At 37.6% G+C, this 60,948-nt stretch overlaps 2 protein-coding genes and 1 pseudogene across 3 annotated transcripts; 1 reads left to right on the top strand and 2 right to left on the bottom strand.

The window, feature by feature from the left end:
• Nucleotides 1–2,134: 2,134 nt before the first annotated feature.
• Nucleotides 2,135–15,096, bottom strand: LOC138334876 (M-phase inducer phosphatase 1-like). Of its 2 annotated transcripts, XM_069283694.1 has the most exons (12): nt 15,039–15,096; nt 12,839–13,060; nt 10,799–10,969; nt 9,765–9,896; nt 9,259–9,375; nt 8,674–8,847; nt 8,003–8,113; nt 7,449–7,511; nt 6,885–6,983; nt 6,352–6,485; nt 5,868–5,985; nt 2,135–5,494 (listed from the first exon to the last, which is right to left on the bottom strand). In XM_069283694.1, the coding sequence occupies exons 1-12, from the start codon at nt 15,042–15,044 to the stop codon at nt 5,357–5,359; spliced, it is 1,485 nt and encodes a 494-aa protein (XP_069139795.1). In that variant the 5' UTR covers nt 15,045–15,096; the 3' UTR covers nt 2,135–5,356. The 2 variants fall into 2 exon arrangements, with proteins under 2 accessions (XP_069139795.1, XP_069139796.1); XM_069283695.1 differs by lacking the exon at nt 10,799–10,969.
• Nucleotides 15,097–18,194: 3,098 nt separating this feature from the next.
• Nucleotides 18,195–29,371, top strand: LOC138334875 (CD109 antigen-like). The gene is made up of 8 exons (XM_069283693.1): nt 18,195–18,331; nt 19,987–20,198; nt 20,343–20,498; nt 20,818–20,880; nt 21,480–21,595; nt 22,277–22,424; nt 25,350–25,446; nt 26,254–29,371. The coding sequence occupies exons 1-8, from the start codon at nt 18,208–18,210 to the stop codon at nt 26,430–26,432; spliced, it is 1,095 nt and encodes a 364-aa protein (XP_069139794.1). The 5' UTR covers nt 18,195–18,207; the 3' UTR covers nt 26,433–29,371.
• A 1,190-nt stretch (nt 29,372–30,561) lies between these two features.
• Nucleotides 30,562–32,225, bottom strand: LOC138335735 (uncharacterized; annotated as a pseudogene).
• Between the last annotated feature and the right edge of the window lie 28,723 nt (nt 32,226–60,948).

Below are 60,948 nucleotides of genomic sequence, written 5' to 3'. Positions count from 1 at the left end.
ACAAATTTGTGGTACAACAGCAACCACAAAAACAATCAAGTTTTTACACAATAAATATTTCATGTTAAACAGTATTTTGATGCATTATCAATATTCCAGAGGTTACTATCACTATCGTAATATCCACCCCTGGGTAATGTTATAGCAAGGAAGGCTGCATGATCTCAAGGAAAACTTTGTAGGCTTGTGATTGGTAATTTTTCCTCCTGAAATTCTTTTAGTAATACAAGCCTCAGGTCGACATGCCAGAATTTTTCACTTGGGTTGAGATTAATAGAATCTTTTACTCTCTTTAGGGTGAGACAGGAGAATCTCAACCCGAGGGGTAAGATTCTTAAGTTGTCAAAAACGAGGCTATGCCATATGTTTGACAGATTAAGAATCTTATCCTGAGGGTTGAAATCTCCTGTCTCACCAAAACAGGGTGAATGATTCTTTTTCTCTTACCCCGTGCACCACTTTGTGTCTCTAATAAACATGTCACTTATGCAAGCGAGGATGATGTAACCTCAATAAATCGTCGTCTTTGGTTTCTTTGTGACGTCATTTCATTATTGTCGTTAAAATACTATTACCTCGACGTCATGATAATGTTGTTGTGACGTCACACAATTGTTGAGCATTTGGAAAGTGTGGCTTGTCTTTACCCTATGGTGAGATTGATTAATAGAATCTTTCACCCCCCTTTGAGGTGAGACAGGAAAATCTCAACCCGAGGGGTAAGATTCTTAAGTTGTCAAACACGAGGCTCTGCAGAGTGTTTGACAGCTTAAGAATCTTATCCTGAAAAAATTCTCCCATACTTGACAGGGTAATCCAGCGGTTGCTAGGGAAAAGATTACTCAGTCTTTTACCGGAGTAGGGAAAAGACAGCTCACACGCGCTAGAAAGTGATGTCACCAATACATGGGATGACCATTTTTACGCACAGCGACAATCATATCAACTGAATTTTTTTTGACAGGCCAATGTAAGATTCTATTAATCTCACACCTGTAAAACGGGATATCCTTGTCTGGGGTAAGAGAAATCCCTGTAAATTTGACAGACCCATGTAAAATTCTGTTACTCTGGAACATTGAGGATGATTTTGGCGAGAATAAAGTAAAACACCGTTATAATGAAAGCCTGCAGATCATGGAAATTACTTCATTGAAAGGATGTTTTGTTATATAAATCAGATTAAAATCAATCTTTAATGGAAATAAACATTCTGATCAGGAAAAATACTTGTGGGCATCTTGCTTTACTATCTTCTGTAAACGTGCTTATTTTACTGATCTGATATAATCAGTGCAAACTTGATTTGGAACAGGTTAGCTTAGTGGTTAATTGATACGTAATAATGGCGTGTGCATCAAAAGACTAAATTACCTGTTCTGTTGTGTTGCCTCCAGTTTTACTAACTATGAGATAGCATAAAGGTGTAGAAATTGTGAGTGATCGGAATCCTGGGAGTAACGAGGATTAAGTTCAGTTAGATAAACGTTATAGATTTAAACATTGAATCAAAGTTCCAATCAATATGATTTATGTAGATATTAATTCACTGAGATAAACTTTCACAAATTAGCTTTGATCATGAAATTCACACAAAAGAAAGACGGTTTACAGTAATGCTCGTGTTGATCTATGGTGTCTTGGAATACTTCAACAATGTTTTGTGGTTTAAAGTTCCAAGATGACGATACATGTAATGCCAAAGGTCATCTGAACATGACCATAGCATGGTTACCACCTTCAGCAGGCCATTAATGGATGATTTCAGTCACACTGTTGAATTCTGGGAAGTCGGAGGAATCACTTCTGAATATTGCTTAGTTTAAAGATGCTCTACTGCTGACAGAGCATGAACGATGCATAAGATTTCATCAAAATGAAGCCATTTACCAAGTTTCATCAAAATCTGATGTGAAATTGATTTCTTAAGGCGACTTAAAATAATACTTGCTTCTGCTAACTTAATACTCTGTAGCTGGACAGGTAGAATAGTTCGTATCTCAACTTGATAATTTCTAAAATAAAACTTACTGTCAAAATGTTTTGGTTGGTTAAGTTAGCAGAACAAGTATAATTTTTGGCCCCATGTAAATCACAATGGTATTTTGTTTTGAAGAAAAACAATAAAAGAAAGTTAGGAATAGATAAAAATTTATTACACTCAATATGACTTTAAATATGTCCCCTTGCACAGTTGGTCGAAGGGGTGTTGATTATACATGTGTATGTAAATAAATAATACAACATTGTAACACAATATCTGAAGGCTGTACACTCGCTGCTGCTACCAATACTCTCAGCCGATACTATCATACAATACTTCATTATCAAGTTTCTCTCTTTATAATAATTTGATAATTTAATCTCCTTCATTATCTATATATGACCTCCTGATTACCGTTATATCACAGGCATGTTCTGATCACATGGATGTGGTACATACCCCCGTCACGTGTCCGTAACCACACATCGTAACCACGAACCTTACGATAGAGGTCTACATCACACCCATGTAATTTGGCATCACAAATGCTCTGTTTTAGTAAATCCACCCTCTTATTTCATTCTACATCAACTACCTGATTCGTTTTGCTATTGTAATGTGTCACACAATATTTCACACCAAGAACATCCTATATACGTCTACCATGATATTGCACTCATAATCCTCTACATTATTATGAATTAATGGATGAAAAATGATAGAAATCTAACGATCAAACTAGAGAAATGAACAGGTTTGTTGTTTGCTGAAACCCCTAACAATATCCCTGACCTATTAAAAATCTCCTTCTCTGTACTGGTGGAACAACTACCAACAGCGTAGTACGACTACCGTACCCAACATACGAGGATCCTGGACAATAGAAGTAACCTACTATAGCATCATTTTCCTGGCTGATACACGTGTCATATTTGTCAAACGAAATTATCCTAGAAAAATGTTTATCCCCTCTTTTCATTAATCAGTTTGATATTGAAATGACACACTAAACTATAAGCTAAGCAGGGTACTTTGTACCCACATTCCTGTATCTAGTTAAATACGGATTCTCATTGATATATAAATGGCCCTGACATTACAACATATGACAATATTACAGAATACTTGCTAAACCAGAGAGGTAGAAAGCTCTTTACACCGACACACACCAACCTATCCTCTTACATATACAACTGTATCTTTGAAATATTTCCAAAGAGCTACTTTTAATTCATAGAAGGGCGCTGCTTTATATGACTTGACAATATCAACTATCTAATTTGTTTATGATACACTACACACTACAACAATAAATCTATACTTATTCTATCCTGGCCACTTGATAGAGCATATCATAGGGAACTCCAACCAGAAATAAATTAAAATAAATTAATCTAAGGAAAAAAAGCAAATCTCAATCACATCTCTCTTATTAAGTATTCAAATATATATATACTCTGATAGAAAGAGAAGAGGAAAGATAGATTTAGGATATAGAGGGGGAAATTTGAATGTTAATTCAAGAATTGTGATTGAGATTCATCTAAGAATAAAATAGAACTATGAGTCTGAAATCAGTAAAACAAAATCAGACAAGGTGTTCTTTCAGTTACACTTATAAAATAATGTATAAAATTGATCTCTAAAACAATAAAATCCCTGATTGTTGCTTCTGAAATGTTAAAACAACAGTGCCGTACTAAATAACTAAACCACCAGATAATTTTCGTGCGAGTTGTCAGCCCCCATATAAAATGTTGTTCTCTGTTTATATAAATAGATTAAGCTATACACTTTGTACATGGTGTATCCCTTCAGCCTTTCTCTCTCGGGTAATGGCACCCGTTATAAACATACGCACACAGCTAAACATCAGTTACAAAATACTAACACAGGTAACAACATAACATACAAGTAAACAACACACACAAGTTAAACAGTTTCTCAAACTCTAATCACACACAGACATAAATTATCTGATTGTGTCATAATTCCTTTAATACCCACAATCTTAGTTAATGCTGACCAAATTTTAACATTATCACCTCATGGAAAGATGGAATTTATTTCTGAGTGTAAATCTAAAGATATGGATCAAACAGATAGCTCCTTGAATTTATTAAAAACCAAACAGATATATCAAAACTATTCCCTGTAAAAAGAAAGTTGCTGAAATATTTATTTTCCTATGAACTTAAATTATGTTCGAAAATATATGATGAAGTGCAAGCAGTAACAGAAATGTTTACTCTGGTGTCAATGAAAGCGAATAATTGAATCTGACTTGTCCATGAATGTATAATGATAATGTATACGAATACCTCACATGGATTTGTTACAACTGTACATAGAACAGCACTATCAAAATTGACATACAAACTGCCTAGGGAACAGAAATAAATAGATCTACTCTGATATATTTCTCTGGTATGTACATTCATCTGTACAGGAAGGAGGTCTATTCACATGGGTTAACAGCGACAGTATCTACAGGTATCAACGACAGGTTTAGTAAGTAGTGACCAAGTCTCGTTAAATCGTGACAACACCGAAATATTTCATCCATCAATAGAGTTCTCCATCAATTTATAATTTTCAGATCATTAATTACGAAAACAAGTCGTTACAACTATAGATACTGTTCGTCCTGACCCCTGGGCACAGTAAAACAATACAATATACACATTTACATTATTTACACACACTCACATACACACACACTCTACTCCAGACAGTCAATAGCTTCAGCACTAGGACCGCCTTTGCTCTTTCACAAGTACTAGTAATCTGTTTCAGATGTAGTAAAATTTTTCTTCTATTTTTTCTCTCTTATTTTTATGACAACAACTTTTTAAATTATCAAATTAAAAAGAAAACAATGTTTAAAAAAAAAACATAACGGAAGGAAGTGAAATAAAAAAGAGTGAGAGACAGATGGAAGAGTAAGATATGGGATAGAGACATCATTATAACAGGTAATATGCCAAAACGGCACAAGCACATTCCTCAATACATTGTCCATTCAGCCACATAAAGCTACAACAATTCTCATGGAGAATATCTACCAGTTTTTGGAATGGACGGTTACTATTGGAGTAGTATGTCTGTAACGCGTGTGACCCACAGAAGCACGAGACACCACTGATCCTAGATACCTAGACACTTGGGAACTATGAAACACACTGACGCTGTCAAAAGTCTACAGGGTGCTGTAACAACTCGGAATCCGAGCGGTATACATTGTCTAGAAGTACTGGGACACACTAAAACTGGTGGAAATTATGCCATGAGTTAGAGTGGTATCCATTGTCCCTAGGGATTCCAGACGTTCTGGGACACGCTGAAGCTGCCATTATTCTACAGGGTAATGACTCAGAACTTGAGAGGTCTGAAACCTGTCCTACCAGCCTTCTCTCCAGCCCAGGACTTGGACTTGGCGCGGAAATGTCTGTAGTCATTGGTGTGGTCTTTGTGTAACATGGGTTTGTAGCTTCGGGGCTCACAGTGGTCCTACAAATACAACAATACAACATGTATACATGCGTCATTCTTATCTAAACAGGTAGCTATCTATCGATGACAGAATGTTCATTAAAATGAAAATCAAACAGAATATGCTGATTATATTAAATTTTCTAATTTTGTTGCATTAAAATGTTCAGAATATTTATAATATAAAATTCTTCAGCATCAAACTACTTTCAAACAATATGGAACAATAAGCAAAGACAAAAATGCTTATTCCACTTAAATTTTTATAGTTACAAAAAAATTAAATGTATCTTTGATGATATTTTAAAGTTTATAGGGGCAACATTTTTTTTTAACGTCATGCGATTATTTCCTTGATTAAGGACCGACGAAACCGAAGATGAATGTATACCTTGCAGTCCTGGTAAAACACTTTGTATCCACCCTCGAGGAGGTAGAGTTCTGGGTAGTGAAGGGCGGGGTAGCACTCTTTATTAACATCACGGTCCATCTTCCTCAGGAAACGTAACCTACAATAACACATTAACATATAAAGTAGGTTCTGAGCAAGAACATGGCATCATTTCATAACAATGATGACATGTCAACATCATAGTACTAAGACATGTCTATCAATGGATCAGTGTATGATAAACGATTTGTAAATCATGTTATAAGTAAAATAACCCAAAAGTGTATGTGAATAACTTTCTATATTCTCAAAAGGCACTGTGAGGAATTGTCATTGAATTTTAAATTTACTTTTTTGTTTTTGTTAACTCATGTTTTGAAATGAAAAAATTCTGATGACTAACATACATCATCAACAAATACATTACTTTGTAGCGTTACATTCATTTTGATTTTCTTTTTCTTTTAGATGTTATTTCACTTACAATGACGGTCCTCTCTCAGAAGAAAACTCGCAGTGGAAAATGAGTACAACACGCTTGTTGGAGGAGTCTGCTGTGATAGGTCTTTTTATAAATTCTTCCAAGATGCCCTCTTTAGTGTAGATGTTTTTGGCATCCTGTAAAGACAAAGCAATCATTAATGACAAGTAATGAAATATTCAAATAAAAATCTAGTTGTTTTATTGAATTGAGTATTATTTTTCTTTTACATGTGGCGAATTTTAATCGTGCTGAATCTTGACCATATAATATAGAAATATATCAAATTTTTGCTTATAAATGGGGAAAAATTGCCCTAATGCCCTGACCAAATATTTTCTCTCTGAGTTCCTGTCATTTTGCAAACTTTAACATGTACAAGTAAAAATTCACTTATGAACTACATACACATGACACATGTATTCAACAATTAGTTTGTAAATCATAATGAGATATCCGAATAAAAAAGTAACAAAGTAGAGTGTTGAGATCTATAAAGTTTAAGATAAGTTTATCATATTTCTATTCTTACAAACCTTGATGTGACCTCCATCGAATTCGTACGGGTACCGACAGTCGACCACAATGTACTTTTCTAGATCATTATCATACTTGTTGTTCAGCACATCTACCATCTACAAATAAAAGGAACATGGTGTTAGACATTGTATCATTTACAAGAGGTCAACGAGTATTAACGGTCATCAAATGTTTGAGATGTGGAGATAAATCCAAGTTCCCATCAATATAATTGCACCAACTGGAAATTCTATAGTTGCAACTCAATAAATCTATTTAAATAACATAGCATGGCAAACAGAAGACCAGAAATGTTTATTGATGCAGGAATTAAATTTTATAAAGAATTGTTTTGAATGGTTACCCACTAGCAGAAACTAAAACATTTAATCCCTTTTACTACTTAAAGTGTCCAAGGCACCAAAAGGAATTTATTCGTTAAATTATGATGCAACAAAACCACAGAAAGATCCCTCTCTCAATAACACCAAATTTGGAAAATCCACCTTAACAGATTTAAGATAAATATTTAGAAAACCTGTATTATCTAACCCAGCAGTGATCATGTGTGTTTAACTTACCGTCTCAGGAGAGATTCCCTTGAGATCTTGGTGCTTTCCAGGAATTGTAGGCAAACAGTAAGGCTACAAAATCAAACAGATCACTCAAATTACTACAAGCACATATATGATTTATAACAAGATCGTGAACAAATTCTTTCCCATCCAACATGTGATATTTTAAACATTCTAAAATGTAATTTCAAAATATAACTCAACTTTGAATTTTTAGCCTATGATGGAAAAGCAAAGGATAATTCTAGAAGATATAATAAAACTGTTTTTGCTTAGAAATATTTTAATAGTCTATTCTAAGAGGAACTTATTAGACAACCAAGTTATATTGAGAGAAAATCAGTGTCAATAGGATTGAGGACAGATATGTGATCATCAATGTAATTTTGTTTGCCACGGCAAGGGATGGTGTGTTAAGCCCATGCTTTTCTCACCTGTGCATTGATCTAATATTCCAAGACAGCTGAACCAAAATGTGTGAAATACATGTGGTAAATAAACTGGAGAACTCTGTCATTGATATTAACCTTCAGTAATACAACTATTCTAAAACACTATACCTTAGAACAGTCACCGATGAGATCTGGTTCATTAGCGATCCTGTTTAGAGCTGACTTGATCACCGCCTCTGTCTCAGACTGGCATCGGAACAGCTTTGGCTTGGGGGGTGTCTGCGTAATAAACAACAACATTAGTTTTAAACACATTTACTGTGAATAAAATTTTTACTGCTTCTTGGCAGCTATGGAGATTAAAATCTTCCATGGATATTCTTTAAAGTTTAAAATATTTCTCAATATTTAAGATTCAAACAAAACATCTTGAAATTATATCTGATCTTGTCTACACAGTATTGGTGGATTGGTACTGATTGTTACATGTTTTTGAGTGAAATGTCCTATTTTTCAGAGAGAATGATGTAATTTTTTAGCTCACATATTCACAAATGAGATAACTATGTAATTAAAGAATGAAGAAACAAAAACCGATCTTCAACTTTTTAAACTAGTCAAATAATAAACGTGGTAAAGTCTAATAATACCTAATAGAGGTTTCAAATTTAAGATTGGTGGAATGCTTTGTCTGTAATTAATGTTTGACTAATTTAATTAATTTCTATAACAGTATATATGTGAAATACGGGAAACCTTGTCTGTAATTAATATTTGATTAATTTACTTAATTTCAGTAACAATATATATGTGAAATACTGGAAACCTTGACGACTTACCTTGCTGGCCTCATCTGCTAACTCAGGAGAGCTAGATGAGAGGATAGATCGGCGTCGTTTACTCTGAGTCGGAGTTGAATCATCTGCTGGCGGATCTCGCTTGTTGGAGTTGAGTCGATTCCGAACATCATAGGACTGTGATCTGTTCAAATATCGTCTATTAGACCGCTTGATCTGAAAACAGAAACAACCGTTTATACATAACTTGGAAAATATAATTCAGCTAGAAAAGATAGAATCATGTTGTGAAATAACCTATATATGAGGCAATTCAATTTAGTGTTTTCATGCCTAAAAACATATTATGGTGCGGAGATGTAAAACTATAGAAATGGTATGGTGATCCACCATCACTAAAGAGAACTTCCCACACAGAGCGAGAAATATCTCAATGATAATAGTGATTGTGGTTTTCATATTTTGGAGTCACAATTGCCAGAGGTGGGACTAATCATACTATATGTCATCTTAGTATTTTGAAATGCCTGTATTGTAGTCATCTTCGTACAGTTGTATTTTGTTTGTAATTTATTTTGTTGAGATTAGCCTTCTGCTGTTCCCTGTAGATGGGTATGATAAACTTACCAAGGGTGTGTCGTCTTCCTCCAGCTCTGACTTACTGGCAAGGTGGTCTTCATTAACAACAGGAGCACTAAATAATGAGGCCATCGTACCAGACACACTAGGACCATTCTCGTTGATCTGTAATACACAATAACCTATTATTGTAGATGTTTGTTTTGTTTGAATGGACATGGTCATTAAAAGACATGCAAAATTTAGGAAAATGAGGAAAACCACCAAATCTTTATGATAACAACTGCCCCACATGGGATACAAAATACTTGTTAGCCTTACATATCTCTGAATTATAACACTGCAAATTTATTGTAAAACTAGAAATTCTCTTATTTACAAATGATAAAACATCTTTAAATTTAAATCTTTATTGTGAGAGGGAAAGAACAAGAAGTGTATCACTGAAAGTCACACCTACAGATGTTTCGTCAAGCATCCCCCTCCCCAATTAGTTTAAGTCGATATCCTTTTCTACAGCTATCCCCCGTGTCCATCCTCATTACCATACGTACCTGAGCGATCTCACTGTCCATACAGTCTAGGAAGCCATCGTCAACATCCTCATCATCGTGGCTAAGGAGGCGGTTAAACTTGAGGGGACTATCAGATTCCTCTATAGGTCGAATGTTTGCACCAGAGAAATCCTGTATACAAGGGCAGACAACCATTGATAATAATATATGTAACAAATATACACTACTGTGATATAGTAAATCTGATCATTGTAAATAAGCCTGAGGATCAATAATAGGACCACACAATATTACTGCTGCCCTGAGACCTGTCCTTCAACTGAACCTCTACCAAAAACATTACAGCGGAGAAAAAGTACCATTTTCTATCAAAATATATTCTAGCGCAACGTTACTGAAATCTATTGTGTTTTGATATTTTTTTAATCAAAGAACAGGTCTCAAGCCACAATCCACAAAAATATACCAAAATTAATATCACAAAAAATCACTTAAATACATAGAAGAAATAAGGATGAAATGATGATGATGATGATGAATTGAAGTGATATTAAGGATCATGGAATAAAAAGGATGATTTTATGATTAAAACTAAGTGACAATTCACACTAAATATATAAGTGATATCTATATATAGAAACTCATCAAACAATGAAACTGTCATTTTGTCAATAAACACAACTATGGTAAATTTTCTTGTCGTACCTTGAAACAGACAAAGTTACATTGAATGGAAAAAATAATAATAACTAAAGAAGCTAACTGGGGAACTGAATATGCCTGTTTATCTTGGGATATGTGCTGTTGTACTTGTAGTTTATAACAAAATGTCAATTTTTTTAGAATGGTGTATAATGCACAACAAACAAGACTCCATTTTTGGGGAGATGTGTTGTTTTACAGCCTCAACAAGAGATCACAGAACAGAAGGTTTGAATTAACCTCTGTGTAATACAGACTCACAACAAGCAAAACTCCATTTTGGGGAGATGTGTTGATTTTTGTCACACTGGATTGCATAAAGGGAGATAACTGGATATAATTTGTATCAGAGTTTATATATAAGGTCGTACCAGGCCGGTTACAGGGACGGACTTAGAGCGTGGTCGTGATGGTGAGTTGCTGTTACTGTCCGTCAGGTACTTTACAGGCGAGTATTTGAGGGGCGAACAAGTGTCTTCATTGATAATCTTCATCTTGTTACGTGGGGGGACGCCGATGGGGGCAGCAAACTGGAACTCGTCCTGAGGGGTAACAAAAGGGTTCTATCTCCTTAAAGCACGTCCAATACCCCAAAATCAAATGTCTGACTTCCTTGTACATTCATCAACAAAATACTATCAATGAATAGCATTTTTAAACACATTTTTTTCTCTCTCTTCTAAAAAGAATTCCAATCTAAATCTTCAAAATTAATTTATCACAATCTTTTAAGCCATTCTTGTTTGCCAATGTATTCATAATTTTGTTTCATTTAAATAGAATCAAAATCATATTTTTTTTAATCTAAAGGAAAATTTGTTGATGAATACACCATTGGATACACAGACAATAGAAACCCCGTCACCAAATACAGGCATCAGAAAGCAAGGTTATTTCAAGAGTTGTTTCCCTTTCCATGCTAATGAACTATCCTCTTACTTAAATGGAAGGACAGGAAAAGATGTATCTATAGCTATGTGTTAGTATTAATGGTGCAAGAAATTAGTTTTCATATAATCAACAGGAAAGATATATTGTTTATTAGTAATGGAAAATAGAAATATCTTTCAATAAAAGAAAAGTAAATAAATGGATGAATGAATGAACAAACGAATGAATGAATGAGGAAAAATGAACAGAATGTAACCAATGAAATACTTTAATACAGTTAAGCTTTTTAAAATATGAACATATTGACATCATAAACATTTTTTTTGGTTAAAAATACAAGACTATTCCTTTTTATTTTCAGTGCTTTTCTTAAATTGTAATACAGTCCAAGTAAGACTGAACAGTTTATGATGTCAAATGCTTGCAAATATGACTGAACAAAGTTAAGATCAAAACATGCATACAATAATGAATTAAAGATGTATATAACATAAATGTAACATTTAGGGGTGTTAGCATGCTCGAATTTGTTGACACACGAAAGATAACAATTAAGACATATGTGATTGCCATGTATTTGTTAGGAAACATCCATATGTAGAAACACAACTTTTTCTGTTGGAGTTAACGGGACAGACAGACATTTTTCAATACCCCATGCAAAAGTGTAAAGTGTCAAACAGCAATAATAACTAAATGTCTATTCCAACCTTCTTTATAGTTTAGTATGACCAATTCCTACTAATTAACCCTCATTATCCTACAAAGGGACTCTAGATCATAGGTTTGTTTTGTTCACATGAGAAATAAGAAGTCCATCTTCACGGAACTTCTATGATTTCTTACTTTAAGGACTTATTAGAGGCGATTATTCAAAGAGTAACAACAGATGACAATATTTTTCATTAGACAAGAAGCCATAACTCTGCTAAATAATGACCACTTATATCTTACATTAATAAAAATTTTTTTGAATCTAATTTTAAAAGCAAATTGGGATTTTATTATTATTTTTCTTTTTTTCCCACAAGCTATGCTTTTTTTAAATCAAGGGGTCATAACTCTGTCAAAGAACATCTACCAGATTAAATAGACCTTGTTTGGATCTTTAAGGTGCTAGTTCATACTACACTTATGAGGATGGAATAGACAGTGATAACATATTGCTGAAAGAAGGGGTTACCTTCTCTACCTGCTGCTGGTATGATGGTAGATGTGCAAGAATCATTCTACTCATTTATCAAGATGCCGCTTAATTACATTAAGTGTTAAATCTTAATAATTTGATATCATTAAATCAAAACTGAAATATCTACACAGAATTATTATCATTATTATTTTTTTCTTTATACTTTCCCCCCCCCCTCAATTTTTTATTATCATAGTTCAAAACTTTTGTTAATAATTTGATATTTATGATGCTGATCATGACTATTTTCATACACAAAAAAAATCAAGCTAAAGTCCTGGAAAATGTTCACTAATATGTCAGAAAACAAACAAGTGACATGAAGACTTACCCTTCCATCTCTCTCCAAGTCTACGCCGCTGTCCTGGGAACTGTTCTCGTCGGAGAAGAACTTGGGTCTGATCAGTCTGTTCACCTCTTGGTCCACCGTCGACGTATCAAAACTCTCGGAGCTGTGGTCAGACTCTGGGTCACCAAAGGTCAAAGTCTGTTTCTCGTTCTCCTTGTCCATGTCACAGTTGAAGTCAATCGGACTGAGTCTCATCATGGGTAGCTGTGGATATATATACATACATATTTAATATAGACAATAAATACTTATTACATTTTCTCATATTAAAGAGTTATCGTTTCATCATGTTTAGCTGTGGATATACACATACATATTTAATTTAGGCAAAAAATACTTATTACATTTTCTCATGTGCAGGTATTGATTGAATATAATGTTATTTTCTAATGTTATGTTACACTCGCCAAATCATGACATCATACCTTATACCTACCAAAGAACAGATAACTCTACAATATGCAAATGCACAACAATGTAAATTTATATCTATATTTAATAAATATCTCCTCAGTCCGAAATGCTTTCAAGTCAGTGTTTTTTTTTTTTTTTTAACAAAGTTTTTCTGTTTTTTATTGAAAGCAAAATAGAATTAGAACTAGAAGAATATGCTAATCTAGAAATGCTATTTGCATCAATCTTATTATAGACATAGAGACATGTGTTTCTCCAGGTGTCTTCAGACCATTAACACTATGGCAATCGTATCTTCTAGATGGATTTCTGGGTAACAGTGAGGTTATAAAATTTTATTAAAGAGAACATGGTAGAGTAGCAGGATCAGTTGATTATTCACAGTTTTTTTTTATATTTAATCGCTTAAATTGAGATGTATTGCTGTTATTTTCTTTTCTTAAGAGCTAATGCGAATTAAAATAGGAGTGATCTCCCCTTATCCACTAGTACCACCTCCGTGTTATTATCAAACATGTCCAACCCATCCTGCTGATCATCAACCTCCCCTTTATCAACAAAGATAATGAACAAATCACAAAATTAATTTTTAATTTTAATTCATTACTAACATTAACTGATATTTCTTATTAACAGAATCACAAAATTAATTTTTAATTTTAATTCATTACTAACATTAACTGATATTTCTTATTAACAGTCTCAATAGCTCTTTAATATTTTTTGCAAAGAATTAGGAGTGCAGGTATCAATATTGGACTTCATGTATCCTCTGTTTTTTAGCAGATAATCTTTTGTTTTATCGTATCAATATTTTCTTTAAACATCTATTTTCATTTTTCTTTTCATTTTTGCATTACCAAAGAAATTAATGTTACATATTTATGATTTGTGCTGAATTACACAAATTATGTCCATTTTTTTTTATTTATTAATTTTATACAATCATTAAGTGCATTACTGATTTCAACATTTCAGAAGATTCAAAGATTTTTTCATTGCAGAGGAATCTTGTCTGCAATATGAGCCATCTAATATTAATCGTTTTATAGGAAATTTATTATAAATATTATAAATGGGATTATAATCATAAATAGAACAATATAACAATACAAATAGAATAGGACACAATAGGATGTGACAACGGCATAAAAATAGACTTCATTAAACATGCTTTCTGTATAAAAACCACCATAATTCTGAATTAAGAAAATGAATTCAATACAGGTTACAGAAAATTTACCAATTTTACTATACACAAATTTGTCAGTAATTAGCATTTGATTGAAAACATATAAGAATTTCTCATGTATATTTTGACTAAAAATCACACATTTATCATTAATATAAAAAGCATCAATTTGTAAAACAGCTTGTGCAAAATTAATAAAATTTGATTAAAGACATTTCGATTCTCAACTAGTTGAAAAATCATTTATACACAATTGCAATCATTCTTTTTTCTTTGTTAAAATTTTGATTTCTTTACATGATTCTTTGCCGTAATAGTAATACTTGCTCCAATAAATGACAACAGTAGTTATTGGGTCAATGTCACTTAACAATATTCACACAGGAAGTTTTCTTTAGGAAGTAAGTAACACTTACCCAGAAGTGACAGCTAAGGTAAAATTACAGGTAAGGATGGCTCTAACACCAATTAGTGCCCAGGTATGACAGGAAACGTTAGATACAGGAAATGGTAAGTATATAGGTAAAGATGTGGTCTCAGGGAGTATCAGGAACAAAATGATTCAAAAACACTTACCGGCATTGACTGTATTCTTCTGAAGGCAATTGTCTTCTTCCTATTGGTCAAAAATAAACTCAGGTGTGAAATATGCAAATGAGCCCTTTTACCTGGAATTACAGGTAGAAGCTGATTAGAGTCAGCCACAGTAGCTAATCTTTTGGTGTATTAATTAATCTCAGGTGTGTGACACTTGGTATGACCAACACAGTAGCTAATGTCTGGAGTTAGCGTATTTCTTAAATCTTAACGAACCCTAATCTGACATTAATTACCTGTGGGGTCGACCAGGTAAATCTCTGTATACTGATAATCTCAGGCGAGATGACAGGTATTACCTACATAAAAGGATTAGTAGCAGTGTAATCAACATCAGATGTGACAGCCACAGTAGCCTAGTTTACCTGTGTATAGGGAGTGACCACTGTCCAGTACACACACCTGAGACTGCCCGTCTCTGATCGTATCATTCTACCCCCTCCTTGTACCTCCAGTCCTACTAATGATGTATCGTTCTACCCACTCCTTGTACCTCCAGTCCTACTAATGATGTATCATTCTACCCCCTCCTTGTACCTCCAGTCCTACTAATGATGTATCATTCTACCCACTCCTTGTACCTCCAGTCCTACTAATGATGTATCATTCTACCCACTCCTTGTACCTCCAGTCCTACTAATGAAGTATCGTTCTACCCCTTTCCTTGTACCTCCAGTCCTACTAATGATGTATCATTCTACCCCCTCCTTGTACCTCCAGTCCTACTAATGATGTATCATTCTACCCCCTCCTTGTACCTCCAGTCCTACTAATGATGTATCATTCTACCCCTTTCCTTGTACCTCCAGTCCTACTAATGATGTATCGTTCTACCCCTTTCCTTGTACCTCCAGTCCTACTAATGATGTATCATTCTACCCCCTCCTTGTACCTCCAGTCCTACTAATGATGTATCATTCTAACCCCTTTCCTTGTACCTCCAGTCCTACTAATGATGTATCGTTCTACCCCTTTCCTTGTACCTCCAGTCCTACTAATGATGTATCATTCTACCCCCTTTCCTTGTACCTCCAGTCCTACTAATGATGTATCATTCTACCCCCTCCTTGTACCTCCAGTCCTACTAATGATGTATCATTCTACCCCTTTCTTGTACCTCCAGTCCTACTAATGATGTATCATTCTACCCCCTCCCTAGTACCTCCCCTCCTACTAATGATGTATCATTCTACCCCCTCCTTGTGTACCTCCTTGTCCTACTAATGATGTATCATTCTACCCCCTCCTTGTACCTCCAGTCCTACTAATGATGTATCGTTCTACCCCTTTCCTTGTACCTCCAGTCCTACTAATGATGAATCATTCTACCCCCTCCTTGTACCTCCAGTCCTACTAATGATGTATCATTCTACCCCCTCCTTGTACCTCCAGTCCTACTAATGATGTATCATTCTACTCCCTCCTTGTACCTCCAGTCCTACTAATGATGTATCATTCTACCCCCTCCTTGTACCTCCAGTCCTACTAATGATGTATCATTCTACCCCCTCCTTGTACCTCCTCCAGTCCTACTAATGATGTATCATTCTACCCCCCCATCCTTGTACCTCCAGTCCTACTAATGATGTATCATTCTACCCCTTCCTCCTTTACCTCCAGTCCTACTAATGATGTATCATTCTACCCCCTCCTTGTACCTCCAGTCCTACTAATGATATACCATTCTACCCCCTCCTTGTACCTCCAGTCCTACTAGTGATGTATCATTCTAACCCCTTTCCTTGTACCTCCAGTCCTACTAATGATGTATTCACCCCCCTCTTGTACCTCCACCCCCTGGTTCCTTGTACCTCCAGTCCTACTAATGATATACCATTCTACCCCCTCCTTGTACCTCCAGTCCTACTAATGATGTATCATTTAACCCCTTTCCTTGTACCTTCTGTCCTACTAAAGATGTATCATTCTACCCCCTCCTTGTACCTCCAGTCCTACTAATGATGTTATCATTCTACCCCCTCCTTGTATTACCTCCCTGTCCTACTAATGATGTATCATTCTACCCCCTCCTTGTACCTCCAGTCCTACTAATGATGTATCATTCTACCCCCCCTCCTTGTACCTACAGTCCTACTAATGATGTATCATTCTACCCCCTCCTGGTACCTCCCAGTCCTACTAATGATGTATCATTCTACCCCCTCCTTGTACCTCCAGTCCTACTATAATGTATACCATTCTACCCCCTCCTTGTACCTCCAGTCCTACTAATGATGTATCATTCTTCCCCTTTCCTTGTACCCCTCCTGTCCTACTAATGATGTATACCATTCTACCCCCTCCTTGTACCTCCAGTCCTACTAATGATGTATCATTCTTATAATCCTATTACCTCCTGGTCCTACTAATGATGTATCATTCTACCCCTCCTTGTACCTCCAGTCCTACTATGATGTATCATTCTAAAGGAGGTAAAGGCTGCTCCTAGTACCTCACTGTCCTACTAATGATATGGGAAGCATTCTACCCCCATCCTTGTACCTCCAGTCCTACGAATGAGGTATCATTATACCCCCTCCTTGTACCTACAGTCCTACTTATATGAGTATCATTCTACCCCCTCCTGGTACCTTATCTCCTATAAATGGGGTAGGGGCACTACCCCTCCTTGTAAGGAGGGGCACTAATATAATGGGGGAGGGGCACTTGTATCCAGTCCTACTTAATGATGTATCATTCTATTTCCTTGTACCTCCAGTCCTACTAATGATGTATTATTCTAGGGGCACTTACCTCCAGTCCTACTAATATGATCATTCTACCCCTCTCACTTGTACCTCCAGTCCTACTAATGATGTATCATTTCTAGGTGGGACCTTCCTTATACCTAGTCCTAATGATGTATCATTCTAAACCCCTCCTTGAGTAGGGCAACTTTTACCTAGCCATAGGGGCCTAATAGGGGAGTATCTTTCACTTATAGGAAAGGGGCACTACTTACAAGGGAGGGGCACTTATTTATAGTGGAGGGGCACTTATAGGGGAGGGGCAAATGCTATTCATATAAATAAATCCTCATAAAATTCAAAAACTACTTACATGACATTAATTTGCATTTGCAGACACTACAGAATAAACTCTCTGGTGTCCTCAATGCTTTTGGAAAACAGTTACAATTCTAACAAAGATGAATGGGTTCGAGACAAAAAGTTTTTCCAACTTGCCATCTTGGCATACACCTTTGCTCAAGGAGGGCAGCTCCAAGACAACTGATGTTCTTACAACTCTGGAAAATCTTGCTCAGGATCAGGGTAAGGAAACATTCCACAGACATGCACCAAAATGATACCCAAACAAAGTACAGTATACATATACTACAGGATACCTTGTATGTAATTGATAAAACCCTTGCTGTATGTAACTGGTTTATATATTGTATGTATGTAATTGATAAACACCTTGCTGTATGTAATTGATAAAACCCTTGCTGTATGTAATTGATAAACACTGCTATATGTAATTGATAAATACATTGTTGTATGTAACTGGTTTATACCTTGTTGTATGTAACTGGTTTATAGCTTGTGGTATGTAACTGGTATTAACGTTATATACCTTGTTGTATGTAACTGGTTTATACCTTGTTGTATGTAACTGGTTTATACCATGTTGTTTATGTAACTGGTTTATATGTAACTGGTGTTGTATGTAACTGGTTTATACCTTGTTGTATGTAACTGGTTTATACCTTGTTGTATGTAACTGGTTTATACCTTGCTGTATGTATGTAACTGGTATTATACCTTGTTGTATGTAACTGGTTTATACCTTGTGTATGTAAACACTGTTGAACACTGTTGTATGTAACTGTTAATACCTTGTTGTATGTAACTGGTTTATACCTTGTTGTATGTAACTGGTTTATAACCTTGTGGTATGTAATAACTGGTTTATACCTTGTTGTATGTAACTGGTTTATATACCTTGTTGTATGTAACTGGTTTATACCTTGTTGTATGTAACTGGTTTATACCTTGTTGTATGTAACTGGTTTATACCTTGTTGTATGTAACTGGTTTATACCTTGTTAGTATGTAACTTGGTTTATACCTTGTTATATGTAACTGGTTTATACCTTGTTATATGTAACTGGTTTATACCTTGTTGTATAATGTAACTGGTTTATACCTTGTTGTATGTAACTGGTTTATACCATTGTTGTATGTAACTGGTTTATACCTTGTTTGTATGTAACTGGTTTATACCTTGTTGTATGTAACTGGTTTATACCTTGTTGTATGTAACTGGTTTATACCTTGTTATATGTAACTGGTTTATATACATTATACCTTGTTATATGTAACTGGTGTATACCTTGTTGTAATTAATGTAACTGGTTTATACCTGGTTTATACCTTGTTGTATAATGTAACTGGTTTATACCTTGTTGTATGTAACTGGTTTATACCTTGTTGTATGTAACTGGTTTATACATTGTTGTATGTAACTTGTTTATGCTTTGTTGTATGTAACTGGTGTATACCTTGTTGTATTATGTAACTGGTTTATACTTTGTTGTATGTAACTGATTTATACCTTGTTGTATGTAACTGGTTTATACCTTGTTATATGTAACTGGTTTATACCTTGTTGTATGTAACTGGTGTATACCTTGTTGTATGTAACTGGTTTATATCTTGTTATATGTAACTGGTTTATATCTTGTTGTATGTAACTTGTTTATACCTTGTGGTATGTAACTTGTTTATACCTTGTTGTATGTAACTGGTTTTATACCTTGTTATATGTAACTGGTGTATACCTTGTTGAATGTAACTGGTATATACCTTGTTGTATGTAACTGGTTTATATCTTGTTGTATGTAACTGGTTTATATCTTGTTGTATGTAACTGATTTATACCTTGTTGTATGTAACTGGTTTATACCTTGTTGTAACTGTTATAGATGGCATGATGTACTGGAGTGATCAGACACAGGCTGTGTATAAAAACGATGGTCGATTGTACTGCAGTCTTCCGTCAGGACCTTCCGACGTGGAGACTGCAGCATATGTACTCCTGGCATATACAAAGTTAAACAACGAGGGTCAAGGTCGTCGTGTACTGAAATGGCTTATCACACAGTTCTCTGGTACTGGTGCCTTTCATTCTACCCAGGTCAGTTTACAATATTTTCATTAAATTGATCTTCACAGTATCTAGATTTTCACTAAAAATATTCATGTATAATTTTATAAAACAGTAGTGTAGATGGAGACTTTCACTTTGGATTTAAGGAAGTATTTTTGAATTGTAATCAAGGATACTGTGATGGGTCTGCAAGCTGTGGCGGAGATCTCCATTCTGATTGGAAAGAGTGGAGACGGTATGAACCTGGCCGTCCAATATACTGTCGGAGATGTCACCAACTCACTCACAGTCAATGATAACAACAAGTTCCTCCTACAAAAGGTTAAGGTATGTCACATCTAATCCTTTACTGATAACTCAGCATCTCTACCTGTAACTACAAAATGGCTCTTTTGAAGAAAAACACATTTCTTGTTGCCATGGTAACCATCAGGACTGGCCATCAGGGTACAAGTGACTTTGGTAATAAAAATTATAGAACTTATGTAGCTAACTCAGAATTCTCGCCAAATACTTAATATCTATAGTAAATGCTGTTAATGGATCAAATTGTTTCCATGGTGAACGATGTCAGACATGTACTGAATGACCAACAAGGAAACCATTATCATTTCTTATACTCAAAATTGTCTTTTCATTCATACAGCTGCCAGATGATACAACTCTTGTCAAGTTTAGGGTCTCAGGGAAAGGTGTTGCTGTTCTTGTGGTGGGTAAAAATTATAGTAACTTTACTTATCAGTAATATATCTTGTCCATCCATCCTTCTATGCATCATTCTGCCTGTTGATACAGCTTTTTCTCAGTAAGTACTAAAGAAATCTGTCTCAAATAAAGTTCAAAAGATACTTAGTTATGCATGTTGCACTTTGGAACCAAAGATAAATAACTTGACTGACATTTTAGATTTTGACAATTTAATTTTGTTGTCACTTATTATCATGAAAGGAAAAGGAGAGATACATCAACTTTTTTAGTGATAAAGATCATTAATTAATCTCGTTATATATTGGTTTGTAGTTATTCGTGTCTCACCAAGAATGGTGATCTCTTTTTTTTCTTTGACCTCATTTTAAGGTTGGTTTGTTTTTAAATTATCTGGTCTCCAATTGCTATATTATAAGGGGCTGGAACTCGGATTTGGTAGATGGGTCCACCTACATGAGAAAACCAACATTTAAACCTTTAACCATCATTAAGCAAAAGCTTTTTAACACTGAATTTCCTATATCTTAGGTACATTATTCTATTCCTCAACAGTAATATGTACCTAAAAAGTGACATTATTTGATGTTTGTGTGTTTTTAGTTGTCGTTTAAGTACAACATTGTGGAAGAACCTCTTAACAATGAGAAGAAATGTCGCTTGGAAACAAACACCAACGCTGTCAACCCAAACGTCTTTGATATTATAACGACTGTAGAGTAAGTTCTTTATTTTATAAGAAAATGTCCCCTTGTTACTCTAAGGTGTTGTATACAATTTGTTCTGAACAGAAAATATCTATATATACTATGCAAGGTAATAAAAGGGGCTAAGTAGACATTTAGTGAACAGAAAGATATCCATAACAGCATTGTTATATTGAATTTTAAAGTTTAAAAAGGTTTTATGGCATTAAGATGGTTGTATCTCTTCTTCGTTATTCATTTGTATATGTGTATATATATATATATATACCTTAATATATGGAATAAATAAATGTATATATCCTTGTGATGGAATTAAAATATTAAAAAACAAAAATCAAAACAAGTCTGCAATCTCTAGTGCTTTCACAGCTATCACTGCTCTTCAGGGGATGTTTAGTTAACATATATTTACAATTTATGCATGTATTCTAGTTTGTTAAGGGCCGTGTACAGAGAAGATCCCACTCAGGGCTGATCAACAGGAAAACCAATCTCATCAATTTATTCTTTCAGCATCTACACATGATGTTTATCTACAAAATTACATATCGACTAATATTCCATCTCCAATGGCAGCTGCTGGGGTAGATTATTTACCCATGGGTAGAGAGCTCAATTTCTAAGCTATACATTTTGTATATATATTCAAATGAGTTTTCTTTTGGATTGTATTGAAATTTATTTAATTGACAGGTGTTTGGACAAAGATACTATAAATGAAATGGTTTTGATTACGGTCATCCCTCCGTCAGGTTTCTACAGTGGTACTGAATTACCAAATGGAGCATCACGAATAGAAAAGGTCAATGAAAAGGTGGTCGTTTACTTTGCAAAGATGCAGGTAATTTAATTTTCATTCTCCTTTCTATTAGTAAGTTGGTAATGTTGAAGCAATGATATATATACCTCTGTGTGTTTAACACTGTTTCATTGTCAGCCTTATTGGTGGTCCAAAATTACTTTTTAATCTCAATTAACCTAGCATCCAAGTTTTAAAGCATAACAATCAGGTCATGAAAATGTGTTGTTCTTACTTATTCAACCTATTGTGTCGCTTGCAACGCAAGGACAACACATAGGTTTGTTTTGCCTGCAACGCAAAGGCAACACATAGTACTTTGCTGTCGCCTGCAACACAAAGGCATCACATAGGTTTGTGTCGCCTGCAACACAAAGGCATCACATAGGTTTGTGTCGCCTGCAACGCAAAGGCAACACATAGGTTTGTGTCGCCTGCAACACAAAGGCATCACATAGGTTTGTGTCGCCTGCAACACAAAGGCAACACATAGGTTTGTGTCGCCTGCAACACAAAGGCATCACATAGGTTTGTGTCGCCTGCAACACAAAGGCAACACATAGGTTTGTGTCGCCTGCAACACAAAGGCATCACATAGGTTTGTGTCGCCTGCAACACAAAGGCAACACATAGGTTTGTGTCGCCTGCAACACAAAGGCAACACATAGGTTTGTGTCGCCTGCAACACAAAGGCATCACATAGGTTTGTGTCGCCTGCAACACAAAGGCAACACATAGGTTTGTGTCGCCTGCAACACAAAGGCATCACATAGGTTTGTGTCGCCTGCAACACAAAGGCAACACATAGGTTTGTGTGGCCTGCAACACAAAGGCAACACATAGGTTTGTGTCGCCTGCAACACAAAGGCAACACATAGGTTTGTGTCGCCTGCAACACAAAGGCAACACATAGGTTGTTTGTGTCACCTGCAACACAAGGGCAACACATAGGTTTGTGTCGCCTGCAACACAAAGGCAACACATAGGTTTGTGTTGCCTGCAACACAAAGGCAACACATAGGTTTGTTTTGCCTGCAACGCAAAGGCAACACATAGGTTTGTGTCACCTGCAACGCAAAGGCAACACATAGGTTTGTGTTGCCTGCAGGTTTGTGTTGCCTGCAACACAAAGGCAACACATAGGTTTGTGTCACCTGCAACGCAAAGGCAACACATAGGTTTGTGTCGCCTGCAACACAAAGGCATCACATAGGTTTGTGTCACCTGCAACGCAAAGGCAACACATAGGTTTGTGTCACCTGCAACGCAAAGGCATCACATAGGTTTGTGTCACCTGCAACACAAAGGCATCACATAGGTTTGTGTCACCTGCAACGCAAAGGCAACACATAGGTTTGTGTCACCTGCAACACAAAGGCATCACATAGGTTTGTGTCACCTGCAACGCAAAGGCAACACATAGGTTTGTGTCACCTGCAACACAAAGGCAACACATAGGTTTGTGTCACCTGCAACGCAAAGGCAACACATAGGTTTGTGTCACCTGCAACGCAAAGGCAACACATAGGTTTGTGTCGCCTGCAACACAAAGGCATCACATAGGTTTGTGTCACCTGCAACGCAAAGGCAACACATAGGTTTGTGTCACCTGCAACGCAAAGGCAACACATAGGTTTGTGTCACCTGCAACACAAAGGCATCACATAGGTTTGTGTCACCTGCAACGCAAAGGCAACACATAGGTTTGTGTCACCTGCAACACAAAGGCATCACATAGGTTTGTGTCACCTGCAACGCAAAGGCAACACATAGGTTTGTGTCACCTGCAACACAAAGGCAACACATAGGTTTGTGTCACCTGCAACGCAAAGGCAACACATAGGTTTGTGTCGCCTGCAACACAAAGGCAACACATAGGTTTGTGTCGCCTGCAACGCAAAGGCAACACATAGGTTTGTGTTGCCTGCAGGTTTGTGTTGCCTGCAACACAAAGGCAACACATAGGTTTGTGTCACCTGCTACGCAAAGGCAACACATAGGTTTGTGTCACCTGCAACGCAAAGGCAACACATAGGTTTGTGTCACCTGCAACGCAAAGGCAACACATAGGTTTGTGTCACCTGCAACACAAGGACGACACATAGGTATCACAATGTCAGCATTAGTGACGGGGGTGGCATCAGGAAAAAGGTTTACACGCAATAACTTAAGTATTTACTGTCCGATTTCAACCAAATTTGGTATATTGCTTATAAGTTTGATACTGGTCTAATCCGTCAATATTTACAAGAGTTATGGGACTTTAAAATCGTCAAAACAGATGATTTCAACGGTTTTCACTTGATAATTTTAATATTGTCTGATTTCAATTAAATTTGATACATTGCTTATCTTGGATGGGTTTGATACTGGTCAGAATATGTCAATATTTTCAAGAGTTACAGGACATTGTAACTTCACCTAATTATTAGCAATATTTTCAACTGTAAATAACTATTTTTAGCTCACCTGGCCCGAAGGGCTGGTGAGCTTATGTCATGGCACGTCGTTCGTCTGTCTGTCAATATTTCCTTTAAATCCCTACTAGTCATAGAGTTCTACATGGATTGTAACCAAATTTGACCACAAACACCGTTTGGGGTGTAAATAGAGGGAAAAGAGAGGTAAATTCTTAAAATCGCTACTAGTCATAGAGTTCTGCATGGATTGTAACCAAATTTGTGCCAGAAAAATCCTCTGGGAAGTGGAACGGAGTTTGTATAAATTTTGGGCCTGACCCTCTGGAGCAGAATCAGTGGGGCCCAATAGGGAAATCAGAGATTAATATTTAAATTCCTTCAGAAAAAAGAACCCAATGAACCTATATTCAGAACATTACTTGGCATTACAAACCAGGTGAGTGATACAGGCCCTCTGGGCCTCTTGTTTGTGATGTTTTAAACTGCTGTGCAGGCGACACATCCACTTCCAAAGAATTCTTGTATCGATTATATACCTTATTGACAGGCCAAAAGGCAAGTGATTCGCCTGCAGCAGACCCGAATCAACGATGTAGCAGATGTCAAAAGTGGAATGGTCACTGCGGAACTGTACTACAAACCAGGTACACAGAATAACAACAGTATATTGAAATAATATCATCTTTATTTTTACAGCAGGAAGCTTTCAATACCTAATGTTTAAGTTACAAGTAAACAATTTTTGTTACCGCTATATCTCAGAGAGTACTAAAGGGATCATTCTTAAATTTCATAAGTAGATTCCCATAGGGCCTTAGTTGTGCATGTTGTGTTTTGGGGACCGATCGGTAATTAAGATGGCCTCCAGGCAGCCATCTTGGATTTTGATAGTTAAAGTTTGTTATCGCTATTTTTGGAAAGTACTGAAGGGATTGTTCTCAAATTTCATATGTATGTTCCCCTAGGGCCTTAGTTAGGCATATTGCATTTTGGGACCAATTGTTCAACAAGATGGCCCCCATCTTGGATTTTGGTAGTTGATGTTTGAAAAGTTGAGAAATGATCAATCTGACAATTGTCAGACATAGTCAATCTTTGGTGGGCGCCTCTTGTCATTATTTTGGTCACACATTTAGACCTAAAGTTGCTAAACATTATAGACATTCATTATGTAAAATTTGTTATATTGTCATTTTATTTATGTACAAATTAAGGTATTAAATGATGATATGCAATTTGGGGAATGAAAGACACTTTGTAACAATGTGAATATTAGGTGAATTAGTGGATTTGTTGTGTGTTCTTTATAAATGTATTTTACTGTTACATTACTAATTAGACATGCCCATATTGTGCACCTTGCTTCATGAAAATATACTTACTTACAGGTCTGAGGCATGATTTGTGGCTACTCATAAGTAACTATTTGATATGTTTTTCTATTCCATCAGGGTCAACATCAGTGGTGTCCTATGACCTCCCTGATACGGTCAAGTTGACAGCGTGTCAGTTAAGTGGTGACATCAACGGTGAATGTCCTCTGCCTCGGGATCCAAGTGCTGCTTCTGCAGTCACTCCGACAAAGCTTGTCCTGGTGTCTCTCATCCTGCTACTCACCAATCTCAACTAGCATTTCACCCGGTCAATCTGCTTCTGACATGAAATTAAACTAACCCCATCTGACTTCTGCAAACTCCCACAAAGTGACCTCTATGGGGTCCACTAAGGGAATCTGGTCTGACTCAGCCTGGTATCCACGAAAAGAGTTCTATCCAACTCTATCTGGGGCCCATCAAGGGATTTCTTAGACCTGTTTACCAATGCCCCCCATCTTCTATGTTCTAGATAATTTACTTCAATATTTGTTACAGGCCATGGGTTTCAGAGCTGACAAGTTTGCTCATTCCAGAGATTTTTTTAATCATACATTCCGAAATCATAAAAAGTCAAAGGGTAGAAAATAAGCTTACCGGTACATTTCGTTAAATTCAAATTAAATTAGCATTTCATGGAATATCTATTTGGAAAATGTCCGTGTTTGATATTTATACTTTTAACAGAGGACTTTTGTTCCAATGTACATGTACAAACATAGAGTTCTGTTTTGTGTTGTACTTCACCCGATGGTGCACGACACATAAAACATCATTTTAATTCATTTCTTTGAACTTTTATTCTCCGTAATTTAGTCTTAGCTTTTTATATTTTTGATGATGATTAGAATGCAAACATTGTGAAATAATTAAAAGACACATCAGTTTATTCACCTGTTTAAATATTTACCAAAATTGTTAAATATTTGGAGCTGTTTTGAGTATTTTGCTTGAATCTGATTTGCACAGCCAATACAGTAGCAGACAAATGCCACTCTAGATACTAGTTTAATCTATCTATTTTGTCTATCATGGTGTATCTATATTATATATATATTCCATAAGAAAGATTATGTATATGAGGTTCATATATTTTTGATGTTTAACCTAAAAGTTGCATACAAACCTGTCATTATTTTGATTAAGAAAACTTAAAAAAATTTCCTTAAAAATACTAAATTATTTGGTGAGAAACCTTATAAATTTATAAATCCTGATGTTTCAGGAGGTTTCAATTTACACTGCACTGCTGCAGTTTACAGACTGAGTAGTGATGTTTTTTTTAAGTTTATGTATCATATCGTAAGGTTACTACTTTTACATGCTTGTTGTATATGGAGATTGAGAATTCTTTGCTTATATGTTCAATGCATATCATTTTATGTTACATGTATATATATATATATATATATCTATTGATTCCCATATCCATTCTGATGGGAATTTTGTCCACCAAAAATGACTCCCACCCACCGTCTGGTGATTGTGACATTATATTGACTAATCGTAAGTGGTCCACACTATTTTCGTATCTTAAAAACCCCTGTATTAATCGTTTGTTTTAATTCTAATAAGGCTAACATTAATATGTAGACAGGGTATTTACATAGCACGTAAAGTTGCAAAAGTTGTTTGTTTTTCTTAAACATGCATTATTTTGGCCATGACAAAACATTGTTAAGTTCAGTAATTTATAATTTCCATATCTTCTAATCATTTTTAATTTGGTAAAACATTTAATTAAGAAATTATTTCTTTAAAGACGTCTCACAATTTTACAATAACATAAATGTACACCATGTACACAGAAGGTGATGGAGTTTAGACATTACTGAGCTGGATTTGTATTGAAGAGTTTATCGCTTTGAGATTAAATATAGTCCCTAACATTGTATAAGTGTATAGAAATAGTCTTGTTATACTGTGTCTATGGTGTATTATATATATATGTAGTTATGTTTGATTTATCATTATAATCTTGTAGTTTTTTGATGATGGTCTAACTATGTGTAGATTGACCTTCTTATTATCACAGATTTAAAGATGCTTTTTAAACACAATTATCATTATTTACAATTTTTTTTTATATTTAAAAGTAAGATTTTTTTATTATATAAATTTTATAAAGGAGATTACGAAATGGTTGTATGAAGAATAGTTTAAACTTGACACATGTTGAAATGGATAAGAACAATTTACAAAATGAGTAAAAGAGTTCTAACGAACAGTTCCTACTCCGACAACCCAGAATGTGATAGGTTGCCATGACAACACTGATATGAAGGCCACTTTTTACCTTCAACTGGTAGAAACAGTTTCACAATTTACCTTTATTTTTTATATGTATTTTAATCAGATTTTATATAAGTGGATGTCTGTATATATATATTGATCGAGGTTGTGTACACTTAAGCTATCACTCCTAAATCTAATATAAAAGACCAATATTTGGAGGATTTGTTTTTAAATAATGTTAGTTTTATTATAGGTTAAAGTTGAACAGCCCATCAACAGCCAGGATATAAACAAAAATGAGTGGTTTATTGTATTTCTATACATGTACAATGTACTTGTAAATTTCGAAAATATTCAAAATAAAACAAAAACATTACTTTCAAAGGACATGAATAATTCCATCCGGCTGTTCTTTACGTTTTATTATATTCTGGTGAGTGTAACTAGCAGAAGTCTACTTTTTCTTGGAATCAGTCTTTATAGATGTCAATAGTAGCATCTATAATAAAAATAATTAAAAATCAAAGACATTTACCACTGAACTCTATATTCTGATCAGTTGTTCAGATGGATTTCACAAGCATAACCAATAGGTGTTCCTATTTAAAACAGAATCATCATCAACAAAATCCTATATTCTGTATTTGCATGTTACAGAATTATCAACCCTTGTGCATAGATATAGACAAGCATAACGTCATACTTTTCAGAGGAAATATGACTAGAGTTTCCCTACAATATAATGACATCACAGGGATACCGGCGTGCAAAGGAGGTAAATCTGTAATATGGAAAGAATGAATAGTCAAACTTTATAGATAGTCCTGTATAAAATTGATAGTTTTGCACCACATAAATAATTAACATGTACAGTATATGCGTATCTTCTTTATTAGCCTTCCTATGTTAATCGCCTGTACGCAATGTAGCACTGGATATGAAATAAAGTTAGCCATCAAAGTTTGTTTTGTTCTCATTTACAGAAAATCATGACCCAAACAAGAGGCCCATAGGCCTAAACGATCATCTGATTATTGACAAAATAAAGCACAGTCAAAGTACAGAGTAAGTGCAAAATAACTTTGCATCAAGCAAATATACTAGTATATTGAAAATGTTCACCTTTTCTTCAACAAACAATTAAAGCCTTGTATACCAGAAATTCTCCAATAGTTGTATGTTTCTGCTATATTTGACAGCAATAACCTTGAATGAAGGTTAAGGTAATTTGTTTGTCTATTATGAGTACCCTGGGTCTTCTGATATTTAAGAAGTCGTTTTAATGAAACATTTACGAACGTCACACAATGACTATAGGTCATTCTGATACTTCGCTTCAGATGACCTAGTTGCAATATCGAGCTCAAAAGACTTATAGGCAGATAATGGTGTTGTCTTTAGAGCATCAATTGGTGCCTATTACTGCTAGTGGAGTAACGAAATGAGCGTGCAAACGATTAATAAAACTTGGTAGCCCTTCATCCCAGCTGGAAGCCCTTTTTTCCAGCATGCCTTCTGATATTTTAGAAGTCGTTTGAATTAAACGTTAACGGACTGCGCACACTAACTATAGATCGTCATGATCCTTCGGTTCAGATGACCTAAAAAGCGGTAGTAAAAATGTGTAAACAACACATACATACACTTTACCATATAAAACTAGTAAATTGTATTTTCGTATATTTTTTATGTTGATAAATATAAACAATACTTACATTTAACAGCTTCCCTTTAACTGTTTATATATATATATATATATATATTCCTGAAGAGCCATCATGAAATGGCGAAAGTACTAGAGGAAGGTCATTGAGTTTTTCCGTAATCTAGTGATTAACTTTACACTTTACAATGGAAGTTGTCTTAATCGGTTTTGCTGATAAAATCATCGATGTCTAACACAACTCTCAAGAAACAAAAATGATAGCGTTGATCGACTGATAATCTTATCAGCAAATTCAAAAGCAATCTGTAACTATTCAGGACTTCTACCGTTAAGGCACGAACAAGCCAGAAAGTTTAAAAATTTTGTTCAGCAAAAACCTTTATCACGTTAATCCTGATAATATATTGTTAACGTCAATCCTGGTCATATCCTTACAGTATTTTAACATGGTTTCTACTTTCTAAGCTAAAAATGGTCACCCACAGTGTACATAACTGGTACAGCTTTTGTATGGAAGAAGTCACATACAATCAAAGAATTAATCTGCAAGATAAAATTCTTACGAAACTGTAACATATTTAGCTTGTTGGAGGAAAATTAGTCAACATTTGTTATTTGCTATGGTGTTTAAATGCAGTATGACAGAGAAACATTAGACCAGTTCCTCGTTCGATGGAGACGGGGTTTATGATAGAGACACTACTGCTGTTCCGTCTTTCTGACTTGTCTGTGGTGTTAGTAAGGCTGTTTCTCCTTTCACTGCCTCGTCAGTAATGCTAGGATATAGTACTCCAGTGTGGTTCTGTGAAACACGTGATGGGTGTGATTAAAATGCTCACCGTTTTCTGGTATAATGAAGCATTCGGTAACGATTATTTACTGATGTTGATTTGTTGTACCAGGTTTCAGTAGATTAATGAATTCCCTAACCCAACCTTTCTGCTTCTCTGATAAGTGTTCGCGCAGACGATCCTCTGGTAGTTGGTCTGGAGGTATCTGGATAAAAGGCAATATTCTAGCAATGTCAGGAACATTACATCTTTCATCCGACACGGCCAATAGTTTCGGTTTCGCTTTCTCTGAGTTCGTTTGGACAGCACAGTTGGCATATTTCTGGTCTTCATCACTCAGGTCTGCACTGTCGTGGGTCATGATGATTACACACGGTGTCCTCTGAATCCTGGAAGTCATGGATGACACAGTCATCTCATTCCCCAGGAAGTCATCAGTATTAAATGTGTACCGTAACCCTGTATGACTTGCTATTACAGTTCCGAGAGTTTCGGCCAAACTGCAAGGCATGTCTTCTGAACAAGAGTGTAGTATTAGGATTTGCTTCTCTCCTTCATCATCTTCACTTGAACCATCGTAAGCCCTTTCGAACATGCCATATACTTGAAAGGCGCGTCTGAAGTGTTGATATGCCAGCTGCACGTTATTCGTTGAATATGCGTGAAATGCACCATTAATGTACACATCAAAGATCATACTTCTAGGAAGACTTGCATGAACGGTTGTACACTCCCATGAAGTTAAAAGAGTGACGCATTCTTCGAACTTTTCGTCTTTTAATTGGCATTCCAACATGTTCTTGCAGTCATTCGGCTCCATTTTTGTCATTGCCCGTTGAGAGCAACTTTTGGTATATAGTGATAGCATCTTTATGATCTCCCATAAGCATGTGTAGGACTGCCAGTTGTTTTGGCTTCTCATCGCGTTCATCACTAAACAGTTCTTTGAGTGTCGGATAGGCATTCCATGCCTCTTTGAACAGTGGATCATTTGCTACTATTGTTGACTGAAGTTGGACAGCATATGAAAGATATGCTTGGCCATCTTTGTGGTAATTTCGCCTGTTCATCCGGAGATGTTTTCAGTCGCTTTACTCAATTCTAGAAGACAAAGTCCAAGCTGTTCATAGACAATTGTCAGCAGCATTTTATTAGGAAGACGTTTTCTGTTGGAAATGATTTGTTTGAAAACTTCTATAGCATTGTCAGGTTGTCCTAACATTCGATATAATATACCCTTGTCATACTGCATGTTCAATGCAGAAGAATTTAGTTCTTCTGCTTTGTCAATTAGTTTTACAGCATTGATAAGCAACTCGTTTCCGGGTGAGTGGAGACCTTAATGGCGACTTCATCATTGCACGTAGGTTGTGTTTCTTTCTTTCCCTTTCATTGTGTGCTTACATGCCGACAATCCTGTACTATTCGCCTCTTTTCGATTTTGCCTTCGGTGTTTTCTACCTTCCTCTTTAATGTGTTAGGGCAAGGTGATGGTACGCATGGCACGTTGGTCTGATTTCAAGTGATTGTCGAAGGAGATTTTTCGGACTCATCTAGTTTATTTCCGTATCGCGCATACTGGCCACAGACCTGCAGTATTCAAATGGATCTCTTGGGGAAATTTCTAATGCCTTTGAAAAAACAATCAATTTTTCCAATATGCTTTATTTCAGATGGTAATGTTTTCTTATTGCAGTAGTAACGTGTCCGAAGTATGTACAATGCTCTTCCAAGCTCTGCATAAGCCTGTCGCACATAAAACAGTATTTTCTGATTTCGATGGCAGTTAGTAGCCTCTTCGCGGGCTTCCATTGCTACCTCCTCGTGTTTGTCGTCTGCCTTTGTATGGAATTGATTTTGTTCGTCGGAGCAAAGTCAACCCCAGTCCGAAATGCCAGGTGTACTCTTTGGGACAAACCTTTACAAGCTTGTTGTACAGTTCAATCGCCTGTTGGTGGTACCAAGGTCCTGACCGTGAATACGCGTATGCTAAATCAGCACTCTGCGTGGCATTTTCTCATTTCAAAGTCGTCTCTCTGTTCTAATTCTTTAAGTCTGGTTATAATGACGTCCACATCAGAAATATCCCCATGTTCCAGTAGAATTCGGGCTTTATTTGCGTTCGCAATGATATTATCAGGATCCATCACTAGAGATTCGTTCAGAAGCTCAATTGATTTCTTGTGATTTTTCAATAAACAATACAGATATGATAGAAAGTTTCTTATTTGTAAGTTTTCCTCAGCAGGTTTGGTAGTGTTCTCTCTGTCATCATTTAACTTTTTTATCAGACTTTCAACTCTGTCCTTTGATAAGTTGCTGGTATCAAATTCGAAAGTTGACGGAAATCGCTCCAAATCTTGTTTCAGTGTATCCTTTTTCAATAGAGCCATGATTCCCCAGATGATTTCCAGTTAGCTCTACAAAAACAAACGATGGGATGTAACTCTAAGAGTCCAAATAGAGAAAACAAATACATATATACAGAAAGATAATAGCGGTTAGTGGGTCCTACAAAACTTACGATGACCATGTGGTCCGGGATATAATCGTAAGCTAATCAAGTGTACAGTTGTACACTGTACATCAACTACACTGTACATCAACTACACTGCACATCAGCAAAATAAAATATAATTTTCTTGAAGTTTAAATGGTCTGTGTTAATTACTTTTGGGTTGAAAATCATCAAAAACTTTTTGACAATTTTTATGAGGCTTAAGCCTACTTTTGGTATTTTGTAACTTATATGCTTGGTTTGCATATCGCCCATTAAAAATTAAGGCGTAGTAAATATATGATAAATAAAAATATCTACAAAGGTTTGTATCAATCACAAATGGCATATCTCAGTAACTACATTGTAAACCGTGGGGGACAACGACAATAATACAATATTTCTTGTCCGAACTTACTGATGATGTAATATCAAACACACAGTTGGTAAGGAAAAAGTACTTCTCAGAATTTTCATCAAAATAAACATTTTAGTCCCGACATAGAGAGATTGTTATAAATGTAATAAACACTTATATACCTGACGATAGCCTTACCCGACCACTTTAATCATTCAGAGCCAGCCCAGAGAGACCCTTTTTTCACACACCACCCCAAAAAACTCACCACAACGTTATCACTCAGCCAGCCCAGAGAGACTTACCACCCACGGTTATCATTCAGCCAGCCCAGAGAGACTCACCACCACGTTTTATCATTCAGCCAGCCCAGAAGAGAAACGTACACCACGTTATCATTCATGCCAGCCCAGATAGATTTACCACCACTTTATCATTATCAGCCATTCCAGAGAGACTTACCACCACGTTATCATTCAGCCAGCCCAGAGAGATTTTACCACCACATTAACATTCAGTGACCAGCCCAGTAGAGATTTACCACCACGTTATCATTCAGCCAGCCCAGAAGAGATTTACCACCACGTTTTATCATTCAGCCCAGCCCAGAGAGATTTACCCTAACCACGTTATCATTCAGCATTCAAGCCAGCCCAGAGAGACTTTACCACCACGTTATCATTCAGTCAGCCCAGAGAGATTTACCACCCCACGTTTTCATTCAGCCAGCCCAGAGAGACTCCACCACCCACGTTATCATATCAGAATCCAGCCCAGAGAGACGTACCACCACGTTATCATTCAGCGCCAGCCCAGAGAGATTTACCACCACGTAATCATCATGCCATTCCAGAGAGACTTACCACCACTTTATCATTCAGCCAGCCCCAGAGAGATTTACCACACGTTATCATTCCAGGCCCAGCCCCATAAGACTTACCACCACTTTATCATTATCAGCCAGCCCAGAGAGGACTTACCACCACGGTTACCGATCATTCATCATTCAGGCCAGGCCCAGAGAGACTATACCTAGCCACGTTTAACATTCCAGTCAGTCCAGAGTAGAATTAACCACCACGTTTCATTCACCAGTCCAGAGAGATTTACCATCACATTATCATTCAACCAAGCCCAGAGAAACTTACCACCACTTTAATCAATCAGCAGCCCAGACTAGATTTCGCACCACGTTATCATTTCAGGCCAGCCCAGAGAGATTTACCACCACGTTAACGATTCAGCCAGCCCAGATAGACTTAACCACCACGTTATCAGTCAGCCAGCCCAGAGAGAAATTTTTACCACCACGTTATCATTCAGCCCACCCAGTTTAGAGATTTACCACCACGTTATCATTCAGCCAGCCCAGAGTAGAACTTTACCACCACGTTATCATTCCGCCAGCCCAGAAAAGACTTACCACCCACGTTATCATTCAGCCCAACCCCAGAGAGATTTACTACCACGTATCATTCAGCCAGCCCAGAGAGATTTACCACCACGTTATCATTCAGCCAGCCCAGAGAGACTTACCACCACGTATCATTCAGCCAGCCCCAGAGAGACTTACACCGACGTTATCATTCAGTCAGCCCAGAGAGATTTACCACCACGTTATCATTCAGCCAGCCCAGAGAGAATCTTTACCACCACGTTATCATATTCAGCCACCACGAGACATACCACCACGATATCAGACACCAGGCCCAGAGAGATTTTACTACCACGTTAGATCATTCACCATCCCAAGATATTTACCACCCACGTTATCACTTCAGCCAGCCCAGAGACTATACCACCTGACGTATCATTCATCCAGCCCAGAGGACTTACCACGACGTTATCATTCAGGCCAGCCCAGAGAGACTTACCACCATGTTATCATTCATCCAGCCAGAGAGATTTACCCACCACGTTTATCAGTCAGCCAGCCCAGAGAGACTTACCACCACGTTTCTCAGGTCAGCCAACTCCAGAGATGACATTACCACCACTTATCATTCAGCCAGCCCAGAGAGACCCAACCACCACGTTATCATTCTAACAGCCCGAGATGACTAACCACCACGTTATCATTCCGCACCAATAGAGACTTACCACCACGTATCATTCAGCCAGCCCAGAGAGACTTACCACACCTAACATTCACCAGCCCAGAGAACTTACCACCACGCATCAGTCAGCCAGCCCAGAGAGACTTACCACCACGTTATCATTCAGCCCAGCCAGAGAGACTTTTCACCAGCCAGAAGAGTTACTACCACTCATCATTCACCAACCCAGAGAGACTTACCACCACGTTATCATTCATCCACCAGAGAGACTTACCACCACGTTATCATTCATTAAGCCCAGCGAGATTTACCACCTACGTTATCATTCCAGCCCAGCCCATAGAGACTTACCACCACGTTATCAGTCAAGCAGCCCAGAGAGACTTACCTCCACGTTATCAATTCAGCCCAGCCCAGAAACTTAACCACCACGTTATCATTCAGCCAGCCCAGAGAGGACTTACCACCACGTTATCATACAGCAAGCCCAGAGAGATTTATCATTCAGCCAGCCCAGAGAGATACTTACTAACCAGGTTATCATTCAGCCAGCCCAGAAAAGACTTTCCACCCTACGTTATCATTCAGCCAACCCAGAAGAGATTTACTACCCACGTTTATCCATTCAGCCAGCCAGAGAGATTTACCACCACGTTTTATTCATTCAGCCAGCCAGAGAGACTTACACCAGGTTATCATTCAACCAGCCCAGAGAGACTTAAACAACCACGTTTATCATTGCAGCCAGCCCAGAGAGAGATTTACCACCACCAGCCACCACGATATCCATTCAGCCAGCCCAGAGAGACTTACCACCAACGTTTAAACATTCAGCCAGCCCAGAGAAGACTGAACCACACGTACCACCACGTTATCATTCAGCCAGCCGCAGAGAGATTTAACCTCACCACGTTTTTTTAGTCATTCAGCCAACCCAGAGAGACTTACCACCCACGTTATCAGTCAGCCAGCCCAGAGAGACATTACCTCCCCACGTTAATCATTCACCAGCCCCAGAGAGACGTAACCACCACGTTATCATTCAAGCCAGCAGCCCCCCAGAGAGATTTACCACCACGTTATCATTCAGTCAGAGCCCACCGCAGGAGACCTTACCACCACGTTTAACATATCAGTCCAGCCCAGAAAGACTTACCACCCACTGTCATCCATTCAGCCAACCCTAGAGAGTTTACCACCAACGTTTATCATTCAAACCAGCCCAGAGAGATTTACCCGTCCACGATTATCATCAGCCAGCCCAGAGAGACCTACCACCACGTTATCATTCAGCCAGCCCAGAGAAGACCTAACCACCAAGTTACTCATCCAGCCAGCCCAGAGAGACCGACCACCTACGGTTATCATTCAAACCAGCCCAGAGAGACTAACCACCACGTTATCATTCAGTCAGCCCAAGAGATTATACCCACCCAGCGTTTTTCCCATTCAGCCAGCCCAGAGAGATTTACCACCACGTTATCATACAGCCCAGCCCAGAGACTTTACCACCACTTCATTAGTCAGCCAGCCCAGAGAGACTTACTTCCACGTTATCATTCACTCCCAGAGAGACTCCACCACGTTATCATTCAGCCCAGCCCAGAGAGACTTATACCACCACGTTATCATCAGCCATCAGAGACACCACCAAGTCATCAGAGAGCCCGAGAGATTACCACCACGTTATCATTCAGCCAGCCAGCCCACCACTTAACATTCTCCAGAGAAAGACTTACCACCCCACGTTATCATTCAGCCAGCCCAGAGAGACTTACCAGAACGTTTACCCACCCAATGTTATCACCGTTATCATCCAGCCAGGCCCAGAGAGACTTGACACCACGTTATCATCAGCCAGTCAGAGAGACTTGCAGCCCAATTCCCCCAGAGATAAATTACCCACCACGTACCCACCCAGGGGGGAAAACCAACCCAGAAAGACCATACAACACCACGTTTATCATGTCAGCACAAAAAAAAAAAACCCAGAGTGCACTTTAAAAAAAACCACCCACGCGTTATCATTCAGACAGCCAGAGAGACTGAGACTTACATTCAGCCACCCATACCACCACGTTATCATTCAGCCACCAGCCACAGAGAGCCCCAGACAGATTTACTCACCCACGTTATCATTCAGCCAGCCCACCCGACCACGTTATCATTACCACCAGAGTTATCAACCTCGTTATTCATTCAGCCCAGCCCAGAGAGACATACCACCACGTTATCATTCAGCCAGCCCAGAGAGAGACTTACCACCACGTTTATCATTTAGCAGCTTACCAGCCAGAGCAGAGAGAGACATACCACCCACGTGATCATTCAGCTCACAGCCCGAGAGAGACTTACCACTACGTTACTCGTTAGCCAGCCCAGAGTGACATTCATTCAGCCAGCCCAACGAGTACTTACGATTTACCACCACGTTATCATTCAGCCAGCCCAGCAGAGACCTTGTATAGCGCACCACGTTTATCATTCAGCCAGCCCTCGAGGGACTTTACCACCACGTTATCATTCAGCCAGCCCAGAGAGACATAAACCACCACGTAATCATTCAGTCCAGCCCAAAAAAAAAATCACCACGTTTATCATTCAGCCAGCCCAGAGAGATTTAACCACCACGTTATCATTCAGCCAGCCCAGTGAGAACTTACTACCACGTTATCATTGCAGCCAAGCCCAGAGAAGACTTACCACCGACGTTAGTCACTTTCAGCCCCCAAGCCCCCCCCCCCAGAGAGAACTTACCACCACGTTATCATTCAGAGGCCAGCCCAAGAGAGATTTTACCACCACGTTATCATTCAGCCAGCCCAGAGAGACTTACCACCACGTTTATCAGTTCAGCACAGCCCACAGAGAGACCACCAAGTTACCCACCCACGTTTTAACCATCATTTCTCATTCCAGCCCTGAGAGACTTACCACCACGTTATCATTCAGGGGGCCAGCCTCAGAGGTGGACATATAACACCCTTGTTACATACATTCAGCCCAGAGAGGATTTACCACCACGTAAATCATTTTCGTGGTCCGAGTCCCAGAGAAGGATTAACCACTCACGTTTAATCTTTCAGGCCAGCCCAAGCCTTAGAATGTTTATGTCTATTAGGATATAGAATAACTTAACTGATATTTTTGCCGGAAACATATTTCGAAAAATTCCGTTTTGCATTATGGCCGTCCTTACATAACAAGGTAGAGATATAAAAAGGGTGTATGTCTTTCTTGTTTGTTAAGGAACTCAATGGAGATCAAATCACAAGGTAATATTCTATACAATTGATCATTATAAGTCCGTGCCCAAATTTCCGTGAAGAGCACCCCAATCAGTGAAAAGCTGTAACTGTCGTATTTTTAATTTATTTTTAGGATCACCGTAGTCCCGTTCGAGCCGTTAACATTTTCCTTGTGAAAAGCGAAATATAGAAGTTAGCTTTATGAAACTTGATATGGTAGACTATACAGTGGTAAAGATCTCGCACGAGTTGCGAAAATACAGCTTGAAGCGACGCTAAATTAAATTACTGAAATTATGGAACCTTGTAAAAAACGATAAGTTTAGTTGATATGTAAACCAAGCTTAATGGAACTTTGTAGACCTTATTAGATCTATGTTGTCTATTTAGTGAACAAAAGACATCAGTTGGCTTGCAAATGACATAATAATATTTATGTAACAAATAGTTTCAAACTTTTTAATTTATTCCACCATTTTCATGGTCAGCCATAACTTCGTCATCTTTCTTTGACAATTTACATGTAGGTTTATGGAGGCCACTGTAGAGAAATAGTCCAAATGTATCATTAGTTCAGCTCTAGATAATGGTTTGATCATCCGAATTGAATACCTTCCGTATGGAACCTTACGGATTTCCTATAAAATACGGGGAGAAGTAAAATATTTACCGTTTTTTTGCCTCCATACGCCCGATCAAGTTTAGTGCACTATATATAGTATGTATTCTAGTTGTATTGGTTAAAAAAGTATGAGATTTCATGTGCACAGTCCCACATTATACTTCTTTGTACAAATAAGGGGATAATTCATCTCTGCCGAAATTTCCGTTGTCAATATCGCAATAAATTGAAACTTGTCCGGTATCTTTATATTTATAATAGGTCACATGTAACCCATGCCGTTCCAGTTAACAGATTTTTATTATGAGGCGTTTATAACATTGCCGGTATAGGTAATATTTGAGGATAATATTGTTAAAATCTGATTTAGTTTACTTAACTTAAATTCATGATAAAATTGAATATTAATCTAGATATGTATTAGAGATGCAATATCTCACCAAGCTTAAATAAGAATCAGACAAAGACATTAAGGTGCACAAGTATGATTGAACAGACAAGGCAGTCATTTTAATCGATTCTCATTCGTTGTGATCAATATTGAAGTTAAGGCTGTCCAATCGTTGTCATGTAGACGCTTTGGATTGCTACAAAACACAGCCAAAATCAATTGATATTGCTAATACCTGCCTGGTAACGACTAAACTGTACAATATCAAAATCATGGATTGTCTAAAGGTTCATAATAAAAGTAAAATCTAATCTTTAATTAATAGTAGGATCACAGAATTTTCCATATTCATTTTAGCTCACCTGGCCCTAGAAGGGGAACATGAACTTGTATAAATTTTGGCTCTGACCCCCGGGGGCAGGAGGGGCGGGGCCCAATAGGGAAATAGTGGTAAATCCTTAAACGATCGCTACTTGTACCAAGAGAGTCTGCATGGATAGTAACCAAAGTTTGGCCACAAACATCCTTGGGGGAAGGGGAACAGAACATTGTATAAATTTTGGCTCTGACCCCCAACCCCCATGGAGGGTCATCGGGGAAATAGCTAAAATCCCTATAAATAGCCACTCATATAGTTCTGGCATGGGATTTTTAACCATAAATTTTGCCCAGAAACATCCTCATGGGGGGTTAGACAGAATTCGTAAGCGTATAAATTTTGGTTTATGACGCCCCCTGGAGCAGAAAGAGAGGAGGCCCATAGGGGAAATATTTCAAATGTCCTCAAATTCCTCAGAAAAGAAACTATGAAACTGTATTCAGAACATTACTAGGTATTACAAACCAGGTGAGTGATACAGGCCCTCTGGGCCTCTTGTTCAGATATTATATCAAAGGCAAAATAAATGGCTTATTTGTGCCATTTCTTAGACTTTGTATAGCATCTAAATCATTAGCATTTAACTGTCACAAAAAATTAACACTGGTATAACCAATTTATATTATCAGAACTATTTTACTTTATAATATTCAATATATAAGATGTTCTTTACTAAAATATTTACCGCTCAGATTTTGGTCTAAATAAATATAATTGTGACAAAAAACTTTTTTAGGGGGTAGGGGTATAGAAAGGGTAAACTACTCGGAAAAATTCCGCAGTCAAATTTTTTATATTCTTTCATACATGACCCAAACAACTGTCTAATTATGTGGACAAAAAAAAATAAAGAAAATTAAACGAACACAATTTTTTATGGGAGGCGTTTGTAATACACGCCTGCCATTATGGAATCACTTTGGTTATCATGTCAATGGAACACCCGTAAACACTATACCTTGGTAATCCTATCAACAGTTTCCTTGGAACTACGGGAGATAACTTTACACTGTGTATTGTAGCGTACGTGTGTGAATTGTACAGCAGTCTATACTAACTGTCCAAAGGTTCTTCTTTTACACATATGTTTCAGTCAAATTCATGTTTCAGTCACATTTCATGTTTCAGTCACATTATAATTTCCCACTTAATTAATTCAGACTTCATTTCAATGTTACAATAAGGCATTAAGATTATTCTCACCGAAGTTGTGGTCTCACTATCGATACTTATACTACTAGTGATACGCTGCATCTGTTTTATCCTTACTAACCTAGTAGCGGCAGACTAACATAACAACTCTGCTAATCAAACAGTAATTGTCATATAAACCTTGTTTGGTTAGTAAAAATAATCAAACTGACAATAAATGCCTTTTCAATTATCGGTTATTTATTGCGAATATTTTGCTATGCCCTTTACCACTAATATTTTACAAAAATGAACTAAAATTCCCCCCAAACTGTCCGAACATGTCCAACAAGAACAGTCCCGTACAAAGGGAGACAACTGTTATAAACACTCTGCCTAACGCACTACCATGCAGAGTGTTACTATATAAAACTCAGAATAAATTTAAAGTGAATAGTTCGGTTAAAAGAAAAACCAGTCTAAATACGTTCATTTGGCCTTCCATGTAAAAGTTCACTCACATATTTAAATACGGTCGTGCCAAAGTTCTGCTTTAGTTTTCCCAGTTCTGACCATTAAAGTAAAGAAAAGTTGAAAGCATTGAGGGAGAATAGTTTTAAGAATTTCCTATTACTCAACTTACATACGTTACGCAGACGGGAGAATTTTTTAGAATTTCCATACTTTAAATTAATTTTTTCGTACGCAGACACGATTTTGACCGACAGATTTTATTTTTTCATATTCATAAGAAATTATATTGGAATACATTCACACCAGGCGACCCATTTTTACACGACTTTAGCCATCCCTTGGCCCGACTGTTCTACTTTAAACCGAGAAAATCACGACATGTGTTTCACTGCTTCACTCATGTTACCCAGGAGATGCCAACATGGGCTTCTGCTGTTGATATCCACGGCATATATTTTGTAATTTATAAATAGTGTGCGATGTCACGATATTTGTAAAATAACACAGGCCTAAAAGATATAATATGAACAATGATTTTTAGAACGATGTTTTATTTTTCAATTTAACCCAAACGAAAATCTGACGTTCATGAAGAACGGCGAGGGTCTTGTACTAATCGCCATTACCTGACGCCGTGTTGGTCCTTGAATGGCTGGCGAGTTTACAGCCGTGAGTGTTGATAATAATTTTGTTAGGAAACTGTTATCAAAACTTCCAATTAACCTTTAATATACTTCAATTAAAATTGATAAGATTAATTTCAGTGCATTTTATTCAACGACAAATGAATGTAGGACAGAGGATTCCGCTTATTTTGCATAGGTCATTTTCCATAAGAAAATCTGCAAATAAACCAGAGTATTCGAATAGGCGGATGATGACATTATGCACCTCCGTTTGACCCCCTCACATAAGTATGTGAATAGGCAAATAAATAGAGTTTAGTTTAATTGGATAATACGTAAATTTTTTACACTTATAAACGGAACCACACGTAATTATTTTCGGATAGTTGTCAAATCTATTTTATATTGTTTTAATTAACAAAAAAATATTAGATTCTTGTTTTACGTTAGATCGGACACGTGAATATTTGAGAAACAGCTAAACCGGATCGATATCAATTGCAATTAGTTCTTATAAACAGGATTGGATTGTGTCTACAATCCTGACCTAAAAATAATCAAACAAATTTACGTACATTTGCCTGGCACAAATGAAACTTCGTCGTGATTATACTTCAACAGTGCCGATCAACTAGTAGTGTTGCTTTTACACATGTGCATATGAATTCTAAAATGGCGGCAGGTATGATAGGCATGCGTGCACGCGACCTAAATGGCCTTTTTGGAATTCCGTCCCTGTATTGTTGATCTAATACGGCGTATAGCTTGCATAACATTTCAGGAAATAAAAAATTAAAAATTCATTATTTCAAGTAGCAATGAAACAATTTACGGTTCAGCATAAGTATCTTTTCGTTATCCTAAGGGCTTACCATAACTGTAAGACTCTTGCGGGTAGTCCATTGTACGCCGACCTTATTGCATGCTTTTTCGGTCTCGTTCTAACGGAGGACGACTTGATTCGCAAAGGTTCTGTGTAGTAGGTCAAACTCAAGACTGCTCGTTGATACGTGGACTTACTCATGAATGTGCGATTGTTGTAAGGAAAGAGCATGGTTTCTCCAACGACAGAATCGGCGAAACATAAGGTACGTTTCGTTATTAAGATTAAACATTTTTGAAAGTGCTTGGTTGACTTTTTAATTAGACGTCTTTGACTCTACGGTGATTATTACTAAAGTTATATATCATCAGCGCTGCCTGATGTTAAATCGTAAAACAGCGTCGAAAGACATTTGCAGATTCATGCATAAATTAACAAGCCTTACTATAACGTTTATCTGTCTCACACAAGAGGATGTATCTGAGTATAAAAATGCGAAAGTATTCTTGAAACAATATATTCGGCGAAGATTTCGCTAAAATAATTTATTGCCATAAATTGTATAAAAAAATTCGATTTTATTTTTCAGTTATTTTTCCCAATTTTTTATTCAAATAAACGGATGATGAGTTCAGTACTAGTCCTAGGCAAATACACGGAGTTAGTTGAATAACAAAGTTTAAAGAAGGAAATAAAATCGGGGAACACAGCAGATTCCAGAATTTTATGCAAATAAACCGCAATATCTCGGACATAAAACCGATTATCTTCGATTATGTGGTAGGTTAGTCCCTCTGTACTAGCATCCTACAAAAAACACACTACTCGGAACGATAGAAAGTGAAATAGAAGCGGGATGAACGGGCCAAGCAGGTGAAAGGCACGGGCGGTGAACCGGCACGGACAAAGCAGAAATAACAGTGTTTTACAGAACAAATATATTGATGGAGCCACGATACAGACGTGTTTGTTTAACGATATTTCAGGTAATTTGTGCATATATTATTTTTTAAAGTTATAAAAAATCGGCAATATTTTGAGTATTTCCGACAGAGAAAATCGCCCATTTTCTGACATGTAAAACGTTTTTACTAATTTTTGAAGTCCTCATGTCAAATAATATTTGGAAATGCATCACTGTGTAGTTTTGATTCATTCTGAAGCAACATTTTTCACAAAACATTTCTCAAAAATAAACATAAAAGTAAATAAATCCAACTTTAAAAAAGTATTATCAATCCAGACTGAAAACTTCACAAAGTGCCATTGAGATGGTGCATACACTTGACAGATGTTGCACACAATGTTCGATTTGAACATTGTATACTTTCCTCATGGAAGCATGATGATGAAGTCTACTAGTTTGAATGTGGTAATTATATAAAGGTTATCTGCTGATGTGTTCACTTGAGAATTGATGTAGATACATGGTATGCTTGAATGTTATATGATAAGTTAAAAGCTTATCCGACTTGAGTCACTTGACCTGTAAATATGTGAAGACAATCACTTGTTTATCTGCAGTTGTGTTCACTTGATAGTTGATGTAGATACCTGGTATTACTTGAATGTTATATGATAAGTTATAAGTATACAAATTTTATCTGTCTAAAAGAGTCACTTGATCTGTTAAAACTGTGAAGACAATATCTTGTTTATTTGCAGATGTTGTATATCCTATACAAAGGGATATTCCGTTAAGATATTAATATTCCAATCCAGTTTTAATTTCTGTAAATTAAAATCAGGGGTATCAATGTTTATACCTAATATCCTGAGTTGGGTTAGATGTTTTAATGGAATATCCCCTGAGAGGAAAATTGTTGGACATTGATTTCAACTTCACCTTACACTGTTCTTAACATGGACAGATTGACACTGGATTTGGCAATATTTGATTGTTGGGTTCATTAATGGCATGGACGGCCTCCAATGTATGATGTGTGTAACATGCACAGACTGTGCTGTATTTGTTGGGTCTTCTTGTATAGTGGAACTCTTGCCCTTTCATTGTGCTACATGTATAATGATATCACTGGAACATGCCGCTGAAGACTCCAAACACACCTGGTCACATTAAAACTGACAATGAGTCAGCCAGTCGTTCTACTGCCAGTATATGCTGAGCTCAGCAGGACCATTACCACTTTCATACACTTTGCCAATGAGATGTAGAAAGTTCAAACCATGATTGAAATTTTAAAACATGTAAAAACAAAAAACACAAGCTTTCAAAAGGGAATATACCATTAGTCCTTGCATCATTTTTTATTCTATTTATCATTATTCATTGTTCATACTTATTTCTAATTACAGTATTTTCAAGATCTTTGGCGCATTTATTTTTAACAACAACCTTATAAGATTTAAACATTTCCATTATTTAAACCAGTTTTGCAAAATATTTGATCCCTAAAACATCACATGTAATAATGATAAGTGATGTGTAGCGCCTCAGTTGGACTGTTGAAAATTTCTCTCGCATTGCAATTCCTAAAAGTTGACAGGTATGAGGTGCAACCTTTGATATAGTCTGCAGGTTTGCGAGGATTACTGTCTTTTTTTCTGAAGCGGGCCGTCATTACATGAAATGTCATAATGCTTAAATGAAATTTTTACAACATAAAGCAAGGATCAAAGATTGTGAAATTTATCAAGCTATAGCGGGATTGGACTGTGAAATTTATCAAGCTATAGCGGGATTGGACTGAGTTGATCATTGTTGACCAGGTAGCTCAGCGCTAAAGCAGTCAGATAGTAGGGGTGACTATTGCCTACAATTTCAACTATTGCAATACTATTGCTATCGAGGGAAACACTATTGCGATACTTTAACTATTGCAGAATGCAATTGCAATAATATTGTGATAGTATTGCACTCTGAATTAGATTACAATCCGGTCGATGAATTGGCCGCCATGACGTACATCTAGTGCAGTCTTGGTTTAGAGTTACTTCCCTTTACCTGCTAGCGTCAGTACCAACTCAAACGCAATAAAAATGGTGATGGAGAACATTGTCGGTGTTTGCATTTGGATTGAAAAGTATGGAAAAGTGACATTTTGTTGTGACTGTTAGTCTGTTACTGTATAAAACCTCTGTGAGTACATGATTTTAGTCTAAGTTAAATAAAAATATTTGACTATTGAAACTATCGATAGTTTGGCGTACTATCAGCTTTTGTTTTCGACTTTTTGAAATTGCCATCGATTGATCGAGTTGAGAGGCATGCAATCGCAATATATCAATAGTCCAATGTATTGTTACACCCCTACAATATATTGATAGTCCGATGTATTGTTACACCCCTACAATATATTGATAGTCCGATGTATTGTTACACCCCTATCGGATAGTGTTCGGATGTCCTGGGTTCGAATCTCGGTCTGGTCGCTACTTTTTAGCACACCATCATCAGATGGTGGGCTATTTATGATGATGGGCTATTCAAATGGCCTTTCATCCATGGTCCTTCGTCCGGCCGGCCAGCCGTCTGTCCATTAACAATTCTTGTTACTGCTATTTCTCAGAAAGAACTTAGGGGATCTTTCTCAAATTTGATATATAGGTACCCCTAGGGCCCTAGTTGTGCATATTGCATTTTGTGACCAATCGGTCAACAAGATGGCCGCCAGGTCGTCATCTTGGAACCAGTTTGTAACCATTATTTCTCAGAAAGTACTGAAGGGATCTTTCTCAAATTCCTTCTGTAAGTTCCCCTAGGACAGTAGTTGTACTTATTGCATTTTGGGAGTGATCGGTCAACAAGATGGCCGACCAGATGCCATCTTGGATTTTGATAGTTAGAGTTTGTTACCGCTATTTCTCAGAAAGTACTGAAGGGATCTTTCTCAAATTTCATAGGTTCATATGTTGGTTCCCCTTGGGTTCTTGTTGTGCATATTGCATTTTGGGACTTATGGGCCAACAAGATAGCCGACCAGTCGCCATCTTGGATTTTGGTATTTACTGCTGTTTCTCAGAAATTACTGAAGGGAACTCTCTAAAATTCCATATGTAGGTTCCCCTTGGGCCCTGGTTGTGCATAGTACCTTTTGGACTGATTGGTTAAGAAGATGGCCAACCGGCCGCAATCTTGGATTTCATCGTTGAAGTTTGTTATCGCTGTTTCTCAGATCTGTCTCAAATTTTAAATGTAGTATGTTTGATCTCTCTTTTCTTTGGTGGACATAGATCATTCTTTGGTGGGCGCCAAGATCCCTCTGGGATCGCTTGTTCTCCTCTTCTGTCACAAAATTGGCGCCCAAATAAAATACTCACGATGGTTATGTAAGGGTCTCCTATGTCTTTGAGATTTTGAAATGGAGGGAGGAGTGTAGCTGGATTGGACTGGGTTGATCATCGTTTATGAGGTAGCTCAGCGGTAAAGCATTGGCTAGTGTTCAGAGGTCCTGGGATGTTACATTTTCACCTCTCCTGTTACAAAACTTTACATTGGTGTTTCATTTGACTCTATAATACAAGTATTTGTTGAGAAAAATGGTTTTTGTTTCTGGTTCATAGGCATCTCGTATGGTGTTTAGTAGTGTAAAGAGACAGTGATGCGGATCCTTATCACATATAAATCCTTGATGCATGTAAGTAAATACTGTAGGTCGTTCAATACCCATTGCCCTATTTTATTAGATATAAAATAGCAGCCAGACCAGGACTTTAACCCGAACCTTTGAATTAACACACATAATTATATGCTCAACCAGTTTAGCTTTACCTCGGGTCGCCGATACAGTGGACCTGTGATAATCCGGACGCCGATAGTCCGGAAAACTCACAATCCGGACGGAAATGTCAGGGAACGGATTTCCGTAACGTTATTAATACTCAGTAGTCCGGAAATTCGTATTCCGAATCCGGAACTCCATTTTGGGAACGGAATGTAATTTTCGTGAATTCTCGCAATAATCCGGACAATTTGTTGTTGCCACGTGCCGAGAAAATCCAAGGCCAGTTACAATCATGTGTACAATACACACGTCATCACTTGACACTGAGTGTGTTGTCATAACGACGGCTGCCAGGTCATAGCCACGGGCATTTACCTGAACACCTTTCATACGGGTACATGCAGTCATGTAATGGTTCATTGGTTTTCTATAGGAGATCAATCTTCAGTGTTGTAATTGAGATACGCAATATATTTTTAGCCATACGCTTTTAAATCGCTTGCAGTTTGAGCTTGGGTACGGGTACGTATGCTGTAAGAGACATAGATAATGTATACTATCTAAATCTCTGGCTGTAGATACCATACTTGTTTCGCATGCAGAATATATCGCTATGAGTATCAGATACAATAAAGTGAGATAATGCTCACAAAATTAATAAGAATTAAAAAAAAGTTTTTTAAATGTATGTGAATCTATTCAAATTTATCTTCTGTGGTATAAGATATAAAGGCTACGGCACATGCCATTTACACGTGTGTGACATTGTGCACGAAGTTAGACGTGAACGGGCACGTGGTTATAATATGTTACACATGTCTGTAAGTCAGAAAGCAAAGACTTGTGGAAATGGTCATTAAAAACACACATTATACAAAATAACAATTATACGAGTTCATAAAATGTTCACAACTGTTTGTTATCATAGTTTTTTTTTATGCGAAGAACCACTGGGGGTACCTGTACACCGGATATTGGTATAGACGAGGCGGTCACCGGTCACAACAACGGGAAGTTTTGCAATATTTTCACAGTTTTAATGTAATTAATGTATCTGTAACTTTTGTCCAGTTCAAGCTTATTATATATCGCGTCAGTATGCGGTCTGTCAGCCCCCAGCGCCATATATTTATTGAGGAATAGACAGGAATCCAGGGTCACATGCAGAGGGGTACCGCAGTGAAAAAGGCGGTTCAAAATAAATCACTGATATGGATATTTAATGCTTTCCTGATAACGGACTTCATTTTCTATGGCTAATTCACAAAATATGAAAGCAACTCACGCCCCGATGGCTCACGCCCCGATGGCTAATTTTGAGGTCATGAAGATTACGAAATGAATGATTGAAAATCACATTGTGTACAGGCAATTGCTTGTTGTTAAAAATCAAGTGTACGGGGGCTTGGATATTGATTGTACGGCAGCTTGGTTGACGATTGTACGACGAATTGGTTGATGAATTGAGAAACGCAGCTTTTTAAGCCAAATAATATTTTCTAGATAGCATGTATATAGCGTTCTATACGATTATTAAATTACTGATTAAAACGATACGCAATGTAGAATGATTAATCATATTGATTTTGATCAATTCAGGCAAAAACTGTTCTTTTCAATTAATTTTGAGTTTGGGCAACTAAAAGTATTAAAGTATTAAAACATTATCTTTAGATAAAAATAAATATCTGCAAATGATAAACAATAAATCTTACAAATAAGGATAGGATGCAAAATTAAAACGGAAAATGTAAGAAACGGAACCATATCAGTAAAGGGTGACATCTGGACAGGTGTGCATTAAACTGAAGTACCGTATTGTATTCTCGAATTATAGAGTTCATCGGTTTATCATCAAACACGAACGCATTGCAAAATACATAGTCAATATTTAAATCTGTAATGAAGAGTTTTGCAGCTGCTGAGGGTCACAGACTTTCCGTCAAACATTGCACCGTAAATATCATTAAATATTACAATTAACTACTACTCACCTTCGTTGTGTTGGAGCATGGTGGAAAATACCTGATGGGAGTTTTCTTGCACAAACACGATATCAAAACAACGCTATGACAAATTATATGTATTCGTAGCCATGGTTTACTGTTCAAAAGTAAAATTACTTGAATCTTACCAGATGAAATTATATTTCTTATCGAAATGGTGCTATATGGTTGTGTAATACAAGTACATTCCTTCCTCAAAATGATCCTCTCTGTTAAAGAATTTAACAATATTGCCAGCAAACAAACAAACTGATATTGTATACAGAATCTACAGACCAACCAACATCCATCATCTTCGTCTGGTAGGCTGACTATTCCATTGACATCTTAACATGAGATCTACGAAGACATAGACGTCGGAAGAAAACTTTACATCTGTCTTTTGGACGACTAGACACTATCTGTTTTAAATATATTGTGAAGATTGTCATTTTAATGATGTCAAGCCCCCGTACCCCATTTTTATCACATAAACCAAGTCCCCGTACACCAGTTTAGCAAGTCCCTGTACACAAGCTAAATTTTGTTGAAACATCCATGGCCACGGCAGTATGCAATTGGCCTAAACATAAGCTTCCTTATCATAACCTGTCTATACAACCCGAAAATGGTAACCTGGAACAATCTAGAAATCCAATATCACGAACAAAAGTTCACAGTCGTTTTCATTGCGATACCCCCTTACGGGTGACCCTGGATTCCTTTCTATTCCTCCATAAATATATGACGCTGGGGGTTGACAGATTGCATACGGACGCAATATGTAATAAGCTTGAACTGACCAATAGTTACAGATACATTAAACAACTTCCCCTTGTTGTGACCGGCCACCGCCTCGTCGATACCAATATCCGGTGTACGGGTACCCACAGTGAGAACGTAGTTGGTTAGGCAATTTGCCGTACAACAGATCAAGATTGGGATACGTACGTAGCTATATATGCATACATAATACACAATTAACGATGGCTTTAGGTTTCGTATTTTGAAAGAGAAATACGTTTATTTAATGATCTTAACGTAAAGAAATACGTTTATTTAATGATCTTAACATAATGATATAAAATACCTATAAAACATAACAAACGAAGTATTAGTTATAATACATGTATATTACATAAAAGCATCGATCATCGATTACAAGGTCAAGGGGAGTAACTCGTATGTGACAACTTAATTGACTATACTAAGAACACGGAATTCGGCAGTCCGGAAAACTCGTAATCCGGACGGTTGGAACGAAGGTGTCCAGATTATCGAGGGTCCACTGTATATGAAGTCCAATCCCGCTAAATAGGGGGTAGGTAATTTTGCACATGTATGGCATTATATCTTAATGAAATTAAATTATTTTTATTCCGAATGCAGAGTGGCAGACTTTCATCAGCAAATGTGTAAGTTTTTCCACAACAAACTAGCTGCTTATAGGATGATGTTATATTGATGTTATACATGAATTTAAACCCACATATGTTTGAAGAGCTTTGGGAATGTAATTTCGCACACCCCTCAAACTTTCTTGTTTTTGGAGAAAATAATTATTTTCAAATATTTCATGGAGAAACCAGAACATTAAAAAGATTAAATGCAGTTCCAAAATTTCTTCACAAACAATTTACTCTCAGAACTTTTCCGATTCAAATTAATTCACAAAAGTTTGTTATCGCCCGCCCAATGAAGTTGGCGGGGGATATACAAATGGGTTCCGTCCGTCCGTCTGTCCGTCCGTCCGTCCGAATGGTTTCCAGAGCATAACTCTAAAACCAGTAGAGATATTTCCACGAAATTTCATACACACATTGGTCTTATGGTCAAGTAGTGCCTTTTGCTATTTTTAGATTTTCATTTTTTGCATTTTTTCCGTAACCATGGAACATTGCTGAAAATATCATATTTTTGTAACAGGTTTGTTTCCGGAGTATAACTCTAAAACTAGAAGAGATATTTCCACGAAACTTCATAGACACATTGGTCTTATGGTCTTGTTGTGCCTTTTGCTATTTTAAGGTTTTCACTTTTTGTACTTTTTTCTATAACCATGGAAAACATTGCTCTGACCCCCGAGGGGCCTAGGAGGGGCCGGGGCCAAATAGGGGAAATTGAGGTAAATCCTTTATAATCGCTACTTGTCTTAGAGTTCCTGCAGGATTTTGTAACCAAATTGGCCAGAAAGCATCCCTTGGGGGAAGGGGAACAGAACTTGGTATATATTTTGGCTCTGACCCCCAGGGGGGCAGGAGGGGCGGGGCCCATTAGGGGAAAAATAGAAGGTAAATCCTTTAATTAGCTACTCGTCAATACGAGTTCGGTATGCATAAGGAATGTAACTTAAATTTGGCCAGAAATATCCTTGGGGGAATAAGGTACAGAGTTTGTATAAATTTTTGGCTCCGGTCCCCTGGGGCCCAGGAAGGGGCGGTGGCCCAATAGGGGGGACATAGAGAGTAAAATCACCTTAAATCAGCCTAATTGACTACACGAGTTATACTGGTGTTGTAACCTAATTTGGCCAGAAAACATCCTTGGGGGAAGGGGAACAGAACTTGTCTATAACTCCTAATACTTTGCTCTGACACAACCGGGAGGCAGGAGAGGGCGGGGCCCAAATAGGGGAAATTGAGGTAAATTCCTTTAAAATCGCCACTTGTCATAGAGTTATGAATTGGAATGTAAGACCTAAATTTGCGCGCACTTTAAATCCTTGGGACAAGGGCGAACTGTACAATTCGTCATAAATTTTGGAGCTCTGGACCAACGGTCCGGTGACAAGGAGGGGGCGGGGCCAATTAGGGGAATTTATAGGTAATAATTCTTTAATCGCTACTTAGTCATAGAGATCTACAATAGATTGAGTAACTTAAATTTTGCCCACAATACATCCTTGGGGGGGAAGGGGAACAGCAACTAGTATAAGAATGTTTGTGCACTCATGGCACCCCACGAGGGCTGGATAGGCGGGGTCCAATAGAGGGAGTAATAAGAGGTAAATATCCTTAAAACCGCTACTTGTCATAGAGCAGTTCTACCTGGATGGCTCACAATATTTGGCTCATCAAAACAACCTCTGGGGGGAAGGGGAAACAGAACTTGTATAAATTTTGGCTCTGGACCCACTCCGGGCAGTAAGGAGCGAGGGGCCCCAATAAGGAGGAAATAGAATGTAAATCCAATATATATGCTACTTGTCGGTACGAGAGTTATGCCGTGGATTCGTCAACGCAAATTAGGACCCTACAATACATCTCATGGGAATCGGGAACAGAACATGATATAAAATTTTGGCTCTGGCCCCACCGGGGGGCTGGAAGGATAAGGGGGGATGGACGGGGCCGCACCAATAGGGGAAATAGATGGTAAATCCTAATATATTAGCTACTAGTCATCAGAGCTCTGCATGGAATTGTAACTAAATTTGACCAAAATAAACCGTTGGGAGGAATAAGATCTGAGTTTGGTTAAATTTTTAGCGCTGGAGTCCCACATGGGCTGGGAGGGGCGGGGCCCAGACCAATAGGGGAATTATAGGTAAAATCCTTCTATACAATTAGCTACTTAATGTCAATCATGCATTTTGTATGGATTGTAACTAAATTTGGACACATACATCCTTTGGGGGTATCGGTAACGAGCATCAGAATTAGTATACAAATTTTGGCTATGACCCTCAGAGGGGCAGCGGAGGGGCGGGGCCCCAAAGAGGGGAAATAGAGGTAAATTTCTATCAATCGCAACATTTTTTACCTAGAGTTCTGCATGGATTGTAACCAAATTATTGGCCATCAAACCATCATTTTTTGGAAAACGCAACAGAACTTAGTATAGAAATTTTGGCTCTGAACCCCTGGGGGTAAGGAGAGGCGTGCGCACCAATAGGGGAAATAGAGGTTAAATCCTTTACATCGCTAACTTCTCAGAGAGTTCCTGCACTGGATTGTAACCAACATTTGGCTGTCCAAACTATGGGAAGAAAAAGCGGGGAACAGAACTCTCTGACCCCCAGTGGGGCACGAGGATGCGCGGGGGCCCAATAGGCTGGAAATAGATGTAAAATCTTTAAATCGCTACTTAGTCATTAGAGTTTCTACATGGAATGTAACTAAATTTTGCCACTAACATCCCTTGGAGGGTAGGGGAACAGAACTTGTATAATATTTTGGCTCTGACCCCCACCCCCCACACCCCTCCCCCCCTTGGGGGCAGGAGGGGCACGGGCCCATAGGGGGAAACTAGTAGGTAAATCCTTCTAAATCGTCTACTTGTCATTAGAGTTCTACATGGGATAGTAACCAAAATTTGGCCAAAACCATCCTTGGGGAAGGGGAACAGAACTTGATAAATTTTGGCTCTGACCCCCGGGGCGGCAGGAGGTGCGGGGACAAATAGGGGATATAGACGGTAAATCTATTAATAATTGATATAGTCGTAGAGTGATGAGTGCGATTGTAACCAAATTTGGCCAGTACATCCTTGGGGGGGAGGGGAACAGAAACTTGTATTAAATTTGGCTCTGAACCCCCCCCGGGGCTGGAGGGAGTGGGGGGCCAATAGGGGAATTAGAAGGTAAATCCTTTAATTCGCTACTAGTCATAGAGATTCTGCGATGGAATGTAACCAAATTTGGCCAGAAATATCCTTGGGAGAATAAGAACTTATAAATTTTGGCTCTGGTCCCCGGGGCTAGGAGGAGCGGGGCCCAATAGGGGAATTATAGGTAAATTCTATAAATTGCTACTTAATTGTCCTAGAGTTTTGTATGGATTGTAACTAAATTTGGCCACAAACATCCTTCGGGGTAGGAGAACAGAACTTGTATAAATTTTGGCTCTGACCCTCAGGGGGCAGGAGGTGCAGGGCCCAATAGGGGAAATAGAGGTAAATTCTATCAAATGCTACTTGTCCTAGAGTTCTTCATGGATTGTAACCAAATTTGGCCACAAACATCCTTGGGGGAAGAGGAACAGACTTTTATAAATTTTGGCTCTGATCCCCATATGTAGGAGAGGTGGGGCCCAATAGGGGAAATAGAGGTAAATCCTATAAATCGCTACTTGTCCTAGAGTTCTGCATGGATTGTAACCAAATTTGGCCAGAAACATCCTTGGGGGAAGGGGAACAGAACTGTATAAATTTTGGCTCTGGCCCCAGTTCCAAGGAGGGGTGGGGCCCAATAGGGGGGAAATAGAGGTAAATCCTTTAATTCGATATAACCATGGAAACATTGCTAAAAATGGCAGATTTATGTGTAAGAATCGTTTCCGGAAGCACAACTCTAAAACCAGCAGAGATATTTCCATGAAACTTCATAGACACATTGTTCTTATGGTCTAGTAGTGCCTTTTAGTATTTTTAGGTTTCACGTTTTATGCTTTTTTCTGTAACCATAGAAGCATTGCTGAAAATATCATATTTTTGTAGCAGGTTCATCTCCGGAGCATAACTCTAAAACCAGCAGAGATATTTTCACAAAACTTCATAGACATATTCTTTTTATGGTCTAGTAGTACCTTTTGCTATTTTTAGGTTTTCATTTTTTGCACTTTTTCCGTTACCATGAAAACATTGCTGAAAATATCATGGTAAATGGTAAATGTTACTTTGCAAAACTCCACCCATCTTTGTGTATATAGTTTAATATAAATGTCAAGGCTGTATACCTGATTCAACAATTGCAGCCCCGCTCTACTTGAATTTTACTCCATCTTTCTTTAGCTCAACTTCCTTTTTCCTGTTTTTTTTTCATACACATAAGTCTCCACAATCTTACTTCAGCTTTGATATCTCCATTGGCGGGGGATCTGAATGACTATGTCCTTGTTTCTGCTATTTAATGCACTTTGTCAACACCATTAACATTGATAACAGTTGATAGCAAATGTTAATTTTCGTAAACTTGTTTTAAAATTTTAACAGCCGCGAAAGAAAGTAACAGTTGGTTTGAAGAAATGTGTTTCTCTTTTCTATACTGTATTGGTGATGTATACAATACCATTAAAATTTTCAAACTGTTTGAAAATATTTCATTTAGAAATTTTCGACGTTAAATTAAAATGGACACCCAATGGTACTGTACTCATTACAAAAATTATGTTTAATTACATTACGAAATACATGTGTGACACATATGATATTTCTGTCATTCTAACGGCTGGTATTTCAATATGTGTCTCAAGAAGATTACCTTTAAACAAGATTCTAATGCTACCATATGGTATTTAAGCAATAATATGGCACTGAGGCTGAATTTCAGAGAATCAATATGTACATATACATGAAGTAGCAAAGGTTACTAAAACGCTTGATGTCAGCATTCTAATATAAAAACAGGACCGGTAGGATGTCAGCATTCTAATATAAGAATAGGAACCGGCAGAAATGTTCAAGGTTAGTTTTGAGCCAATATTATTGGACCCGAAACAGCTTTAGTTTGATAATCAAATCATTTTGCAACTAAGTGCAGTTTTCATCTCATACCATTATGACACCAGAATTTTGAGAAGCGTTTCTTAATATCAAGATTTATTTTCTTCTCCTAGCTACTCCAACTCTTGTTTATTTTAGTTTCATTTATGAGACTATCACTGACTGAGTTGACATAGTTCTAGTTTTGACTATTAATGTCAAGGTCAAGGGTCAATAATGTCAATTGTTTATAAATATGAAAGCTTGACTAAAAGTACCAGAAGACCTTTGAAGCTGAGGGGCTCTATGGTAAATGTCATATTTGATTACATTTTATGTATAATATATATAATATTGCAACTGCTTGATGTTTAGTTGAACAAAGTGAAATTGAAGCATGCAGTGACCTTTTGAAGCCAATGGAGTTATGGGGAGCTTGTTGTGGCTTCTTTGTTTGTGGTAAGGATTGGTATTTTTGATTGTACAAATAGACTGATAAATAGAAACCATTGAAAATTCGCCATGATAATTGAACCTAGTCTGATATTATTTTCAGATCTATGCATATATATAGTTAGAGTTCTACATAATCATTCATATGAATTAACTTATCGCATTGATTTTATGCCTTAAGTCTTCGGAAGCAGTTAATGGGGATGTCTTTGACATTTCCCAACTCATTAGTTTCCTATATTGAAAAACCCATTATGGAGAAAAGGTTGCTTCTGTGTTTGTTCAGTGTCCCTGAGAGAAGGCGGTCTTGATACATCAACGGAAGTGAAAATAAACAAGATTATGTTTCATGCAATATTAAGCATTAATTATGGTCTTATTGAGTACAGTTTACTGTGTATCTATTGTCATCAGTAAATCGTGGCTCAGATGATACCATAATTAAATTTCTGTTTTGTACCATTTGTGGCATGTCTTGATTTGACAGTAAAAAAGTAAATAGAATTATCATACCAGTAATTTTAAGTTACAATATTTGATGTTATAAATGCACATGTGCCTGTAAGCAGAACTCCATATTCACTCTTTGTGGCAGCCTTCTCAGAACTGGTTCTGATTTCTTGAAACAAATTAAAGTCAATTTTTACTTACTTTGGTTACATAGTGAAGTGACTAAAAATGGTGTGTTTTTTTCATGATGATGAAATCACATCCAGTTGTGTAATACTACAAAGAAATAATCTGTAAGTTTCATATTCCAGGTAGAAAAAATCAACATGTCAATTACTTGCTTTCCACAGTTTCTGTAGGGACTAAAATATGACGAAAAGATGATAGAATGGCATTTTCACCAACATAACATGATCTTAACTTTAATCTGATGCTATTCAAGTTTCCAATATTGTTGCTCCATTGTTGTAAGATCAAAGTCAGTTTTGTCAAAATAATCCTGCTTTGTGGATGTAAGAACAAGGTTGTCATTGACATCAATTTTCTTGCTTCTTTATTAGGTCAAAGTCAATATTGACACGAATATTATGACTGTGAGGTTGTAAAGTCAAGATCATTACTGACACCAATATTGGGGCTGCATGGTTATAAGGTCAAGGTCATTATTGACACCCATATTGTGACTGCATGGTTATAAGGTCAAGGTCATTATTGACACCAATATTGGGGCTGCATGGTTATAAGGTCAAGGTCATTATTGACACCCATATTGTGACTGCATGGTTATAAGGTCAAGGTCATTATTGACACCAATATTATGACAGCATGATTATAAAGTCAAGGTCATTATTGACACCAATATTATGGCTGCATGGTTGTAACGTCAAGGTCAATATTGGCACCAAAATTGCGCTGCTTGATTGTAAGGTCAGGACCAATATTGACACCATTATTATGGCTGCATAGTTATAAGATCAAGGTCATTATTGACACCAATATTATGGCTGCATGGTTATAAGGTCAAGGTCATTATTGACACCAATATTATGACTGCATGGTTATAAGGTCAAGGTCATTATTGACACCAATATTATGACAGCATGATTATAAAGTCAAGGTCATTATTGACACCAATATTATGACTGCATGGTTATGAGGTCAAGGTCATTATTGACACCAATATTATGGCTGCATGGTTGTAACGTCAAGGTCAATGTTGGCACCAAGATTGCGCTGCATGGTTGTAAGGTCAGGGCCAATATTGACACCGTTATTGCGGCTGCATGGTTATAAGGTCAGGACCAATATTGACATCATTATTGCGGCTGCATGGTTGTAAGGTCAAGATCTATCAAAATGTCCAAATCAATTTCAATCAAATGTGTTGTTATACTTTTATCCATATTAAACAGCCGACATTGATTCTACAATCATTTTGGATTCTAACTGCTGAGATGGGTATTGACAATCACTTAAATGCTGGATTTTGGTAATTCCAAGAGGCCCATAGGACTGAAAAGTTCAGTTATGCAATGACATTGCTATATTTTACACCTGGTTATACTGATTATTTACTTAATTACCATGATCAACAAACTTCCAGAGGCGAGCTGTGCTGTTCTCAAACAACTCTTATTAAAATCTTTTAGTCCCCGCCAGTGGAACTGGAGGGGACTCTATTCTATTGTTGTTCTCTATTCATCCTGGGTCACTGTGGGCGAACTCGATATGGTTTTGGATTCAAGTTGTTTCGGAGAAGGTTCATGTCAGTTTGGGACCACTAAGGTTGACCTATACTTTGAAGGGTCTGGAAGGAGGTACTAGAGTACACAGGTTCCATGGGACCTGCTGTCTTATGATGGTTCCCCAGAATGGGTGTCCTTTGGTTTAAAGGGAACCCAATTTTGTGGTCATTATGTGAATGTAGTTCGAGACTCCAGTCCTTGTAGAGATGAAGCTATGCAGAGGGATTCCTGTTACGAGGGGGCCTGCTCGTTTTAAGAGGGGACACCTGGGAGGTGTTACATTAGAGAGGGTAGCCCAGAAGAAAGATCTTGCGATGCACTGTATGGCTTTATGAAGACTCCGGAAGAGCTTTTATCATGCAATATCGACCCTTATGGTATATCCTGTGGCGTAGAACACCAGGTGTCAGTATCTTAAATTGGTGTAGGCTTTGAGAGGAGTCCTATGTGTGAATTGGTAGTGGGTGAGGATTTCAGTAGGAAGGGAGCTCGCCAGGAAGATATCTTGAGTGTAGATCCTTGTAAAATGGAGGCACCAGCTTGGCAGGCCTGTTATGACTTTGGTTCAGTAATGTGTTTTGAGAATATGGCGGGAGGAGGTTCTCACTTTAAGTCAACTCTAAAGGGTTGTACATGTAGGGTAGCTGGACCTCCAGTTGTCATTGTGATACAACATCTGAGAGCCTCGATTAGGAGGTAGCTCAAAATGGTTCATTTGATTGTATTTCTCAATAGTGTCTGACACCAGTCTGTGTCTGCAACCTGGCCACAGAAAGGTTAACACAGATCATGAGGGTGAAAAAGCCTGCGGACATCGGGTCCATGGTGAGGTCTCACCATTGGGGAATGTTCTTCAACGTCTCGCTTGGACGCTTTCGGAGTTCAGGAAGGTGATGGTGCCAAGTGCAATGGGAATTATTTAATGGTCTGCTCCAGCATTGTCAGTCACATGGTGCCTGTTGTACCCTTCTGTGTTTGAGGAATGGTATCTGTTACGTGGTTGCCCCCCCTTTTTACTGTTGATTGGTGTGACGGCATTTCTTTGCATGGAGATTGTGTGGAGGATCTTGAGTTGAGGTTGTGTTCTCTGGCCAGTTTGAGTCCTTGCCGTTGACGTTCCACAGGCGACATGGGGGGAGAGCATCCTGGGGAAGTTGAAGGATTCAGGTCAGGTAGCAACCTGAATGGACTGCCTGGCTTTCAGCAGTGTGCAGACTGGTACTGTTCCAATTTGGTCTCCGATATTGAAAGAGGGAGGTTGTTTCTGGATGCCTAGGTTCATAGTTCCTGTCCCGCAGTTCGTAGTACTGCTCCCGTGTGGCTGGGGCAATTCTTGAATTGATGAATGTCAGAGGTTGGCATGGTGCCTATGGAAATGATCCAACCAGGCCATTAGTAGTGTGGTTGCTGATGTTAACAACTGGTTGGGTTTGTGTTCCCGTACTTGTCAATGTTCAGTACCTTCTGATAGCACATGCGGTGGATGATTGATATTCAGGCTCTTGATCGACTTGACTAAAGATTCAAACATTTCAGAAATAAAATGGGGAAGAGTGTTGTGAGGACACTGGGCCAGTTGGGGTTCCAAGGCGTTGGGTTTTACTTCTTGGGAATCAACTCGCCCAAAGGTGATGTGCTGAAATCCGTGACCATTATTGGTGTAGTTTACACCTGGTCATGCTAGTATTTGGACATATTACACGAACCTCTGCTCGCGTGTACACCTGATCATGCTAG

This window comes from Argopecten irradians, chromosome 11, assembly GCF_041381155.1.
Source record: "Argopecten irradians isolate NY chromosome 11, Ai_NY, whole genome shotgun sequence".
NCBI classification, from domain to species: domain Eukaryota; kingdom Metazoa; phylum Mollusca; class Bivalvia; order Pectinida; family Pectinidae; genus Argopecten; species Argopecten irradians.
This window is presented reverse-complemented; position numbering and strand designations above follow the sequence as displayed.

Bases quoted from the DNA above. Each gene is read 5' to 3' on its own strand.
- LOC138334876 (XM_069283694.1), bottom strand. The intron at 9,376-9,764 runs GTACGTATGGTA...TGTGTATTACAG, and splicing joins TGGACAGTGAGATCGCTCAG to ATCAACGAGAATGGTCCTAG. The intron at 8,114-8,673 runs GTAAGTCGTCAA...TTTATTACGCAG, and splicing joins TAGCAGATGAGGCCAGCAAG to ACACCCCCCAAGCCAAAGCT.
- LOC138334875 (XM_069283693.1), top strand. From the start codon at position 18,208: ATGAATGGGTTCGAGACAAAAAGTTTTTCCAACTTGCCATCTTGGCAT. The intron at 20,199-20,342 runs GTCAGTTTACAA...ATTGTAATCAAG, and splicing joins GTGCCTTTCATTCTACCCAG to GATACTGTGATGGGTCTGCA. The intron at 20,499-20,817 runs GTATGTCACATC...TCATTCATACAG, and splicing joins TCCTCCTACAAAAGGTTAAG to CTGCCAGATGATACAACTCT.